Source organism: Xyrauchen texanus, chromosome 35, assembly GCF_025860055.1.
Source record: "Xyrauchen texanus isolate HMW12.3.18 chromosome 35, RBS_HiC_50CHRs, whole genome shotgun sequence".
Classification (NCBI taxonomy): domain Eukaryota; kingdom Metazoa; phylum Chordata; class Actinopteri; order Cypriniformes; family Catostomidae; genus Xyrauchen; species Xyrauchen texanus.
The window spans coordinates 513,952-586,040 of record NC_068310.1 but is presented as its reverse complement, the minus strand read 5'-3'; the positions used below and the strand labels follow the sequence as shown (position 1 = coordinate 586,040).

The 72,089-nt window shown below is 41.7% G+C and overlaps 1 protein-coding gene across 1 annotated transcript; it reads right to left on the bottom strand.

Annotated features, from left to right (window-relative positions):
* Positions 1-45,398: 45,398 nt before the first annotated feature.
* LOC127628371 (CCHC-type zinc finger nucleic acid binding protein-like) lies at positions 45,399-69,273 on the bottom strand. The gene is made up of 5 exons (XM_052105084.1): positions 69,190-69,273; positions 53,498-53,609; positions 53,356-53,421; positions 53,059-53,257; positions 45,399-46,409 (listed from the first exon to the last, which is right to left on the bottom strand). Exons 2-5 carry the CDS (start codon positions 53,604-53,606, stop codon positions 46,292-46,294), a joined length of 492 nt encoding a protein of 163 aa, XP_051961044.1. The 5' UTR covers positions 53,607-53,609; positions 69,190-69,273; the 3' UTR covers positions 45,399-46,291.
* Between the last annotated feature and the right edge of the window lie 2,816 nt (positions 69,274-72,089).

Below are 72,089 nucleotides of genomic sequence, written 5' to 3'. Positions count from 1 at the left end.
AAAGGACAGATTGGTATCAAATATAACATCTAAGTTCTTCGCTGTTGAAGATGATGTAACAGTACATCCATCTAGAGACAAATTATATTTTAGCGGCTTATTTTTAGAGTTTTTTGGTCCAATAATTAGAACCTCTGTTTTGTCAGAATTGAGTAGAAGGAAATTTCTGGCCATCCAATCTTTTATTTCATTGATACACTCTGCTAATTTTGAGAATTGTGAAATCATCAGGTTTTGAAGAAATATAAAGTTGTGTATCGTCAGCATAGCAGTGGAAACTTATTTCATGATTCCTGATAATATCTCCCAGGGGAAGCATATACATGGAGAAAAGGAGAGGCCCTAAAACTGATCCCTGTGGCACTACATATTTTACTTTTGTTTGGTTTGACAATTCCTCCTTTACATAGACAAAGTGGTAGCGGTCTGCTAAATATGACCTAAACCATGCTAATGCAACTCCACAAATTCCAACATAGTTCTCAGCCTATTCAAGAGAATGTCGTGATCTATCGTGTCGAATGCAGCACTTAGATCTAAAAGCACTAGAAGAGAAATGCAGCCGCGATCAGATGATAAGAGCAAGTCATTTGTAACTCTGATAAGTGCAATCTCTGTACCGTGATGAGGCCTAAATCCTGATTGAAATTCTTCATATATACTATTTCTCTGTAGAAATGAACATATTTGGGAGGATACTACCTTTTCTAGTATTTTTGACATAAACGGGAGATTTGAAATCGGTCTATAATTAGCAAGTTCTCCAGGATCAAGTTGTGGCTTTTTAATAAGTGGTTTGATAATTGCCATTTTAAAGTTTCTTGGGAAATGTCCTAAGCATAGCGAGGAGTTAATGATATTAAGAAGAGGTTCTGAGATTACAGGAGATACCTCTTTTAAGAGCTTAGTTGGTATAGGATCTAACAATCATGTTGTGGCTTTTGATGTTTTGATAAGTTTTGTTAGCTCTTCATGACTTATGATAGAGAAGGATTGAAGTTGCACATGAGGAAAATTAATAGACACTGTTTTCTGAGGTGCTATGTTATGTGTGCTAACAGATGATTGCATAATTCCAATTTTATTTCTGATTATTTCAATTTTATCTGTAAAGAAATTCATGAAGTCATTACTCTTGTGCTGCAATGTAATATCTGGTTCTGTTGAGGCTTTATTCCTAACCAATTTAGCCACAGTACTGAATAAACATCTAGGATTGTTGTGGTTATTTTCTATGAGTTTACTAAAATATGCTGACCTGGCAGCTTTGAGTGCGTGTTTGTAGCTACAGACACTATCATTCCATGCACCACGAAATACTTCTAATTTTGTATTTTTCTACATGCGCTCCATTTTCCGAGCTGCTCTTTTGAGAGCATGAGTGTGATCATTGTACCATGGTGCAGGGCTTATTTTTTTAATTTTCTTTAATCGGGTGGGTCGACAATATCAAGGGTGCTAGAGAAGACTGAATTTAAATTGTTTGTTATTTCATCAAGTTCTTCTGGGCTTTGGGGTTTATTGAGTGTATGAGATAGATCTGGAAGAGTATTAGTGAAGCTATCTTTAGTGGTCGAAAGAATAGTTCTACCTGAATGATAGCGTGATGTAAATTGAGTAACATTAGTTGATTGCAGCGTACAAGAGACGAGGTAATGATCCAAGATGTCATCGCTCTGCTGCAGAATTTCTACATTATCAACATCAACACCATATGAAGGAATTAAATCTAGCGTATGAATATGACGATGAGTTGGTCCTGTTACATTTTGTCTAACTCCAAGAGAGTTGAGAATATCGATAAATGCTAATCCCAATGTATCATTTTCATTATCTATGTGAATGTTGAAGTCAGCAACAATTAAGGCTCTATCTACAAGATCTGATAAAAAGAATAAGGCCCAGGTGATCTATACACTGTAGCAAGGGTAAAAGACGACAGAGATTTTTTATTTATACTTGACGGTGTCACATTAAGCATTATTAGTTCAAAAGACTTATATTTATATCCTGTCCTCTGAGTAACACCAAAAATTTCACTGTAAATTGTAGCAACACCTCCTCCTCGACCCTTCAGATGAGGCTCATGTTTATAACAATAACCTGGGGGAGTAGATTCATTTAAACTAATATATTCATCCGGTTTAAGCGAGGTTTCAGTCAAACAGAGCGCATCCAATCTATGATCTGTAATCATTTCATTGACAATTAGTGCTTTGGTAGAAAGAGATCGTCTAGGTTACTTATGTAACCTCCGTTCCCCGATGGAGGGAACGAGACGTTGTGTCAGAGAAGCAACACTAGGGGTCTCTCTTGAGCGTCTCTGTTCTATGAAAAAAGGCCAATGAGAAGTTGGCAGACGGTATTTGCATATCCCGCCCCCGGACATACGGGTATTTAGGCGGGGCAAATACGGGAGTTCATTCAGGATTTTTCTGAGGAGCCAGAAATGGTCCGGCCACAACATTGGCTCGGCTCAGCGACGTGGCGGGGAAGACACAACGTCTCATTCCCTCCATCGGGGAACGGAGGTTACATACGTAACCTAGACGTTCCCCTTCTGTTGCTCTCTCCACGTTGTGCCGGAGAAGCAACACTAGGGGTCCCACTTCAATCATGCCATGCACTGAGCCATATATGTGAACTGCTGATACAGGAGTGGGCAGGTATTCTTACGTGCAAACGCGACCAGCGGTATCAGGCTGCACGTACCCTTCCCCAATGCCCCATTAAAGTCATCAGAATTCTTCTGGTTACCCTAGTGAGGGGAACAAGGGGATGCTTGCCAACCTGGGAACGGGCCAAGCCTGGCTGGGCCTCTTTTCTCTCTATGTTTCTCGCATAGAGCAACTACGGCCGGGGCCCTTACATGCATTAAGGGAAGGGGGTCTTCCCCAGTTCCCTATTCTTTCAGTGGGAGAAGACCCTGGGGAGACCACACCTACCCTGCAGGGGAGGTAAAGGTGGCGAATATATCACATGGCCGTTTAGGACCTATGTGGGAAAGTTGACATGGTGGTAGATCCAGCCTCGTAGAGGGGGGAGTTGCTACAGCACGGCGACCGAGGCAGCTGGAACTGCCTAAGGGAAACCCGGGGGGTCCGCTCATGAGGGGACAGGAGGAGTCCGAACAGGAGGCCTTAACCTGTGGAGAACCTATTTCAGTACAGGGTAGATAAGAGTACCCGTAGTGGCTTGGGTTGGCGAGTTCCTACGCTGAACTGCGGACCCATGAGGGCTAGGGAGGAATCAACCAGGGATCCGCAAGATGGGGTCTCCTGGGAACAAAGGCACACTATTTTACCTCGGCTGAGGGAAAGGGCGCTAGGCGCAACGATTCACCCAGCCAGTTCGTCAGCGTGTTACCGAGTTCTACGGGCTCGGACCTGAGAAAACACGGGACGATACTGACTAAGAGATTGTATAATCTCGTGAAAGTGTTAGGTGTTGCCCACCCTGCTGCTCTACAGATGTCTGCTAGGGAGGTGCACCCTGGCCAGTGCCCACGAGGACGCAACACTTCTGGTTGAGTGCGCTCGAACCCGCAAAAGGGGGGGACACGGCCTGGGTGTGATAAGCCAATGAAATAGCATCGACAACCCAGTGGGCGAGCCTCTATTTGGAGACAGCGTTCCCTTTCTGCTGTCCCCCGAAGCAGACAAAGAGCTGCTCAGAACGTCTAGAGCTCTGTGTGCGGTCCAGATAGATACGCAAAGCATGTACCAGACACAGCAACGAAAGGGCTGGGTCTGCCTCCACCCAGGGCAGCACTTGCAGGTTCACCACCTAATCCTGAAGGGTGTGGTAGGAACCTTGGGCACGTAGCTGGCAGACACGTATGTGTAGGAACCTTGGGCACGTTCGGTCCGGCAGACACGTATGTGTGAACTCCAGGCAAGTTTCGCTGACAGAGAACGTTTGCAGGTCCACGTCCCTCTTGATGGAGGCGAGCGCGATCAGCAGGGCCATTTTGAGAGAGAGGGCCCTGTGTCCAGCTGAATCTAGCAGCTCGAAGGGGGGTCTCCGGAGGCCCATGAGGACCACCGAGAGATCCTAGGGAGGGGAACAGGCTTGGCCTCCAAGTGCCTTTTAGGAACCTGATAATTAAGTCTTTCGGATGGGACGTTAAACTGAGGTCTTGACTCTCTGTGGTCATTAAAAATCCCTAGGGCACTTTCTCGTAAAGAGTAGGGGTTTAACCCTGGTGTCCTAGCCAAATTCCCCCATTGGCCCCTATCTATCATGGCCTCCTAATAATCTCCATCCCTGAATTGGCTACATCACTCTACCATCTCCTCTCCACCAATAGCTGGTGTGTGGTGGGCGTTCTGGCGCACTATGGCTGCCGTCGCATCATCCAGGTGGATGCTGCACACTGGTGGTGGTTGAGGAGATTCCCCCTATACTATGTAAAGCACTTTGAGTTTGAGAAAAGCGCTATATAAATGTAAGTTGTTGTTGTTGTAAGTCGTGCTTACTTAGAAGGGGCTCTGGCTTGGTTGATTGTGTCTACGACGGTCGATGGTAGACCGGCTAGACCTTCTGCATCCTGTCCAAGGGCCATACATGGAGGTTCCAGAGGTCTGGGTGCGGGTGCCAGAGCGTGCCCCGTCCCTGAGAAAGGTCCTTCCTCAGGGGAATTCGCCAGGGAGGGGCTGTCTCTAGAAGCGTGAGATCCAAGAACCAAGTCTGAGTGGGCCAATAGGGGGCTACCAAGGTGACTGGCTCCTCGTCCTCCCTGACCTTGCACAGCATCTGTGCAAGAAGGCTCACTGGGGGAAATGCGTATTTGTGCAGCCCTGTGGGCCAGCTGTGTGCCAATGCGTCTGCCCAGAGGGGAGCCTCTGTTCGGGCATACCAGAGCGGGCAGTGGGAGGTTTCTTGGGAGGCAAACAGGTCTACCTTGGCCTTGCCGAACAGTTCCCAGATCAGCTAGACAGACTGGGGGTGGAGCCTCCACTCCCCACTGGGCAAGCGTTGTCGTGACAGCACGTCCGCTATCACATTGAGGTTGCCGGGATGTGAGTGGCACGCAGCGACTTGAGTTGCTCCAAAGGAGGAGACGACGGGCGAGTTGTGACTTGTGGTGGGGGCGTACTCCGCCTTGGCGATTTATGTAGGCCACCACTGAGGTGCTGTCTGACCTGACTAGGGCATGTTTGTCTCGAATTAACCGGAGAAACTTCCTCAGGGCAAAGAAAACAACTCTAGGCAGTTGATGTGTCAGCGCAGAGGGGCCCCGCTCCAATGGCCCACGGCTGCTTGCCCGTTGCACACGGCGCCCCAACCCAAATTTGGAGGCGTCGGTCGTGACCAGGACGCGACTGCTGCAAGGGTACTCCTGCACGTATAAGGCAGAGGTCTGTCCAGGGTTTGAAGGTTTGGCGGCAGGCGGTGGTGATTCTCACACAGTGCGTGCCGCGGCGCCATGCTCATCTCAGGACTCGAGTCTGAGGCCAGTGCTGAGGTGGTCTCATATGCATCAACCCCAGCGGCGCGGCCAGCGCGGAGGATGCCATATGCCCCAGGAGCCTTTGGAAATGTTAAAGGGACCACAGTGCCTGGCTTGAAGGAAGCGAGGCATTTCAGCACCGACTGTACAGGCTCGTTGGAGAGACGTGCTGACATTGAGACTGAATCTAACTCCATGCTGAGAAAAAAGATGCCCTGAACCGGGGCGAGCTTACTCTTTTCTCAGTTGACCTGAAGCCCCAAACGGCTGAGGTGCCTAAGCACCTGGTCTCTGTGCGCACATAGTAATTCTCGCGAGGGGGCCAGGATGAGCCCGTCGTCGAGGTAATTGATTATGTGTATGCCGGCTTCTCGGAGCGGGGCAAGAGCTGCCTCTGTGACTTTCGTGAAGACGCGAGGGGGCAGAGACAGGCCAAAGGGGAGGACTATGTACTGATACGCCTGGCCATCGAACGCGAACCGTAGAAGGGGTCGGTGTCGTGGCAGAATGGAGACGTGAAAGTACGCGTCCTTCAGGTCTACCGCTGCGAACCAATCTAGATGCCGGGCCAGGTGACCCAGAGACAAAAGGAAATAGCTCTATTATTGAGAATCTAATGAATTTAACAAAAAGATTCTCCTCCCGGCCCTCCACCGGGGAACGGAGCGGTCTTACCAGCTCCGGAGCTACCGTCTCGGTCTCTGGGTCGGTCATCTCAGGAGCGCCTGGGAGCCTTCTGGGTCCTCAAGGGGGTCCGTGAGACGAGGGGCGTCCAACTTCTGCGGGGAGCTCGACGCTGGGGCTGAGAGCTGGGCCCCACTCTCTTTTGTTAGTTGAGGCAGAGCACCACTTTCTTTCTTTCTTGAAATCCGCAGGAGGATGCCCTCAGCGAGCAGACAGGGCATGGCCCCTGGCGGCAGGTTTGCGGCAGAGCAAGATGTGTGAAATAGCCTCCGTCTGTTTCTTCACCGCTGAGGACTGCTGGGCGGAGTCGTCAAGTGGTGTCGCCAAATGGACGGAGCTGGGAGAAGGGAGCGTTTTGAGAAAACGTGCTTTGTCTGCCTCCTGTACTGCGGTCAGGTCCTGTTGCATTTCTGGACCACGGGGGTGGCCATCGCCTGTTCGAGTGCAGTTCCTGCGGCACATCAAGAACAGGACTACCCAAGTGCAGATTTTGAAGTGCCTTGGCCCGGTGGACTTGCAGGAGGGGGCCATGGCGTACAGTGGGGAGCGGTCTGGGACCGTTCTACCACCGAGGGTAGCGAGAGCGGAGGAGCGAGGAAGCTGGGCTTGCTCAGCTCGTCATGCACGTCCAGGAAGGAACCGGGGGAGCGCGGCTGTGAGTGGCGCACATGCCCGCGGAACCAATTAAGCCCGGGGAAGCATAGCGGACCTCCGTGCGTCAGGCTTAGACTGGGCGGCAGACCCGAAGGTGGCGGCCTAGGCGAGTTATCCGCTTCAGACGCCGCTGTGACGCTCTCCGATGCAGCGGTGATGTCGTCATCCAATGTCCGGGAGCTCGAGGGACTGGACGGTAGGCCGTTAAGTGGACCACACTCATCCCGAGCTCTGGGGAAGCAGGCAAGCGTGCCGGGGAGGCGGGATGTTTCGAGGGGATTTACCCAGCAAAACGGAGCCCATCATTGTCCCCAGATCATCTTCATCACCCGCGGCGCCTACCTCAATCCCGTAGGAAGGAGGCGATGCACGGGGGCGGCTGAAGTGGCTTTCTCTCACTACAAGAGAAAGCAGAGATCGCAACACTGCCGCGGTTATGTTCTCACACTGAAAGAGAATCATTGGAGAGAATGCTCATCCCAAGCTCGTAATGAAAACATAGACCATTCATAAAAACGCTGCCTGTGTGTGATCGCAACCCAGATACGCGAGGCAGTTTTTATGACCGTCAGAGGTGGGGAGAAATCAACCGCATCCAGAAACTACACAGGGGTGGAAAAAACATCTTTAAAAAGACGTGTCCTGAGAAGGACGTTCAACGCCGCTGTGTTTTGCTCTTTTTAGAGCGAATTTACTCTTTTAGAATAACTCTTTCGAGTTGTCTCCGCTGTCGAAGCGCCCAGGGGCAACAATGCACAGCCGTGCAAAGAAGGAGAAAGCTGCTGTTATGCGCCGTCAGATCCAACAGCGTGCAGAGCATCAGAGGATTAAACAGGAATTGGTATGTGACTCGCAGAAGACTGCAAGCACGACCATAGGCTCCGAAGAAATTTTCTGAATGAACTCCCGTATTTGCCCTGCCTAAATACCCGTACGTCCGGGGGCGGGATATGCAAATACTGTCAGCCGACTTCTCAATGGCCTTTTTTCATAGAACAGAGGTATATATCGGCGCTCAAGAGAGACCTCTAGTGTCGCTTTTCTGACACAACGTGGAGAGAGCGACAGAAGGGGAACTAATGTTTAGTAGCCCTATTTTTATATGATTTTTTTTTATTTGTTTGTTTTGTTCAAGTTTGACCTTAATCAGATTTTTTCTAAATGATTTAGTGAGGGTATTGTGTTTCGTAGTTCGGGGAACAGACACAGTCTCTATGAGATATCTAGGTGATGCAGTCTCTATGTGTTGTAGTTTGTGTGACCTGTGTGACATCTCAAGGCAGCTAACAGACGTTCGGATTAACCAGTTTGTCTGCTTCCTGACCTGGGCCCCAGTTAGTCAATTACTATCATTATTAAGACTATGAGCCAAATTACTAGAGAGGAGAGCGGCACCTTCCCTGGAGGGATGGAGTCCGTCTCTCTTTAGCAGGTCAGGTCTACCTCAAAAACTCTTCCAATTGTCTATAAATCCTATTTTATTCTTAAGACACCACTCAGACATCCAGCCATTCAGTGACACTAATCTACTATAAACCAGGGAGGGGACCACAGCACAATTTGCACAGCTCTTTAACATTATCTTTAGTGATCTCCGACTGGCGAAGCCGGACATCGTTAGTGCCGACATGGATAACAATTTTAGAAAATCTACATTTGGCATTAGCCAGCACTTGTAAATTTTATTTGATGTCAGACGCTCTGGCCCCCGAAATGCAATTAACAATAGTGGCTGGAGTCTCTATTTCCACGTTCCTTACAATAGAATCACCGATAACAAGGGCTCTTTCAATATGATTCTCAGTGGGTGTATCACTGAGTGGGGAGAATAGATTGGAAACCCTAACAGGAACGGGAGAGTGGTGTCTCTTTGCCCTACGAGTATGCCGCCGAGACGTCACCCAAATGCCCTGCTGCAGGGGCTCTATAGCCAGAACCAAAGTGTGTGTGTGTTGCTCTCTGTACTACTCGCATCCGAAACAGTATTTACCGGCTTCAATTTCTCACTGACCTCTACTAGCGTTCGGATGCGAGTCTCTAACTCATTAACCTTCTCCGTCAGCCTGACTAATTCCTTACATTTATCACAAGTGAATCCCTCACTGCTGACGGAGGAGGCTATTTTAAACATGTGACATGCAACACAGGAACAAATAACATGAGCGTATGCCATGACTTACCGCAAATTGTTTGTTGTTCCTGAGCGGTGAGGGTTTGAGATTGATGTGAATCCCTCACAAAATTGTTTGTTGTTGGTGCTGGTTGTACTTGATAAGCGGTGCTTTGAGATCGATGCAATAATCTGTGTACCGCAGAGCAGAAAAACAACGGGTGCGCGCTGAAAAAATGCACGCAGATTAATCGCGATAAAAATAGAACGCGGATGCAGGTGGAATATGCACGCAGTTGAATCGCGATAAGAGAATAATATGGGAAGACCCGATGCATGCTTAAAAATGGCAGATGTTTAAGTATCAAAGGTTGAAAACAGATATATAAGCGATGCTAAAAAACTAGCAGGCTACAAACACAGAGTCTACTACTCTGTTGAAGCACCTTTGGCACCAATTACAGCTGCAAGTCTTTTTGAGTATGATGCTACAAGCTTGGCACACCTATTTTTGGTCAGTTTCTCCCATTCTTCTTTGCAGGACCTCTCAAGCTTCATCAGGTTGGATGGGGAGCATTGGTGCACAAGTGGTGCCTGGTTTCCTCCAGACATGATGCTTGCCATTCAGGCTAAATAATTAAATCTTTGTTTCTCATGGTCTTAGAGTCCTTCAGGTGCCTTTTGGTAAACTCCAGGCGGGCTGTCATGCGCCTTTTACTGAGGAGTGGCTTCCGTCTGGCCACTCTACCATACAGGCCTGATTGGTGGAGTGCTGCAGAGATGGTTGTTCTTCTGGAAGGTTCTCCTCTCTCCACAGAGAAATGCTGGAGCTCTGTTAGCGTGACCATCGGGTTCTTGGTCACCTCCCTGACTAAGGCCCTTCTCCCCCGATCACTCAGTTTGGCTGGGCGGCCAGCTCAAGGAAGAGTCCTGGTGGTTCCAAACTTCTTCCATTTACAGATGATGGAGGCCACTGTGCTCATTGGGACCTTCAATGCTGCAGAAATGTTTATGTACCCTTCCCCAAATCTGTGCCTCGATACAATCAGGTTTTCGAGGTCTACAGACAATTCCTTGGACTTGGTTTTTGCTCTGACATGCACTGTTAACTGTGGGACCTTATATAGACAGGTGTGTGCTGTTGTAGAAATTTTGATACTCATTGATCAGTATTAGTCATTGCAAGGGAATGCCCCTGTGTCTGAGGAATACAGAGGGGGAGGATCTGCTTCTGTCAGACAACCTTGGAATAAAAGAGTAAAAATACAAGTCAGCCCTCCCTTTCTAGGTCCCACTCACGACACAGATTAACTCCTGTGTAATGACCGGGTCCTTCTTGCAAGAATAAATAATTTTAAATTGTTAAATTTGTAAATTGACTGTTTGATTCAGAGTGTCTCTTACGCAGTGATAATGGTTGGTTAATAATTTTTTGCCACAACAATTTGGTGTCAGAATAGTGGGATTCCTCGGAAGTGCCTTCTGGACCTGAGTGCGGACGGTGTTTGGCCACCTGGACTGAGAAGTTGCAGCTCTACCTCGTATGTTTAAGAGAGAGGGGCCGACCGCATCAGGGCCGGGAGAAACTCCACTGGAATCAAATGAAAACGAACCCGTGGCAACCCAAATATCTCTGGTAAGGGACGACTAAATTATTTGCTTTTGGTATAAAAGTGAGTGAACCATAGTGGCTGGGACTGTTTTTCTGTGGTGCGGGTACAAGAGGTTCTCGACCAGAGACTGAGACCTACGAACAGGTCAAGAGGTTTTCTAACAGAGACTGAGTTCTTGCAAAAATTGTTTAATTAGGTTAGCTGGAATGCTGAGTGCTGGAACGTCCTCCAGAGAAAGATTTTGGGCAAACCGTAATTAACAAAGCACTAGGGAGTGCACCCTTAGCTGATCTTGGGTTAAGAAATCAGATCTGTTGGAGACGTCCAACAGATTATAAGACGTGCGTCGAACGGTAAATCCACAGAGGAACAGAAACAGCCAGTGTGGGGAAATCTCAAAGCAAGCTTGCCAAATTTGATACACCGGTTTTCTGTCAAATTAGAAAAACTATAGGAGAAAATGTAAGCAGGACATAGAGAAACTGATCAAATACCATGATTTCCCCAGGGGAGGGAACACTGAGCACTGAGAGTGGTGCGAGAATCAGTGGGACAGGGCAGCGCACGAAACAGAGTTGTGGCTGTGTTCAACATGTGTGTAAGAAATGTGAACAGACAGTGGGCTGTTGGCTTAAGGAAAGCAAATGCAGAAAGAATTAGCATGTAGGATTGAAAAGTTAATTAAAAAAAATAAAAATAAAACGTGTAAAAGATCTGTTTGTGTGTCAGCACCACCAGAACACTTTTAGTTATTTAAAAAAAAAAAGTATGTTTGTGTTTCCCCACATGAAATGACAATTAAAATATAATCATCACTATCCCGTGGCAGAGCATAAAGCCCTGAAACTGAGCCGAAGAGGCATTTGCTAACATTAAAGTGCAAATGGCTCTGGCTCCCACTTTGGGCCTGCCAGATGTAAACAAACTGTTTGTTCAGCTGGTTAATGAGAAAAATGGGTTTATGACTTCTGTTCTTTTGCAGACTCATGGAGACAGACTGCGACCTGTGGCATATTTTTCAACCAAACTTGATGCAGTATCAGCAGGTCTACCACACTGTTTGAGGGCTGTGGTGGCTGCTGAACTGACAGTACTGGCATCAAGGGAATTTGTGGGGTATTCTGATTGAACTTTGATGGTTCCAGACGCAGTCTCCATGATTTTGCAAGAACAGAGAACGTCACATTTATCTACAGCCCGATGGCTGAGGTACCACACAATTTTATTGGACATGCCAAACATAACTGTTAAAAGATGCACAACTTTGAATCCTGCCACACTCCTCCTCACAGAGGAGGATGGCGAAGGACTTCACTGTTGTCTGTCAGCGCTTAAACAGGTGTGCACACCGCGTCCAGATCTATTAGACACACCATTAGACAATTGTGACAATATCTTCTTTGTGGATGGGTCGGCTTCCAAAGATCCACAAACAGGAAAGAATAAAGGTTGGTTACGCGATAACCACTGAATTTGAGGACGTGACATCTGGCAAACTACCATCAAATTATTCAGCTCAGGCAGCTGAGCTGGTTGCTTTAACAGAAGCATGTAAACTTATGGCAGAAAAATATGTGACAATTTACACAGATTAGCGTTATGCCTTTGGGGTAACACACGATTTTGGTGCTTTATGGAAGCACAGAAAATGTTTGAAGTCAGATGGTCGTCCAATATTAAATGCCTCTCTTGTGTCTGAGCTTTTGGAGGCCATTCTTTTACCAGACAAGGTCGCGATTTGCAAATGCGCAGCGCACACTAATGATAACAGTTCAGTCTCAACAGGAAACGCACGAGCAGATGCGGCAGCGAAGGCCGAGGCAGCGATGGAGACAAAAGAGACTACGTGTGCTTTGATATCTGACAATAGCCTCAACATTTCTTCTTGTTTACAGAGCATGCAAACTTTTTCCACAGGCAAAGAGAAAACCGGTGGAAGGCAGCTGGCTGTAGCTTTAAGGAGAATGTGTGGATGAGCTGTGATGGCATGCCTTGTTTACCCAAACACTTCTTTCCTCATTATGGAAAGTTGATACATGGGTTAGACCATGTATCAAAAGAAGGGATGGTTGCAAAAATGAAAGAATTGTGGTTTGCTGAAAATTTTTGCAAAAGATGTGTCATTTGTAACACACATAACATGGCAAGAAGGATAAAAACACCTATATTATCTCAACCACCATCAGGGGGGCCTTTTGAGTATCTGATGATGGATTTCATCGAGTTAACTCCTTGTGGGAAACAGAAATACTGCCTGGTGATGGTTGACATGTGGGTTGAGGCCTTCCCAACCTCGAAACAAGACTCGGCAGCAGTAGCGAAAGCTCTTTTAACCGAGATTATTCCGAGATGGGGAATTCCAAGGAAAATCAGCTCGGACAATGGGACACACTTTGTCAATGAAGCAATAAAGCAGGTGGGGTCAGTTTTTGGGAATTGACATGAGAACACACTGCAGTTATTGAGAGGGAGAATCAAACAATCAAGAACAAATTGGCTAAGTGCTGTGAGGAAACTGGGCTCACATGGGTTAAAGCACTCCCAGTTGTGTTGATGTACACCAGAATGAGAAAAAGAGTCAAAACAAATTTAAGTCCATTTGAAATACATTTTGGTAGACCCCCATTCATGGGAATAGAGGGGGGTAGACAGAGGCTGCCATCAACAGATCTGTGTGAGAATGACATGTTGAATTATTGCAAAGAAATGTCTTCTCTGTTGTCCAATGTTTGTGTTCAGGTGAAAAGCTGCATAAGATCAGGCCTGGCGATTTCGTTGTGATTCAGGACCTGAGGAGAAAGAGCTGGGAGGCGAAAAGGTGGCTGGCAACATTCTAAGTGCTACTAACGACTCACACGCCAGTGAAGGTGGCAGAGAGAGCTACATGGGGGTTCATGCCAACCATTGAAGGAAAGTTTTGCCCACATCGCTAGAGAATCAGCAACAGGAAGAGATTGTTCCGAGTGAATGTCAATAAACTCAGAGATCAAGTTTGAACTCCAAGCACCACTATCAGTGGAAGAACAAGGCCAACCAAAGAGAATAACATGGCCTGTGTGCAGAGTGGACCCCATCGTGTGGTCACAAGCAGTAATCATCGTGAAAAGGTACGAACTGAAAATAATTCAAGAATATTAACAACAGACCCCTGCATTCTAGCTGTGTGTGTTTAAGAGGAGCCAGATACAAGAAGAAGAGGCAGGCAGCCCTAGTTGTGGAAACAGCATCTGGCTGGGCACCGTTAATCAGCAAAACAGATAAGACTCTGAGTGCTTCAAAGACTGAACTCCTTCACACATTCTGGTCACACAGTTGCTGCACTGATCTAGCAAATGGAAGATATGGAGACCGTGGCACCCATTCAGAGTGCAGGGAATGTGTGGTCTGGGTAAGAGTATGTGCATAATGACTTTGCTTGCAGCGACAATTTGTATGATAATACTGCACCTTACCGAGGGCCTGAGAATGTTATCAACAGAAAACCACACCAACTGGACTGAGACAACTGCGCCAAACAATACCATCTGACGTGTCAAGAGAAGCGCATTTATGTTCGTGGAGCCAACGCGTGGCCTGGAAGGAGAAATCATCACGATTCAGGAAGGAACAAATGTGACGTTCAACTGCAACCCATTCCAAAAGAACTGTCCGAACTATGAGGGACGCAGCGAAGAGTATGCACCTTTCTATGTCTGCAGAGATCCATGCAAGTGTGGCGACATGAAAGCGTACTACTACGACTACAAGAAGGGAAATAAAGAAATGTTGAAATTTTACCTGGGGTTTTACCAAAGCACTATGCAGCAAATGTGGGTGTGTGGCAACAGGGCATTTCATCAGATGCCAAAGAAATGGTCAGGGTGTTGTTATCCAGCTTTGATGAATGTGGGTACATCTGTGTATTTGCCACACAAGGCACCTGGGGTGGTCATTGTTCTTAGGGGTGGGTACAACGGTAACAATTAATAAGATAAATGGGCTAGCATGGACATTATTAGCAATAGCTAATAGCACAAAAAATGCTTTGACAATGATAAATGATGAAATGAAACAGTTAAGAGATGCAGTCATTCAAAACAGGTTGGTTCTTGATATGTTAACTGCAGAGAAGGGGGGAGTTTGCAAAATGTTGGAAATGTCTTGTTGTTTCATTATTCCAGATTACAGTGACAACATCACAAATGTAATTGAACACATGAGAAAAGCCGTGAGGAGCCGGAACATGTTGAGAGTACATGGGTTACTTGGGTTACTGCTGGGTGATTCAAACTGTATTACCAATTGTGGTGATAGGACGGTTGATATTGTTATGTTTACCATGCATTATAACGTGTGTTTCCAGCTCAGTACAGAGATTGGTTAAAGCAGGGGTGTCTGGTCAAATGGTAAAAATGACAGTATATCCAGAGGATGATGAAAACAAATATGATGATACAAGTAGCGAGAGCTACTGTGAAATGTGTTAAAATGGGGCATGTCTTCCCTTTTTGAGAATGTTTTGATATGTGAGGGTTTGAAATGAAGGATTTTATTATACTTTTATTATTTGTATTTTTATAGCCTGCTGACATAACCAAAATGTTAAATTGATGTGTTTTTCCTACTTAATCTGTACACTACTTCTTGTTTATACTGAGGTGACTGAGGGCCTGATTTTATGTCAGACGTGCAGTAAATGGAAGTGCAACGTAGTGCAGCGTAGTTCTAGCAGGAAGACTAGCAGCTGTACACCATCACTTCATTAGCGGGGTAATTCCTAGCCAATCGCATGTAAGCCATTGCTTTATAAGCCTGCTCACAATCTATCACATTGCTGTTTCAGTGTGCTAAAACACAGGCAACTAGATGTGCTTCAACGTCTCCAGGCCACATATAACCAGTGCACAGCACTTCTCCGGAAGCCCGCCTTCCCTCTCCAATGACGTCGTCACTTCATCTCAACTTCTGCCAACATCAAACCCATGGGGAGTAAACAACCAGCAAACATATCTCATTCACTCAGGAGATCTCTCTCAATCGCATTGCACGACCCAGGCGCGGAAGGAGCACGCACCCCGCGATTTCTGCAAAATCATCGGCTCAGGCAGCAGCTGGCTTCCATCAGAAATAAGCTAAGTCATTTTTATATCCATCAAATGCATTCAGATCTAGTCATGGGTCTAGACCTTCCGTTGCCATGCTATCTTTTGAAAGAAGACACTTTGGGCTTCACTTCTCAAGTTTCAGAATTAATATATGCTGTTATTTTAAAGAAAAAAACTACAATCTCAAAAAAAAAAAAAAAAAAAAAGTTTTTGGGACTTTGAGATGGGCTCATTCTGTTTAGAAGACTTCATATATACGATAATATACAGTTTTACAACAGGAACGCTGCTCAGATTGCATAGTCCATCGAAGAATGCCAAAGTGTAATTCTTCCAGGTGAGATCTCATGTAAACATGGAGAACATATCAAGATTTATAATTGCGTACAAAAGTGCTACTGGACGTTATAGAATGAACTCTGTCACAGACAACTGACCCAAGCAGGCTGAACTGGATTCATCTGGCGATCGCTAATTCATAATAAGGTATGAAGTCCCGTTTGTGATATTGCATGTTGTCATCCGCACTTCCAGCACAAATAAACAAATTGCTGTTTCTGGAGGACTGCTATCATGCAACAGAGATCGGATATATCAACGTCGAACACTTAGACCTTCGAAAAGACGTATAATCTGTTATCATTAATCGCATATCCATGCATGCATATATCAGAATGCAAATATATTAAACGTAAGCAGAGTGACCTCACTCCCGAGTGCAAACAAATACATATCAATGGGTTAATATAGCCTTCACCAAGCCTTGTGAAAGAATTTACTTCATTCAGTACAACATTCGATGAGGTTTCCAGAGCGCCTCCAAGGGCGCATTTACGCGATCCATAAAACGCAGCATTTTCTTACTCCAGACGTACTTCCATGTCCTCATCGCTAGCACCACTGTTGCGGCACGCCTCTGACACCAAGCGGTAGGCTCCACACCAGATTATCTACCACCAGCGTAAGGCATTTCGCTATGATCAGGTCATACAACGAGTAATTCCCATCTCATGGCATACTTCCATTTTATTTCATTCAGGCATCATCAAAGAGCAGAAATTCATTGGCATGTCTTCACAAATCATTCAGTCATCGTGGTCAGACCACTACAGCAACAACTAATCAGAACCAATATGATCGACAGCGTAAATGCCGGAATTCAGCCATACATGTTTAGGCGTACGTGTATCTTGTCTCTGAAATATGTCGGAGACAATGGTAACTTGGCACATCAGCCGTCGAATCAGCTATCAAGCACATTCGGAAGGAGATTTGCAAATATTCACAAAATATAAAGTGCGATTCTGCATCTTCAGGTAGTAAAGTTGGGACATGAACAGCCGGAACTGATCCATGCTCGAGAACCACATTCTTGAAGATCCCGATTCGTATCAACACACATTCACAAAGCAGTCTCGTGCAAGATGATTTGCGCAAACATGCACACATTCTCGTATGTTTTGGGGCACACCCCCTTCAAAAACTAAACTGTCCACTGCATCTTCAGGGCTCTATGCCGGGAGTACATGAAGACTCTCATGTTTCTTTTACAGCCAACAACTTAACTCTCATGAAGCTGAGACATTATTCTTCTCACCGTATTTTGCTCCAGCTCGAGGAATAAGAGGGAGGAGAGAGAGGGCGAGCGAGAGAAAAAAGAAAAGAAACCCACAACGAGCCACGTCTCTAGAATTCTAGACATCATACACATTCTCTAACCATGCAAGCTTCCCCCCCTAAAGAAACATGACAGGATCAGGTCTATTTTCACGTCATCCCCTGGTCAGTTTGGGTCTCCTAACGCAATCTCCAGCCCCATCAGGCCACCTCAATTTTGCCATTCATATCATTCCTCAAGGCCACTCCGCCGTTTTTTCCGCCTCCTCACACTAGCTCATTCCATAGACAGCCTCTCCTACCCACCAATCAATGATGACTGGCGAGAATTTCCGGACGACACGCCCCTATTTCTCGGACATGGCTCCCTCCATAGGATTCAGGGGTTGCTGTCTAGGACCATGGTTCACAGGGGAATGGCCAGAATGATACTTTCTTCAACATAGCTTCCTACGCTCCAGACGCTCTCTTCGTAAGTAATCCCATTGCTAGATATTTCATAACTGAATGTATTTAAAAAAAATTCTCGATCTACAATCTCGATGCGGCTCAGCGGAGGGAAGAAAGAAATGACACCGAGACCCAAGCTTCAAATCCTTCCTTGCCATGCGTACAGCACTTCATCATACGGTCCAGCAAACAAGCTTCCCCTCTACCCTCCAATGAAATGGTTCTTTACCCTATATTGGGTAAAATATATGTTTGAGAAATAGGAAATACAATTGCAGAACCACCGCAGCCTCGTTCCGCGATGACACAGCAAGCTACATCTACAAAAGAAGTTTAAAATAGGCCTTTCTTATTCCACACCCATCATCACGGCCAGCGTCATATGGTTTCCCTCCAGAAACTCAAACGCATTGTAGTCATGCGACAATTCCACAGTCGTTACTACAATCAATAAAGTCTGGCCCTTCTCGAACCATCATGTCCCCTATGAGACGTTTGACATGACAGAGCATTCCCGTAACTTCATCATCCCAGCCAGACACAGACCAGCTCGACAGACACCCTTCAAGGTTACTGGAATCTACTATGAAGATGCTTGGCCGCTGCTCTCCCCAATCGTACCTGAAATAGTCAACTTGACCCAAATCATCAAACAAGCTCAACTCCCCATCAGCCATAAGTTCTCATGCATATCTGGTGGTGGTTGGTGGCTCTTCCCCAGCTCATCCTTATCTACACAATGATTCAGTTCAAGCAAGCTCACCGTTTGCAAGGACAGCACATAACTATGTCCTCCCCCTCGCCGGGCTCCCATAATCTCTAGCACAGTTCCGTCTCATAGGGATTGCTCAAACCAGCCGCCCTCCCCGGAAACTTGCACCTCTTGTTGGCTTTCAACAAGGTATGTCACGACAACATCGCCATTATCTTATGCCGTTACGTATGCGTTCACTCTGGCAAAGATAACCATCAAACAACTTTCCCTCGTCGGAGGGTTTTCATATCAAATGTTTTCTTTCAACAAAGGGATTGGACGCAACGCCGCCATAACCGTATGGCTTTACGCATGTTGCTCACCTTTCGGCAAAGATACCTCAAACAACTTTCCCTCGTTGGAGGGTTTTCATATCAAATGTTTTCTTTCAACGAAGGGACTGCACGCAACATTGCCATTATCGTATGGCTTTACACACGTTGCCCATCTTCGGCAAAGATACCCCAAACAACTTTCCCTAGTCGAAGGGTTTTCAAATGTCTTCAACGAAGGGACTGCACAGCAACGCCGGTCTAACTTAGGGCCGTATACCATGCTGCTCGCCTGAGGCAGAATTCTGCACAACCAGGGGCCTCAATGGAGAGCCCAAAAACACACCAAAAAAAATACAAATAAAAAAAAATAAAAAACCATCCCATTGCAAAGGCTTCACACAACCATACCAGAGATATCACAAATTTCATGTCAATTCTGATGCTCACATCTCTATTTTTCTTCTCCAGAATGAACGGCCAACACAAGACCCGGTTCGTACCAAACAGGATCATCTCTTTTGGGGGTAGTATACTACTTTCTCTCTTTTTGGGGGTAGGCTCCTCGCCCCTGCCTCCTATCTCTGGCAGGATATGACGGTTCCGGGCACAACTCCCTCGGACCGCCGGACGGGGCCTACGCCAAAGAGAGAGACATTACTTTCTGTTTTACTTTTATCAAATAAATGGCATCTTAAACTTCACTCAAGCCTGCGTGTCTTCCCGATAGAACAGTGTTTACTCATTTAGCCCGGCTTCAGATAAAGTCTTTACTTGCTTGCTAATACTTAAGGGACTATCCCCACAAAAAAACGGCCTAAGCTTTTTCTTTTTCCAAATGTTATTTCACAAATGTTTAAGAGAGTGATCATTTATGCGAAAATCAGATGTAAGTGTGATGATATGACTTAAAATTTGTCTTATTGTTTATTATTGTGATTGAGTAATCTGAATGATAAAAAGCGGGGAATTGTTGTAGAAATTGATACTCATTGATCAGTGATAGTCATTGCAAGGGAATGCCTCTGTGTCTGAGGAATACAGAGGGGGAGGATCTGCTTTTAAGAAACCTTGGGATAAAAGAGTATAAAATACAAGTCAGCCCTCCCTTTCTGGGTCCCACTCACGGCACAGATCAACTCCTGTGTAATGACCGGTCCTTCTTGCAAGAATAAATAATTTTAAAAGACTGTTTGAGTCAGAGTGTCTCTTACGCAGTGATAATGGTTGGTTAATAATTTTTTGCCACAACAGTGCCTTTCCAAATCATGTCCAATCAACTGAATTTACCACAGGTGGACTCCAATCAAGTTGTGGAAACATCTCAAGGATTGTCAGTGGAAACAGGATGCACCTGAGCTCAATTTTGAATGTCATGGCAAAGGCTGTGAATACTTATTTACATGTGATTTTTTTCGTTTTTTATTTTTTAATAAATTTGCAAAGATTTCAAACAAACTACTTTCACGTTGTCATTATGGGGTATTGTTTGTAGAATTTTGAGGAAAATAATGAATTTAATCCACTTTGGAATAAGGCTGTAACAACAAAATGTGGAAAAAGTGATGTGCTGTGAATACTTTCCGGAGGCACTGTATATATACATACATATTATTATATATATTATTATTGTGCAGTTTATTTACTGGCATTTTGTCCAATACTGACAATTTCTGCCACAGTTTCACTTTAAATTTCTTGCATGCATAAAGTCAATATATATTGACTATATATATTGTTATCGCGCTATTTTGTTATCGACAAATTGAAAATGCGACATTTGCCGCCTTCTGCCAGTTTCCATTCAAATGGCCTTTTATCGATAAAATAAATGGTGCGTGATGACGTCATGCCTAAAAAAAACACTTTGTCGCATAAGTTTTGGTTTAGAGCAAAATAAATCTGCCCTGAAGCCGTTTCCATTCAGAAATGTGTGTTTATTGCTAATTTGCCTCCCAGAAGTCCCTAATTGTTTTCCTCTGAATATTTGGTCAAATGCGGAGATTATTGTTACGTTCATTATTAAATTCATTATTGTATTGATTATTATTATTATAATAATGAAATGATTACAGATCATAGACTGGATGCGCTCTGTTTGACTAAACTAATATATTCATCCGGTTTAAGCCAGGTTTCAAATGAATCTACTCCCCCAGGTTATTGTTATAAACATGAGCCAAGTCTGAATGGTCAAGGAGGAGGTGTTGCTACTATTTACAGTGAAGATTTTGGTGTTACTCAGAGGACAGGATATAAATGTAAGTCTTTTGAACTAATAATGCTTAATGTGACACCGTCAGATATAAATAAAAAATCTCTGTCGTCTTTTGTCCTTGCTGCAATGTATAGATCACCCTGGCCTTATTCTGATTTCCTTGGTGAATTTGCACATTTTTTATCAGATCTTGTAGATACTGTAGATAGAGCTTTAATTGTTGGTGACATCAACATTCACATCGATAATGAAAATGACACATTGGGATTAGCATTTATCGATATTCTCAACTCTCTTGGAGTCAAAATGTAACAGGACCAACTCATCGCCATAATCATATGCTACATTTAATTCTGTCATATGGTGTTGATGTTGATAATATAGAAATTCTGCAGCAGAGCGATGACATCTCGGATCATTACCTCGTCTCTTGTATGCTGCAATCAACTAATGTTACTCAATCTACACCACACTATCGTTCAGGTAGAACTATTCTTTCGACCACTAAAGATAGCTTCACTAATAATCTTCCAGATCTATCTCATACACTCAATAAACCCCAAAGCCCAGAAGAACTTGATGAAATAACAAAAAATATAAATGCAGTTTTCTCTAGCACTCTTGATGTTGTCGCCCCACTTTCATTAAAGAAAATTAAAGAAATAAGCCCTGCACCATGATCACACTCATGCTCTGAAGAGAGCAGCTCGGAAAATGGAGTGCATGTGGAAAAATACAAAATTAGAAGTATTTCGTGGTGCATGGAAGGATAGTGTCTATAGATACAGACAGGCACTAAAAGCTGCCAGGTCAGCATATTTTAGTAAACTCATAGAAAATAACCACAACAATCCTAGATGTTTATTCAGTACTGTGGCTAAATTGGTTAGGAATAAAGCCTCAACCGAACCAGATATTACGTCACAGCTCAAGAGTAATGACTTCATGAATTTCTTTACAGATATAATTGAAATAATCAGAAATAAAATTTGAATTATGCAATCATCTGTCATAGCACCTCAGAAAACAATGTCAAATAATTTTCCTTATGTGCAACTTCAATCCTTCTCTGTAATAGGTCATGAAGAGCTAACAAAACTTATCGAAACATCAAAAGCCACAACATGTTTGTTAGATCCTATACCAGCTTAACTCTTAAGAGGTATCCCCTGTAATATCAGAACCTCTTCTTAACTCCGTGCTTTGCTTAGGACATGTCCCAAGAAACTTTAAAATGGCAATTATCAAACCGCTTATTAAGAAGCCACAACTTGATCCTGGAGAACTTGCTAATTATAGACTGACTTCAAATCTCCCGTTTATGTCAAAAATACTAGAAAAAGTAGTATCCTCCCAAATATGTTCATTTCTACAGAGAAATAGTATATATGAAGAATTTCAATCAGGATTTAGGCCTCATCACAGTACAGAGACTGCACTTATCAGAGTTACAAATGACTTGCTCTTATCAACTGATTTCTGCTGCATTTCTCTTCTAGTGCTTTTAGATCTTAGTGCTGCATTCGACACGATAGATCACAACATTCTCTTGAATAGGCTGGAGAATTATTTTGGCATTTGTGGAGTTGCATTAGCATGGTTTAGGTCATATTTAGCAGACCGCTACCACTTTGTCTATGTAAATGAGGAATTGTCAGACCAAACAAAAGTAAAATATTGAGTGCCACAGGGATCAGTTTTAGGGCCAATACTTTTCTCCATGTATATGCTTCCCCTGGGAGATATTATAAGGAATCGTGGAAGAAGTGTCCACTGCTATGCCGATGATACACAACTTTATATTTCTTCAAAACCTGATGAGATTTCACAATTCTCTAAATTAGCAGCGTGTATCAATGAAATAAAAGATTGGAAGGCCAGAAAGTTCCTTATACTCAATTCTGACAAAACAGAGGTACTAATTATTGGACCAAAAAACTCTAAAAATAAGCCACTACAATATAATTTGACTCTCGATGGATGTACTGTAACATCATCTTCAACAGCGAAGAACTTAGGTGTTATATTTGATACCAATCTGTCCTTTGAAAATCAAATTACCAATGTTTGTAGAACAGCATTCTTCCACCTAAGAAATATTGCTAAATTGGCATGCCGAAAAACGAATTCATGCGTTCATGACCTCAAGACTAGATTATTGTAATGCATTACTGGGAGGATGTCCAGCAAAATCAATAAATAAACTTCAATTGGTTCAAAATGCAGCAGCCAGAGTGCTAACGAGAACCAAGAAATATGATAATATTAGCCCCATTTTATCATCGTTACATTGACTGCCTGTTACATTCCGTATTAATTAAAAAATTCTGTTACTACATACAAAGCTTTGAATGGTCTAGATCCGCAGTACTTAACCCTCTGGGGTCTGAGGGTATTTTGGGCCCTGTAGAAGTTTTGACATGCCTTGACATTTGTTCTTTTTTCAGTTGATTAAAAACATATTAATGGCTAAAGTCTGATTACACTGTATTCAGCACAAATTGGGCTACAATAATATGTGAGCAACATGTATGTACAGGTTTGTATTTTTGAGAAAATAACGTTTATGCATGGTTTTTGCAAAGGTCATATAACACATACTAAACATTTGTCCACAAGACTTTTGAGAAGTGGATCTTGTAGCCTAGATTTTTTGCTACAAAATGATGTGAAAATCATCCTGATCACTCATTCATACAAAACAATATAGTCATTTAACATTTGTAAGACAATTTTAGTGTTGATGGGAAATATGCAAGGAGGCGTGAACTATCTTGAATATTGATGTTTTTCACACCTGAGAATACAAAGACCCTCCCCTGGGCCTATCAATCAGGGATAGAGAATGAATGTGAGGAGACTTAATGATCCAAATCAAGTTTGAAGTTAAAAGAAGTAATCTGACTATATATTTTCTTTACATAAAGACTTCACTTAATTTTAGACCTACACTACCATTAAAAGAAATCTCTTCTGCTCACCAAGACTGCATTTATTTGATCTAAAATACAGAAACAACATTGATATTCTGAACTCTTTTTACAATTTAAAAGAACAGTTTTCTATTTGAATATATTGTAAAATGCAATTTGTGATCAAAGCTGAATTTTCAGCATCATTACTGCAGTCTTCAGTGTCACATGATCCTTCAGAAATCATTATAATATGCTGATTTTCTAATATGGGCATATTTAAAGTGCATTTTACTCATTTAACCTGAACACATATTTGCAAGCACAAGCTTTGTTGATGATAATGAGGCAGCATAAACACTATTTAAAATATAATCTAAACATTCATATAATTTTATATCATATTACATATCATATTTATATCATACAGCATACAATTTAAATACCTGCTTCAAACGTTCATTGGAGTCATGCTCTTCTTCTGAGGAAAATGTTAACTCTTCCATAATATCCTGGAGCTTTCTCGTCTGTGTATCGTTGCAAATGCGCAGAAAAATGTATGAAATGTGTTTAAATGAAACCTCACAGTTACCTGTGTATCGTTAAAAACACGCAGAAAAATGAATGAAATGTGTTTACAATCTCACTGTCGGGGGCGTGTACATTCGCATTGATCGTCTCAGCACATTAGTGTATGAATGGCGCGCTCTGCTGGTGGGTGTGATCACATTACAGATAATTAGATAGCCTAGTAAAAACTGTACATTGCTTTGTTTCAAACAGATTGCATTGCAGGAGAATATTTGTTTTACATTTGAATTGTTTTATTTAAAAGTAGACATTTTAAGCTTTCTTTAGACATATGTTTCATGTTTGTGTGAGAAGTATTCATGGAGTTTCAGTTCATTTTTTGACATGTTTCTGAAATATGCTCGTGAACACAGAGACTGCTGAATGTTCACCCTTTTTCTTTTCTTTATTTTACAAAAGCACAAGATTTTGTTGTTATTGTAAGTGTACACAAATAAAAGTAGACCCTTTATAGTCTCTAATGATGTCTTACACTTATCTGTAGTATTTGAAGTAGTTTCTGCTGTAATGACGAAAATACCAGCAGGACTCGCCGGCGCGTCCATCGACCCCAGAGGGTTATGTGACCTTCTACCGCACTATATTCCATCATGTTCATTACGATCACAAAATTCTGGCCTGTTAATAGTTCCTAGAATATCAAAATCCACAAAAGGAGGTAGATCCTTTTCATATTTGGCTCCTAAACTTTGGAATAGTCTCCCGTCTGACATCAAATAAAATTTACAAGTGCTGGCTAATGCTAAATGTAGATTTTCTAAAATTGTTATCCATGTCGGCACTAACGATGTCCGGCTTCGCCAGTCGGAGATCACTAAAGATAATGTTAAAGAGCTGTGCAAATTGTGCTGTGGTCCTGATAACACAGGACCACAGCACAAATTGTGATAAATGTAAGGAATTAGTCAGGCTGACGGAGAAGGTTAATGAGTTAGAGACTCGCATCCGAACGCTAGTAGAGGTCAGTGAGAAAGTGAAGCCGGTAAATACGGTTTCGGATGCGAGTAGTACAGAGAGCAACACACACACACTTTGGTTCTGGCTATAGAGCCCCTGCAGCAGGGCATTTGGGTGACGTCTCGGCGGCATACTCGTAGGGCAAAGAGACACCACTCTCCCGTTCCTGTTAGGGTTTCCAATCTATTCTCCCCACTCAGTGATACACCCACTGAGAATCATATTGAAAGAGCCCTTGTTATCGGTGATTCTATTGTAAGGAACGTGGAAATAGAGACTCCAGCCACTATTGTTAATTGCATTTCGGGGGCCAGAGCGTCTGACATCAAATAAAATTTACAAGTGCTGGCTAATGCCAAATGTAGATTTTCTAAAATTGTTATCCATGTCGGCACTAACGATGTCCGGCTTCGCCAGTCGGAGATCACTAAAGATAATGTTAAAGAGCTGTGCAAATTGTGCTGTGGTCCCTCCCTGGTTTATAGTAGATTAGTGTCACTGAATGGCTGGATGTCTGAGTGGTGTCTTAAGAATAAAATAGGATTTATAGACAATTGGAAGAGTTTTTGGGGTAGACCTGACCTGCTAAAGAGAGACGGACTCCATCCCTCCAGGGAAGGTGCCGCTCTCCTCTCTAGTAATTTGGCTCATAGTCTTAATAATGATAGTAATTGACTAACTGGGGCCCAGGTCAGGAAGCAGACAAACTGGTTAATCCGAACGTCTGTTAGCTGCCTTGAGATGTCACACAGGTCACATAAACTACAACACATAGAGACTGCATCACCTAGATATCTCATAGAGACTGTGTCTGTTCCCCGAACTACGAAACACAATACCCTCACTAAATCATTTAGAAAAAATCTGATTAAGGTCAAACTTGAACAAAACAAACAAATAAAAAAAAACATCATATAAAAATAGGGCTACTAAACATTAGTTCCCCTTCTGTCGCTCTCTCCACGTTGTGTCGGAAAAGCGACACTAGAGGTCTCTCTTGAGCGCCGATATATACCTCTGTTCTATGAAAAAAGGCCATTGAGAAGTCAGTATTTGCAGTATTTGCATATCCCGCCCCCGGACATATGGGTATTTAGGCAGGGCAAATACGGGAGTTCATTCAGAAAATTTCTTCGGAGCCGATGGTCGTGCTTGCAGTCTTCTGCGAGTCACATACCAATTCCTGTTTAATCCTCTGATGCTCTGCACGCTGTTGGATCTGACGGCGCATAACAGCAGCTTTCTCCTTCCTTGCACGGCTGTGCATTGTTGCCCCTGGGCGCTTCGACAGCGGAGACAACTCGAAAGAGTTATTCTAAAAGAGTAATTTCGCTCTAAAAAGAGCAAAACACAGCGGCGTTGAACGTCCTTCTCAGGACACGTCTTTTTAAAGATGTTTTTTCCACCCCTGTGTAGTTTCTGGATGCGGTTGATTTCTCCCCACCTCTGACGGTCATAAAAACTGCCTCGCGTATCTGGGTCGCGATCACACACAGGCAGCGTTTTTATGAATGGTCTATGTTTTCATTACGAGCTTGGGATGAGCATTCTCTCCAATGGGTTATATTTTCAGTGTGAGAACATAACCGCGGCAGTGTTGCGATCTCTGCTTTCTCTTGTAGTGAGAGAAAGCCACTTCAGCCGCCCCCGTGCATCGCCTCCTTCCTACGGGATTGAGGTAGGCGCTGCGGGTGATGAAGATGATCTGGGGACAATGATGGGCTCCGTTTTGCTGGGTAAATCCCCTCGAAACATCCCGCCTCCCCGGCACGCTTGCCTGCTTCCCCAGAGCTCGGGATGAGTGTGGTCCGCTTAACGGCGTACCGTCCAGTCCCTCGAGCTCCCGGACATTGGATGACGACATCACCGCTGCATCGGAGAGCGTCACAGCGGCGTCTGAAGCGGATAACTCGCCTAGGCCGCCACCTTCGGGTCTGCCGCCCAGTCTGAGCCTGACGCATGGAGGTCCGCTATGCTTCCCCAGGCTTAATTGGTTCCGCGGGCATGTGCGCCACTCACAGCCGCGCTCCCCCGGTTCCTTCCTGGACGTGCATGACAAGCTGAGCAAGCCCAGCTTCCTCGCTCCTCCGCTCTCGCTACCCTCAGTGGTAGAACGGTCCCAGACCGCTCCCCACTGCACGCCATGGCCCCCTCCTGCAAGTCCACCGGGCCAAGGCACTTCAAAATCTGCACTTGGGTAGTCCTGTTCTTGATGTGCCGCAGGAACTGCACTCGAACAGACGATGGCCACCCCCGTGGTCCAGAAATGCAACAGGACCTGGCCGCAGTACAGGAGGCAGACAAAGCACGTTTTCTCAAAACGCTCCCTTCTCCCAGCTCCGTACATTTGGCGACACCACTTGACGACTCCGCCCAGCAGTCCTCAGCGGTGAAGAAACAGACGGAGGCTATTTCACACATCTTGCTCTGCCGCAAACCTGCCGCCAGGGGCCATGCCCTGTCTGCTCACTGAGGGCATCCTCCTGCGGCTTTCAAGAAAGAAAGAAAGTGGTGCTCTGCCTCAACTAACAAAAGAGAGTGGGGCCCAGCTCTCAGCCCCAGCGTCGCGCTCCCCGCAGAAGTTGGACGCCCCTCATCTCACGGACCCCCTCGAGGACCCAGAAGGCTCCCAGGCGCTCCTGAGATGACCGACCCAGAGACCGAGACGGTAGCTCCGGAGCTGGTAAGACCGCTTCGTTCCCCGGTGGAGGGCCGGGAGGAGAATCTTTTTGTTAAATTCATTACATTCTCAATAATAGAGCTATTTCCTTTTGGCTCTGGGTCACCTGGCCCGGCATCTAGATTGGTTCGCAGCGGTAGACCTGAAGGACGCGTACTTTCACGTCTCGATTCTGCCACGACACCGACCCCTTCTACGGTTCGCGTTCGATGGCCAGGCGTATCAGTACATAGTCCTCCCCTTTGGCCTGTCTCTGCCCCCTCGCGTCTTCATGAAAGTCACAGAGGCAGCTCTTGCCCCGCTCTGAGAAGCCGGCATACACATAATCAATTACCTCGATGACGGGCTCATCCTGGCCCCCTCGCGAGAATTACTATGCGCGCACAGAGACCAGGTACTTGGGCACCTCAGCCGTTTGGGGCTTCAGGTCAACTGAGAAAAGAGTAAGCTCGCCCCGGTTCAGGGCATCTTTTTTCTCAGCATGGAGTTAGATTCAGTCTCAATGTCAGCACGTCTCTCCAACGAGCCTGCACAGTCGGTGCTGAAATGCCTCGCTTCCTTCAAGCCAGGCACTGTGGTCCCTTTAATGTTTCCAAAGGCTCCTGGGGCATATGGCATCCTCCGCGCCGGCCGCGCCGCTGGGGTTGATGCATATGAGACCACCTCAGCACTGACCTCAGACTCGAGTCCTGAGACGAGCATGGCGCCGCGGCACGCACTGTGTGAGAATCACCACCGCCTGCCGCCAAACCTTCAAACCCTGGACAGACCTCTGCTTTATACGTGCAGGAGTACCCTTGCAGCAGTCGCGTCCTGGTCACGACCGACGCCTCCAAATTTGGGTTGGGGCGCCGTGTGCAACGGGCACGCAGCCGTGGGCCGTTGGAGCGGGGCCCCTCTGCGCTGACACATCAACTGCCTAGAGTTGTTTTCTTTGCCCTGAGGAAGTTTCTCCGGTTAATTCGAGACAAACATGCCCTAGTCAGGTCAGACAGCACCTCAGTGGTGGCCTACATAAATCGGCAAGGCAGAGTACGCCCCCACCACATGTCACAACTCGCCCGTCGTCTCCTCCTTTGGAGCGACTCAAGTCGCTGCGTGCCACTCACATCCCCGGCAACCTCAGTGTGATAGCGGACGCGCTGTCATGACAACGCTTGCCCAGTGGGGAGTGGAGGCTCCACCCCCAGTCTGTCTAGCTGATCTGGGAACTGTTCGGCAAGGCCAAGGTAGACCTGTTTGCCTCCCAAGAAACCTCCCACTGCCCGCTCTGGTATGCCCGAACAGAGGCTCCCCTCTGGGCAGACGCATTGGCACACAGCTGGCCCACAGGGCTGCACAAATACGCATTTCCCCCAGTGAGCCTTCTTGCACAGATGCTGTGCAAGGTCAGGGAGGACGAGGAGCCAGTCACCTTGGTAGCCCCCTATTGGCCCACTCGGACTTGGTTCTTGGATCTCACGCTTCTCAAGACAGCCCCTCCCTGTGAATTCCCCTGAGGAAGGACCTTTCTCAGGGACGGGGCACGCTCTGGCACCCGCACCCAGACCTCTGGAACCTCCACGTATGGCCCTTGGACAGGATGCAGAAGGTCTAGCCGGTCTACCATCGACCGTCGTAGACAAAATCAACCAAGCCAGAGCCCCTTCTACCAGGCATCATTACACCCTAAAGTGGCGCCTGTTCACAAATTGGTGTTCTTCCCGGTCTGAAGACCCACAGAGGTGCGCAGTTAGATCAGTGCTTGTGTTCCTACAGGAGAGTCTGGATGGGAGGCTGTCCCCCTCCACTCTCAAGGTGTATGTCGCCGCCATCGCGACTCACCATGACACAATAGACGGCAAGTCTCTGGGTAAGCACGACTTACAACAACAACAACTTACATTTATATAGCGCTTTTCTCAAACTCAAAGCGCTTTACATAGTATAGGGGGAATCTCCTCAACCACCACCAGTGTGCAGCATCCACCTGGATGATGCGACGGCAGCCATAGTGCGCCAGAACACCCACCACACACCAGCTATTGGTGGAGAGGAGATGGTAGAGTGATGTAGCCAATTCAGGGATGGAGATTATTAGGAGGCCATGATAGATAGGGGCCAATGGGGGAATTTGGCTAGGACACCAGGGTTAAACCCCTACTCTTTACGAGAAAGTGCCCTAGGGATTTTTAATGACCACAGAGAGTCAAGACCTCGGTTTAACGTCCCATCCGAAAGATTTAATTATCAGGTTCCTAAAAGGCACCTGGAGGCCAAGCCTGTTCCCCTTCCAAGGATCTCTCGGTGGTCCTCACGGGCCTCCGGAGACCCCCCCTTCGAGCTGCTAGATTCAGCTGGACACAGGGCCCTCTCTCTCAAAATGGCCCTGTTGATCGCGCTCGCCTCCATCAAGAGGGTCGGGGACCTGCAAACGTTCTCTGTCAGCGACACTTGCCTGGAGTTCACACATATGTGTCTGCCGGACCGAACGTGCCCAAGGTTCCTACACATACGTGTCTGCCGGCTACGTGCCCAAGGTTCCTACCACACCCTTCAGGATTAGGTGGTGAACCTGCAAGCGCTGCCCTTGGCGGAGGCAGACCCAGCCCTTTCGTTGCTGTGTCTGGTACATGCTTTGCGTATCTATCTGGACCGCACACAGAGCTCTAGACGTTCTGAGCAGCTCTTTGTCTGCTTCGGGGGACAGCAGAAAGGGAACGCTGTCTCCAAACAGAGGCTCGCCCACTGGGTTGTCGATGCCATTTCATTGGCTTATCACACCCAGGCTGTGCCCCCCCCTTTTGCGGGTTCGAGCGCACTCAACCAGAAGTGTTGCGTCCTCGTGGGCACTGGCCAGGGGCACATCCCTAGCAGATATCTGTAGAGCAGCAGGGTGGGCAACACCTAACACTTTCACGAGATTATACAATCTCTGAGTTGAGTCAGTATCGTCCCATGTTTTCTCAGGTCCGAGCCCGTAGAACTCGGTAACACGCTGACGAACTGGCTGGGTGAATCGTTGCGCCTAGCGCCCTTTCCCTCAGCCGAGGTAAAATAGTGCGCCTTTGTTCCCAGGAGACCCCATCTTTCGGATCCCTGGTTGATTCCTCCCTAGCCCTCATGGGTCCGTAGTTCAGCGTAGGAACTCGCCAACCCAAGCCACTACGGGTACTCTATCTACCCTGTACTGAAATAGGTGCTCCACAGGTTAAGGCCTCCTGTTCGGACTCCTCCTGTCCCCTCATGAGCGGACCCCCGGGTTTCCCTTAGGCAGTTCCAGCTGCCTCGGTCGCCGTGCTGTAGCAACTCCCCCCTCTACGAGGCTGGATCTACCACCATGTCAACTTTCCCACATAGGTCCTAAACGGTGTGATATATTCGCCACCTTTACCTCCCCTGCAGGGTAGGTGTGGTCTCCCCAGGGTCTTCTCCCCCTGAAAGAATAGGGAACTGGGTAAGACCCCCTTCCCTTAATGCATGTAAGGGCCCCGGCCGTAGTTGCTCTATGCGAGAAACATAGAGAGAAAAGAGGCCTAGCCAGGCTTGGCCCGTTCCCAGGTTGGCAAGCATCACCTTGTTCCCCTCACTAGGGTAACCAGAAGAATTCTGATGACTTTAATGGGGCATTGGGGAAGGGTACGTGCAGCCTGATACCACTGGTCGCGTTTGCACGTGCCCGCTCCTGTATCAGCAGTTCACGTATATGGCTCAGTGCATGGCATGATTGAAGTGGGACCCCAGAAACCTCGCTTAAACCGGATGAATATATTAGTTTAAATGAATCTACTCCCCCAGGTTATTGTTATAAACATGAGCCTCATCTGAAGGGTCGAGGAGGAGGTGTTGCTACAATTTACAGTGAAGCTTTTGGTGTTACTCAGAGGACAGGATATAAATGTAAGTCTTTTGAACTAATAATGCTTAATGTGACACCGTCAAATATAAATAAAAAATCTCTGTCGTCTTTTACCCTTGCTACAGTGTATAGATCACCCGGGCCTTATTCTTTTTATCAGATCTTGTAGATTTCAACATTTACATAGATAATGAAAATGATACATTGGGATTAGCATTTATCGATATTCTCAACTCTCTTGGAGTCAGACAAAATGTAACAGGACCAACTCATCGTCATATTCATACGCTAGATTTAATTCCTTCATATGGAGTTGATGTTGATAATGTAGAAATTCTGCAGCAGAGCGATGACATCTTGGATCATTACCTCGTCTCTTGTACGCTGCAATCAACTAATGTTACTCAATTTACACCACGCTATCATTCAGGTAGAACTATTCTTTCGACCACTAAAGATAGCTTCACTAATACTCTTCCAGATCTATCTCATACACTCAATAAACCCCAAAGCCCAGAAGAACTTGATGAAATAACAAACAATTTAAATTCAGTCTTCTCTAGCACCCTTGATATTGTCGACCCACTTGATTAAAGAAAATTAAAGAAATAAGCCCTGCACCATGGTACAATGATCACACTCATGCTCTCAAGAGAGCAGCTCGGAAAATGGAGCGCATGTAGAAAAATACAAAATTAGAAGTATTTCGTGGTGCATGGAATGATAGTGTCTGTAGCTACAAACACGCACTCAAAGCTGCCAGGTCAGCATATTTTAGTAAACTCATAGAAAATAACCACAACAATCCTAGATGTTTATTCAGTACTGTGGCTAAATTGGTTAGGAATAAAGCCTCAACAGAACCAGATATTACGTTGCAGCACAAGAGTAATGACTTCATGAATTTCTTTACAGATAAAATTGAAATAATCAAAAATAAATTTGGAATTATGCAATCATCTGTTAGCACACATAGCACACATAGCACCTCAGAAAACAGTGTCTATTAATTTTCCCCGTGTGCAACTTCAATCCTTCTCTATCATAAGTCATGAAGAGCTAACAAAACTTATCGAAACATCAAAAGCCACAACATGATTGTTAGATCCTATACCAACTACGATCTTAAAAAAGGTATCTCCTGTAATCTCAGAACCTCTTCTTAATATCATTAACTCCTCGCTATGCTTAGGACATGTCCCAAGAAACTTTAAAATGGCAATTATCAAACCGCTTATTAAAAAGCCACAACTTGATCCTGGAGAACTTGCTAATTATAGACCGATTTCAAATCTCCCGTTTATGTCAAAAATACTAGAAAAGGTAGTATCCTCCCAAATATGTTCATTTCTACAGAGAAATAGTATATATGAAGAATTTCAATCAGGATTTAGGGCTCATCACGGTACAGAGACTGCACTTATCAGAGTTACAAATGACTTGCTCTTATCATCTGATCGCGGCTGCATTTCTCTTCTAGTGCTTTTAGATCTAAGTGCTGCATTCGACACGATAGATCACGACATTCTCTTGAATAGGCTGGAGAACTATGTTGGAATTTGTGGAGTTGCATTAGCATGGTTTAGGTCATATTTAGCAGACCGCTACCACTTTGTCTATGTAAAGGAGGAATTGTCAAACCAAACAAAAGTAAAATATTGAGTGCCACAGGGATCAGTTTTAGGGCCTCTCCTTTTCTCCATGTATATGCTTCCCCTGGGAGATATTATCAGGAATCGTGAAATAAGTTTCCACTGCTATGCTGACGATACACAACTTTATATTTCTTCAAAACCTGATGATTTCACAATTCTCAAAATTAGCAGAGTGTATCAATGAAATAAAAGATTGGATGGCCAGAAATTTCCTTCTACTCAATTCTGACAAAACAGAGGTTCTAATTATTGGACCAAAAAACTCTAAAAATAAGCCGCTAAAATATAATTTGACTCTAGATGGATGTACTGTTACATCATCTTCAACAGCAAAGAACTTAGGTGTTATATTTGATACCAATCTGTCCTTTGAAAATCAAATTACAAATGTTTGTAGAACAGCATTCTTCCACCTAAGAAATATTGCTAAATTACGACACATGCTCTCTGTTGCTGATGCCGAAAAACTAATTCATGCGTTCATGACCTCAAGACTAGATTATTGTAATGCATTACTGGGAGGATGTCCAGCAAAATCAATAAATAAACTTCAATTGGTTCAAAATGCAGCAGCCAGAGTGCTAACAAGAACCAAGAAATATGATCATATTAGCCCCATTTTATCATCGTTACATTGGCTACCTGTTAAATTCCGTATTAAATTTTAAATTCTGTTAACTACGTACAAAGCTTTGAATGGTCAAGCGCCGCAGTACTTAAGTGATCTTCTACCATGCTATATTCCATCACGATTATTAAGATTGCAAAATTCTGGCCTGTTAATAGTTCCTAGAATATGAAAATCCACAAAAGGAGGTAGATCCTTTTCCTATTTGGCTCCTAAACTATGGAATAGTCTCCCAAACACTGTTCGAGATGCAGACACACTCACTCAGTTTAAGTCTAGACTAAAGACTCATCTATTTAGCCAGGCATACACCTACTTTATCCTCCAACCCACAATTAGGCTGCTTTAGTTGGGTCTGCCGGAACCAGAAACCAGAAAACGTGATCAATGGCATCTATGCTTACATCTTTTTATTTGTTTCCCTGTCTCAACCTCGGGACTCCTATCCTGAGGTCACCAGAACCAGCTGGATCCAGCACCATTCCTGCTTCGTGTTGGACTGCTACGTGTCACTGAAGGATGATGACTAAATGCAGCCGGTGCCAGCCATAAATCACTTCAGTCTATTATGATGGACTTCAGAGGATGAACTGATGCCAACTCCAACCTGCATCACCTCGGTCTATTGATGCACTACGATCTTGAAATGGAAATCATAGACTAACTATTGCCAACAAAAGCCTTCATCAGCCAATTAACAAGGACAATTGCACCTATGTGAACAATTAATCAAGATGGACTTCAAAGTCTTTGGTCATTAATCTTACAGTTCAAACACAATCGATGTTTAATCACTGACCCTTAACACTTAGTTTAATAATTTTAAACCATGATTTTAACTATATATAAGTAATATTTACATTATATTCATAATGTTAGCCAGAGGGGAACTGGCCCTCACAGTGAGTCTGGTTTAGGGTTAGGGTGGGGTTAGTCAGAGGGGAACTGGCCCCCACAGTGAGTCTGGTTTCTCCCAAGGTTATTTTTCTCCATTAATCAACATCTTATGGAGTTTTGTGTTCCTTGCCACAGTCGCCTACAGCTTGCTCACTGGGGTTATTAATACAATTATTATTTAATTATTTTTAAACACGATTAAGAATCGTATTTTATCTAATTACACAATGATGATTAATCGACTTTATAGACATTACAGTTTTATCGTCTGTTAATGCTGATATTCTGTAAAGCTGCTTAGAAACAATGTGTGTTGTGAAAGGCGCTATACAAATAAAATTGACTTGACTTGACTTGACTATTGAGCAAAGGCTGTGAATACTTATGTACATGTGATTTTTTTTTCGTTTTTATTTTTAATAAATTTGCAAAGATTTCAAACAAACTTCTTTCATGTTGTCATTATGTCATTAGTTTGTAGAACTTCGAGGAATATAATGAATTTAATCAATTTTGGAATGAGGCTGTAACATATCAAAATGTGGAAAAAGTGAAGCGCTGTGAATACTTTCTGGATACACTGTATCATATGGCCCTTGTCACAACTTCCTCATGTGACATCTAGCCCTGGTCTCCCCTACATGTAAAGTAGCCCCAAAAAACTATTGAGACACCTAGTGATTGTCTAATGTTAGTGGTACATGTTGATAGTTAATATGGTGAACTACACTTGTGTGAACTTGTGCTCTATAGCTCTAGCATAATTTGTTTTCACATGACACTTCCTTTGATATTTTCTTATATGGTCACATTTAAGTGACCAAATACTAATGCCACTGGCATATATGTACAGACTGACATATGACCTTTGGCAGAATCTAGTAGGCTATGTTGACATTAACAAGTGTCTCTGTATTACTGTCAACAAAACACTCCCAAAGTGTATATGAGGTGATTTTCCATGAGTGCTTTCCAGGGCTGGACGTGTCCAGAATGTTCCGTCTACATGTTGAGTCCACTAAAAACTCCATCAATGAGTGGAAATCTTTCTGCTGTCCTCTGATGTCTGTCTCATTAGTTTGTACACTAAATGTGGTTTGTGAGATGGCCATGTTTGGAGGGGATGAAATTCTGTATCGTCTTAACTGACGCTAGAGGTTGGCCCAGAGGTTGATGCTAGCGGTTATCAGGCATAACCAAACTCTGACACTCTTGAAAATCTTGGCATTTTTATTGTCAGAGAGAGCATTGTGCTCCACCTCCCTCATGCATGTCTTCGGGCATATATATGGTACATAGCGCTATCTTCTCAAAATATATGTCTGAATGGTACAGAGCAATTCAATAGCACGGACGTTTAGAATGCTGTTTAGAATGTCAGGGCTGTTTATTTTGGGTTGGAGCTTTGCTTTGCACGGAGCCTTTAAAGTTTTCATATCTTGCACTGTTTACCACGGGACTGTGCGGTGAGAGCACAGATCAGGTTTGTCAGCACTGCGTGGGATGGCCAGTCCCACTCGGCTCTCATGCTGCAGCCAGTGGATGCATTGTGCAGTAGGGACAGTCCCGCTCATCATACTTTTGGAGTATTTGGTGTTTTCCGAGATACTTGAACAAGTGCCATGCCCATCTGATAGAACGTGGGCATTTTCCAAAAGGTTAATGCAGCTAGACAATGATGTGAAGTGCGTGAAGTAGGCGACTGTGTCATCATGAATGATGAGGCACCTTCCATTAGATGAAAATGAAGAGGTCTCACCCAGTAGTTTCAGTAAAGTGACCACTGATGCCATGAGGCCCAGGGTTCCTTGAAAAAGCTTAAACGGAAAAGTTTCTCCCAGCTTTAAAGTGTTCAAAAACTCGAATGAATGTGTTCCTCTGTCAGGCATGCCAGCATAGAGAGTCAAGATTCAAGCCCAGTAATGAAATCTTGTGGCTGGGTGTTAACAACCTCGTCTCCAGGTAACTTCTCTATGTTTGCAAGATTGTTCCTCTGACTGTGATAAGGGAAACCAGTCATCGAGGTAATTCAAAACGCAAGCGACACTGAAACTCAGTGGAATGAGCGGCCCATCGACACACTCGTAAATGTGCGATGAGCCATTTATAAGCTGAAGGGTAGGACTTTGAACTGGTAAGCAGTCCCCTTGAAGACGAATCTCAAGAATGGCCTGTGATGAGGGGCTGAAAGTAAGCGTCTTTCTGGTTCATTGACACGAATCAATCCATAGGGTGAATATGAGACAGAATTTGAGAAATAACTTTGAACAGAAACTTTGAGTGCCTGGTTCAAGCACCTCAGATTCAAAATGGGACATAATCTACCATCCTTTTTGGTGACTAGAACATATCGGCTGTAAAATATGCTGTGGGCATCGTCCATCGATATCGTCTCTATCGCATCTTTTGCAAGGAGACTTAATATCTCTAACTGGAGAACAAGTGTGACCCACACTGTTATGGTGAAGAAAATAAGGCTGTTGAAGCGAGGGGGCGGCCTCGCAAACTTTAACACATAACGTTGTTCGATCATCCTCAGAATCCAGCTGGAAATGACCATAAGATGGTGCCACGTATCTGTGTAATGAGCCAGATGTAACAGCGGCCCCTCTGTGTTGATGTATGAATTGGAAAAGAGATCTTTACCATGAACATGTTTGTGCCTGATTAATTTTGTTGGGGCCTGCAGCTTTTATTGGTTCATGACACACTTAGCACAAAGCCAACAACCTTTGAAACATAAACACACTTTTCTTGTCGATCCAGAGGACCTCAATGGTGGCTCCATCTCCGTTTTGCTCAGTGGCTGTGCAGAGAATGCACTGAGTTTGTGAGGGCGTTGTCCCGGGCAAGAGTGTGAGCGAGGCCTCTGCAAGAGGTGCATGTAGGCCTGCGACTGCTTCTGCACTGAAACCTTTTGGTGAATGCATTTATGATGCCACCGAACAGGCCCTGTTGAAACTTTGGTGCGTCTAACAACACTGCTTTGTCCCTCTCACACATCTCTGACAAACTAAGCCAGATATGGTATTTGGCGGATACTAGGCTTGGACTGTGATCTTGGTATCCTGGAGAGCCATGTCAGTGTTGAGGCGCAGCTCTGTTAAGGACTCTGGATCTGGCCAGCTCATGTCCATCTCCCTGAGCAGGTCATCTAGGTAAGTTTGCAGCACCACCATGGTGTGCAAAGCCAAGCCAGTCTGACCTGCCTCCCTATACTAGGGTTGCCCAATACCAAAATTTTGGATTCGGTATGATATCAGCCCTGGTACCTCCGGTATCAAAACTAAATCATTTCTATAATCAACAAATGAAAAGCCACAGATTTTTTTATGAAATTATACAGAAAATTATGATTAAAATAGATTGTTTTTTAATTATATAATTTAAAATCATTAAAATATTTCTGTATTCCATGTTAAATTATTACTTAAATGTTATGATCAAATGGTGTTTGATCAAATTGATACATACAGCTTATATAATAAAATAATAAAAAATATAAATAATAATAAAACAATAAATAATAAAATATAATATACTGTATGTATATATACACTACCGGTCACTACACTACTTTTTGAAACACATTCATTCTTTATTATAATTTTTTTTTATTCACATTATAGAATAATAGTAAAGTCATCAAAACTATGGAATAACATAAATGGACCTATGGGAATTATGAAAAAAAAAATCAAAACAGTGTTATATTTTAACATCTTCAAAGTAGTAACCCTTTGCCTAGAATTTGCAGACATGTACTCGACATTTTCTCGAGGTACCAAATTCTTGAGGTATCACCCTGGGACACTTTTTAAACAGTATTGAAGGAGTTCCCATCTATGTTGGGCACTTATTGTCTTCTTTTCTTTATTATTTGGTCCAAGTCATCAATTTCAAAAACTATTTTTTTTATTCAATTTTAGTTTCTATAATTAAATTAATGAATATGGTGGCACAATTATATTTATGTCAACAAAACTACAACACAAAGCTGAGTGTGTGTGCATCAGTGTTTTATGTTGCTGTGTTTTCCGATTGATGTTGTGTTGTAATTAAAATTAGTTGAATGTGGATTTGGCTCCCGCCTCCTCCTTTCCTAGATGAACATGAGGAAAGGCACGCTGTCCGGGAGAACTCGCTAGAACATCCTACAGGGTTTGGACAGATGAGCAGGCCTGGATTTCTACTGCAGGGTAGAGAAGAGGCTCAAGTGGGGCGCTAACGGCACTCCAACGCATACCCAGGCTTCTTAGTGCGATCCAGCATCATGAAGGATGCGGTTCTTGAGACGAGTGTTTGTGCTGAGTACAGCAAATGCCACATCTTAGAGAGCACCTCTTGCAGCTTGGGACAAAAAAGGCACCAGGCGGCAAGACACAGAGTCAAACTAGTTCAGGTAGAACTGATCGTCTAGCTGTGAATGCTCAGGAACACTGGGAGTGGGCTAATCTAATTTTAGGATTTCGACCGCCCGAGAGAGCACCTGAAACATTCGGAGAGAAGTCTTGGCAAGCTCATCCATCGACTATGTCCAAGTCTAACCTTCTAACACTATATCGTCGTTATCCTTGGAGCGATAACCAAATGGGACACAGGTCATCACGGGTGTACTCCACAGGCAAAAATGCTGGCAAATGAGGTGAGGAGACTCTTTAGGCTTGAACTGGTAAAATCTCCACCTCAAAATCATCCAGCTCATCCCGCCCTCGCACGTCTCCCTCATGTGATCCCTCGGGTGCCATAGAAGGACCATGGTGGGAGGGGACAGGACTTATCCCTCAGAAAAAGGGGGAGCTGAGAGCGCAGCGTTTTGAGTCTTATGCACTCATATTGACCCACCGAGCACAGCCTCTGCATGAGCTTGACCCAGACAGAGGGCAAGGCATTCGTGCCCGTCGGATAAGGGGATATACTGTTCACATGGAGGAAAACATTTACAAAACGCCCATCTTTAATAAGACATTGTTTAGTAAATGCCTCTTTTAGATTGTGCACTTTATACAAATAAACAGACACAATCACACTGTTGCGCTTATGTTACACACTTCCAGTACAATACAAAAATACAACAATTCAAAGGATAATTCCCGTTGAGGCCCACGGGCCGCAGAATGATCTGTTCACTGTGAAGCAGTGAAAACAGCGAAGATGTCTCATCCACCCACTGTCCCTCAGGAGGAGGATTCCACATTCCTTCAACGTGAAGACAGTAATCCACAATCGCAGTAGCATGACAGGAGTAAAAGAAAACTCTGATCCACCCAATGTGAAGAGTGCAATTGTTGATGGCAATTCTAGTAGAGGAAATCCAGTTTACCTGCAGAGTACGAGATATCTCTACCCTGAAGGAGAAAATTCTGAGGGGATAGTGCTGTGTGTTGACTCCAGGTTTGGAGTCGATTCCTTTCGGGGAAACCGGTTGATCTTTTCAGACTACTACTCCTTTCAGAAGACTAACAGCACACAATTCACAAATAATTATAAAACTTTTGCACCTTAATGATCATCAACCTGACTCTATGTCTTGTGTAGTCTGTCAGCATCTGTAAATCCCCTCCGTTTGTTCATCTGTATGAAGCAATCACACAAGCCCTTCAACACATTTGCTTTCCAGACCTGTATAGTCTGCCAGTAATTTACTTAAAATACATGCCACATTTGTGACAGTAAATTAGCATACAACAACAACTTCCCCCGATGTTACAACACAAGTTCAGTTCAGTTAGCGTCCTAGTTCACATCAATAAATCGCTATGTTAAAGTTTAAATGATCAATGTGCTGCACTAATAAAGGGAGAATCTACCACTTCTCTACTCATTCTCAAAAATGTTACAGTTTAAAAAACTTGCATATATTTTTTTTATTAGCCTACCTTTTACACAATTTTATTTTAAAATGATTTCATGAAATCATTTTAAAAACCAAAATAAAAATGTAATTGCACATTAAAAAATATAAAGTACTGTTCAAAGATTTCTTCAAAAATAATGACATAAATAGTTTTTATTAACAATTAACATCATACAAAGTCCAGTAAACCAAAAAAAAAAAGCTAAATCAATATTTGGTGTGACCACCTTTGCCTTCAAAACAGCACCAATTCTCCTAGATACACCTGGACACAGTTTTTATTGGTTGTTGGCAGATAGGATGTTCCAAGCTTCTTGGAGAATTCACCAACGTTTGTTTGAAATCTTTGCAAATTTATATATATATATATAAAAAAAAATCACATGTACATAATTATTCACAGCCTTTGGCATGACGCTCAAAATTGAGCTCAGGTGCATCCTGTTTCCACTGATCATCCTTGAGAGATGTTTCTGCAACTTAATTGGAGTCCACCTGTGGTAAATTCAGTTGATTGGACATTATTTGGAAAGGCACACACCTGTCTATATAAGGTGCCACAGTTAACAGTGCATGTCAGAAAACAAACCAAGCCATGAAGTCCAAGGAATTGTCTGTAGACCTCCGAAACAGGATTGTATCAAGGCACAGATACATTTCAGCATTGAAGGTCCCAATGAGCACAGTGGCCTCCATCATCCGTAAATGGAAGTTTGGAACCATCAGGACTCTTCCTAGTGCTGGCCACCTGGCCAAACTGAGCAATCGGGGGAGAAGGGCCTTAGTCAGGGAGGTGACCAAGAACCCGATGGTCACTCTGACAGAGCTCCAGCATTTCTCTGTGGAGAGAGGAGAACCTTCCAGAAAAACAACCATCTTTGCAGCACTCCACCAATCAGGCTTGAACCCGATTGAACATCTCTGGAGAGATCTGAAAATGGTGTGCACCGACGCTCCCCATCCAACCTGATGAAGCTTGAGAGGTCCTGCAAAGAAGAATGGGAGAAATTGCCCAAAAATAGGTGTGCCAAGCTTGTAGCATCATACTCAAAAAAGATTTGAGGCTGTAATTGGTGCCAAAGGAGCTTCAACAAAGTATTGAGCAAAGGCTGTGAATACTTATGTACATGTCCTTTTTTATTTAAAAAAATCAATTTTGGAATAAGGCTGTTACATAACAAAATGTGGAAAAAGTGAAGTGCTTTATCGCTCAGTGGTCCAAAGTCTTCTTTTCAGATGAAAATAAATTTGCATTTCATTTGGAAATCAAGGTCTCAGAGTCTGGAGGAAGAGTGGAGAGGCACAGAATCCAAGTTGCTTGAAGTCCAGAGTGAAGTTTCCACAGTCAGTGAAGATTTGGGGTGCCATGTCATCTGCTGGCGTTGGTCCACTGTTTTCTCAAGTCGAGAGTCAATGCAGCCATATACCTGGAGATTTCATGCTTCCATATGCTGACAAGCTTTATGGAGATGCTGATTTCCTTTTCCAGCAGGACTTGGCACCTGCCCAGAGTGCCAAAACTACTAGTAACTGGTTTGCTAGTAACCAGTATTCACATAAGTATTCACAGCCTTTGCTCAACACGATAATTCCTCAGCACCTGATTGGAAAGCTGAACCTGCTGGGCCTGGACACCTCCCTTTGCAACTGGATCCTGGACTTCCTGACTGGGAGACCTCAGTCAGTCTGGATCGGGAACAGCATCTCCACCACCACCACACTGAGCACGGGGGCCCCCAGGGCTGTGTGCTCAGTCCACTGCTGTTCACTCTGCTGACTCACGACTGTGCAGCAATGCACAGCTCGAATCACATCATCAAGTTCGCAGATGACAGGACCGTGGTGGGCCTCATCAGCAAGAACGATGAGTCAGCATACAGAGAGGAGGTGCAGCGGCTAACGGACTGGTGTAGAGCCAACAACCTGTCCCTGAATGTGGACAAAACAAAAGAGATGGTTGTTGACTTTAGGAGAGCACAAGGTGAACACTCTCCGCTGAACATCGACGGCTCCTCTGTGGAGATCGTCAAAAGTACCAAATTCCTTGGTGTTCACCTGGCGGAGAACCTCACCTGGTCCCTCAACACCAGCTCTATCACCAAGAAAGCCCAGCAGCGTCTCTACTTTCTTTGAAGTCTGAGGAAAGCACATCTCCCACCCCCCATCCTCACTACATTCTATAGAGGGACTATTGAGAGCATCCTGAGCAGCTGCATCACTGTCTGGTTTGGGTCTTGCACCGTTTCGGACCGCAAAGCCCTGCAGAGGATAGTGAGGACAGCTGAGAAGATCATCGGGGGTCTTCCCTTCATCAAAGACATTTACAAAAAACACTGCATATGCAAATCAACCAGTATTGTGGACGACCCCACACACCCCTCACACAAACTCTTTACCCTCCTGCCGTCTGGCAAGAGGTACCGAAGCATTCGGGCCCTCACGGCCAGACTGTGTAGAAACTGTCATCTTTTTGCACTACTGTGTACTGGTCGGCGCTACTCTGTCTCTCACTGTGCCTATTGTCCTGTTCATTGTCAGAAATTTCTTGTACTGTCCTGTACTTTTTGCACGTGCACTTTATATTAGGTATATATAGGTATTTTCTAAATGTATTTTATTTCGTTGTGTTGTCTCATGTGGTCCTGTGTTGGTCCTTTGTTGTTTTTATGTAGCACCATGGTCCTGGAGGAACGTTGTCTCGTTTCGCTGTGTACTGTACTAACTGTATATGGTTTAAAAGACAATAAAAACCACTTGACTTGACTTGCTGACCATGGTATTACTGTGCTTGTTTGGCCAGCAAACTCACCTGACCTGAACCCTATAGAGAATCTATGGGGTATTGTCAAGAGGAAAATGACAAAACATCAGACTCAAAATACAGACGAGCTGAAGGCAGCTATCAAAGCAACCTGGGCTTCCATAAAACCTCAGCAGTGCTACAGGCTGATTGCCTCCATGCCACACTGCATTGACCAATTATTGAGTGAATCAATTAAAATAATTTTCAGAAGGTCGACATTTCTGTATTATAAATTCTATATTCTAATATTTTGAGATACTAGATTTTTTATTTCCATGAGCTGTAAGCCGTAATCATTAAGATTACATAAAAAAAAGGCTTGAAATATTTCACTTTGTGTAATGAATCTAAAATATATTTAAGTACCACTTTTTCCACGATATTCAAATTTGTTATTTAAGATGCACCTGTATACACACAGTATATGTAATATTCTGCTCAGGTGTCAAAGTTCTGCCCAACAGAGTAAATGTATGGCGAAACCAAGATTTTTTATACATCTGCAGGCATTTGAGAGATCAGCCACAAATTTTAGATTTCATGAGTGAGGATGGGGGCTGTGAACGGAACAGACCTTTTGTCTGCAAAAATTCTCACACATTTGCTGTTTCCAAGGTTCGGTTAAAGGTTAGTAAATGCTAAATTAATGCCAAAATCTTGGTTAATGTGGGCTTTTACTTTTGATAAGACAGCCAAAATGTACACACCACATGTAGAGCATAGAGTTACAGCTGAGTTCATGACCAAAACCCAACTTTACATGTATACTTTGCTCTGTAATGCATATTAACCAATCATATTTCAGCAAGTGGGTTCTGGTCTAAAACTTTCAGTACCCAAATGAAGTTACTTTTTAAATTTAAAGGTGTAATTGTATTCCTCATTAAAAAGTTTTATTCCTATATAAATTAATTGTATTTTTGAGACGTGTATATAATCATGAGCACTCACATGAGATGAGTATATCAGTAACCTTATAAAAGCGGTTTTATTCAACATGTGGCAGGGGCGCATCCGTGAGGGCTGCTATTTTAAAATCACATGACCAGCTGAATATTGCTCACTTAATCTCAGTCACCGTCTTGATATTGGACACTTTCTCTCTTGGATAAAATTAATCATGGCCGATTGTGAAAAGTGAATTTCTACAATGGTGTCTGTAAGTGAAAACTATTGATTTTGAACGACACTGCATCCACACCACTAGGAGTCACTGTAAGTCCAAGATGACATTGAACAAAGTTACTGTGTGCACCTTTAAGAAAAGTCTACTTCAGGCCAGAAGCATGGTTCTGTGAGACTTACCCATTTCATTATTATCCCAATCTTCCTTTACCCTTTAACTTTCCAGAGAATTGACTATATTATACTTCTTTTCATTATAAAAATTACACCATGAAAGTTTGGTTCCCATTTTCATTTTCACCCAATTAATTTCCCAGTGATGATTACTGGATATGGATTTTAAAGAAAATAATTTTTAAAGAGGTTGCACACACAAACAGCAATTTCTAGCAGCCATAATCTGCTTATGCGGAACTGAAATGTATCTACAATACACAACTTTCCCAGGCCTGGAAATGACCATTTAATTTCCCTGATATTAGTTTTTCATGAAAAAAGAACACTGCGAATGTCACAAATGAGTACATACAGGTATAAATGACACACGATAATGCAGGCAAAGCTTTATTGTTAGCTTAAAATTACAATTCTATGTTCTAGGAATTCAGTTGCAACTTCCTTCTGACTTAAAAACTGAGTACAAGCAAATTATATTCTTTCAGTAGTCCAAGTGATATTGTACAAAAATAAAATTTGATTTCTGTGAAAACATTCTGTTTGCAAATTGTCACTTAATCCACAAGTCTTTCTATTGGTCTGGTTAATTTCAGGTAGAATGGACTAAAATTACTTCCACTATCTTTACATTTCAGCATTATCAAGCAATGCTGGATGTACTTACAAACATAACTTTTTAGAAAAAGTCAAACAAAATATAAAGAAAATAAGAAAAATCACAATTAACGATTTCTCTCAATTACTCTAGAATATACCAATATAACATTTCATGAGTTTCCACACTCTGTGCAATGAACTGCAGGTGGGGACCAGAATGAGGTGGACTTCCTTTGCTGGAAATGGTTTTGTCCGTCATACCCTCTTTAAATCCAACTAGCACTTGTCTCCATATAACCACAAAAAATGTATTAAAGAACTCAGCCTCCCCTGACTTCCTTCTCACATCTCATCTGAGATTCAAATGGGTGAGCTTAGAGGTCCGATGTGGCACATGATGTCCCAGTAACCGAACTTTCACCAGCGGCATGGAAAAGGGTTCTTTTAACGAAGCGTCACATATTACACCTCTATCTAAAGAAACATTTGGTTTTGAATGCATAATGATTTTGACCCCTTTTCTTCATTATTAAGAAGGAAAAAATGAAACTGAAAGCAGCTCACTGGCCCGGGAGCAGCATCTGTGTGCCAGTGTTTGGCCACTGAAGAGGATTCAGAGAAACAAAACAACCAATCAAGAAAGGAGGGGAGACAGATGAAACAGGGTTAAGCGGAAGCTTCGATGGTGCATTCCCTGGCCAGGTGACCGGTCTTGCCACAGTTGTAGCAGTTCACTTCCGTCGCCTTGCTGCACTGTACCGCCACGTGCCCGATCTCGCCACACCTGTGGGACAAAGTTTTCACATTTGAATACCTTTACAACACAGTACATTTGACATTGCGTTCTGCTAACGCATATGGGAGTGTCCTTCTACACAACCTGGTTGAAACCTCTACAATAACGGCAATTCTAATATTGGCTATGGTGTTTGAGCCCTGCCCTTTTAGGCACGAAGCTGTCCGCTATAAAAGCAGGTGTGCAAACACCATTCCTCAGAATTTTCTGACTGAAGGACAAGGAGTACAGCGCTAGCATGAGATGCTCACACAATAAAGGGCTTTCCCACCTCAAAGCCCACACATTATGCACAACCGCTTCCCAATGGTGAGCAGTGCATTATATCTTGTAATGAACATACAAAGATTGCAAAAAGTACAGCGCTCACTGCACATGCACGAGACGCTCACACTTTTTCAATAAAGGGCTTTACCACCTCAAAGCTCACACATTAAGTGCAACCGCTTCCCAATGGTGAGCGGCGCATTATATCATGTTATGAACATACCAATTTGCCCTCTCTCCCTTTATGCGAACGCGTGGCAAGCGCTTATTGACGTTCCAACTTTGAGCAAAAATGATCGAATATGGTATACGAGCCAATTTGCATGTCAGGTGCCCCGTTTCAACGGTGTTCCATGGTTCCGTCCGAAGACGTGCTGGTGTTACAAGCCAAAATACACAATCTTCTCGCAAAGAACGCAATAGAGGTTGTTTCATATGAATTAATAAGCCTGCTGTCCTGATGCGTGACAAGTCCTTACGGGCTTGTCAGAGCTAGTGTGTGTGTGTATATGTGTGTATGTATGTATGTATGTATGAAAACACTGTAACAATGCGCTAATTTAATATAGACTGAACAGAGCAGCGCAAATAAACTTTGAATGGAGCAGACTATTTATTTATTTCATTAAATCGCAGCCCTTTGCAATTTAATAATCGCACAAGGTTCGATTTTATTTCGATTAATTGTGCAGCCCTCGCGTATATGTATTCATATATGTGTGTGTGTATGTATGTATGTATGTATGTGTACACACACACGTTCAGCGCATGCCTCCCCAAAGTTTACCTCTGTGGTTTGACACTCACAAACAAATCGCCACTCTTAATCTAAAAGTGTGCTGTAACGCCTAAGTTAGAGGTCGACCGATATATCGTTTTTGCTGATTAATCGGCACCGATAACGATTTCTGGAACTATCGGTTATCGGCAAAAATCCACTTTTCCCCCCATTATGTCTGGGGCTGAAGCGGCTGGGAAGGGCTCGCTGTCGTTATACAGTATGAGAGTGGCCTCTAGAGGCGAAATAAAAACTATCACTGATGCCTCATGGTGGTGGTTTTGATACGAGAGACTGCACGTTGAATGCAGCGGAACACTGTATGTATACAGTACATGTTGTCATATCATTATAAAGTAATTCATTTCTTGAATAGATGCTGCATTAATAGAGAACAGCAGTATGTTTGCAGACAAGGCTGAGAGGACATTAACATTAAAAGCTATCCTCAAGCGGTTGGAACAATGTGACAAAAACATGCAAGTCCTAAACAAATTTTTAAATAAAATGTATGACTATCCATTTGCATTAGTTTATAACCAGTCACTTTTATGCTTTAGCCAGCTAAGTTGTATATTTAAAGGTTGTGAGAGTTTTGAGAAAATTATCTAATTTTAATTAAAAAAAAAATATCCTCACAGCAATACGCATTTATGTTATTTTGATTAGATAATCATGTGTGACGAGTTTCTCAAAGAGAAGTTAAACGAGCGTAAAAGCGCAAAATACATCACTGAATCTTATAGAAGGGTTAAAAAAAGCACAAGACATTGCAATTCACTAGTTTGCCCTAGTTTCACATTAAAGACCACATTTTGGTTTTAGGGAAATCAAGAGCATTTACCTCACACCTTTCATTAGAAGAGAAACCCTAAGGCATGTAAAAAGTGTAAAATATAAAATACAACATGTAAAATGCTGTGTAGGTACTGTTCATTTTTAGTTGATGTTATTTTCAACATTTGATGAATATAGAAGTTATATCTCTAACATTAATGCATTTAGCTTATTGTAGTGTTATTTACCAATGAAATTGTCACATTTGAATTGTAATATTTTATTAATATTTTAATTATTTTCAGATGGCAAAGGCATTAAAGAAAGTACCAATGTGGGATACATAAATACACAAACATACAGGTGCTGGTCATATAATTAGAATATCATCAAAAAGTTGATTTCAGTAATTCCATTCAAAAAGTGAAACTTGGATATTATATTCATTCATTACACACAGACTGATATATTTCAAATGTTTATTTCATTTAACTGTGATGATTAAAACTGACAACTAATGAAAATACCAAATTCAGTATCTCCGATACTTAAGACCAATACAAAAAAAGGATTTTTAGAAATGTTGGCCAACTGAAAAGTATGAACATGAAAAGTATGAGCATGGCTGCTTAAGGTTCCAGGGCAAGACAGAACAATAATGGGGAAAGAGGGCAACCTTGCCGAGTGCCCCTATTCAGAGTAAAATAATCTGAAATTAATCCATTTGTTTGTATCGCTACTACAGGGTGTCTATAAAATAACTTAATCCAACCAATAAATGTACTCCCGAACTATACATTTCCAAAATCTTAAAAAAAGATAATCCCATTCTACCATATCAAAGCCTTTTCAGCATCAAGTGAGATGGTAGCGACCAGAGACTGATAATTCACTACTGACCATATGATACAGATGAGACGCCTAATATTATCAGAAGAGCTACGGCCCTGAATAAAACCTACCTGATCTATATATATATATATATAAAAGAGATGTCATAACTTTACTTAATCGGTTCGCCAACATTTTTGACACAATTTTTACATCTAATTGGATCATGGAGATTGGACGGTAACTTTTTCACTTGGATCTTTGTCCTTTTTAAGAATCAGACTGATGCAGGCTTGTGTCATGGTTGGGGGAAGCTTTCCATTCTTTAATGGTTCAGTATAAACTTCTAACAAAAGTGGAGCCAGTTCTGCAGCATAAGATCTAAAAAAATTATGCGGGAAAACCATCTGGCCCAGGAGCCTTGCCAATAGTTAGGGACTTAATTACCTCGTCAAGGTCATCCAAGGTCATCTCAGAATATTTTTTTTTTGCTCATTCGTCAGTTTAGAGAGTTCTAATGGTTCCACAAAGTTTCTAATATCCTCATAAGTAGACGAAGATGTGGAACAATAAAGATAAAGACAGAACTCTTTAAAGGCATAATTAATATCAATGGCCGAGGTAAATATTTCACCACCAGCAGATGTCACTTATGGAATGGTAGAAAGACTCTCTCTGCTTTATATATCTAGCCAAAAGCTTCCCTGCTATATTCCCCGACTCAAAGTATGACGGTCTTGCCCTGAATAACCAAAACTCCACTTTCCACGACGTAATTCGTCGACGTAATCGATGTCATTGATTACATAAATACGTTGATTTGCATAACACTCGTCAGTGCATCGCAATGGAATAATTAAAATGTCAGCACCCGGTTTAAGCATGGACTCCCCGAAGAACAAGCTGCAGATAAAAAAAACTCACCCACAGTCATCTAAAGCGTTGGAGTATTTTAGCCAGAGACCTAAAAATGTGGTGCTGTGTAAGCTATGCAAATTGGAAATGGCTTATCACAGCAGTACAACCGGCATGAATGAACACTTGAAGCGAAAGCATCCCAGAGCGCTTGTAAAGATGGCAGCACTGTAAGTCCTGTTTACTTTTTGTCCCCACCCAAGCATGACATATATTAGTATTACAACACGCGTTTCTGTTAGTAGTAGTCAATTAAAATAGATTTTCTAAATGTTTCCTCATCACCCCCATGTTAAAAGTAATTTCTGCACCGCTGCTAAAATCACTTTACACCATGCATCAACTAATCTTGTTATTTGGCCATTTTATATTTTCTGTTTATTTTAACGGCCATATACGAGTGAGAAAATGGTGTAAAATGTGTGACTGTTAGTCTGTAAATCGTTTCAATTATATACCTTGCCCCACTGAGATTTAATTCAGATTCCAATAGTTTGTTATTCCTGTTAGAAAAAAGTTAACTGTTGCTCGATTTGCAGTAATTTTACTGTAAGATGAGGGGGAGGGATAGAGGAGGCGAGGTGGAGTTTTAGTTATTCCTGTTATAAAAACATTTGTGTTATTCAAATTGCACTAATTTTACTGTAAAATGATTTTATGTTGGACTGCTAAACTCCAGGTTAAACAATGTTTTGATATTCCTCCTGAAAGTGACTTGAATTTTACATGTTTAATTTAACTTGTTGTTGGATTGCTAAATGTAGATTGCAATTTCCTTTTAATCGAATTGAACAAGTTCTTACTTCAAAAGACTTTCAAAGACTATCACTCTGAAGACTATCACTCCAAAATAAAATTAAAGTAATCTACATTTAGCAAACCAACAACAAAATAAATGAAACAAATGTAAAATTCAAGTCACTTTCAGGAGGACTATCAAAACATTGTGCAACTTTGAGTTTAGCAGTCCAACATAAAATGACGGAGAATACCATTTAAGACAGGGCTATTTTTGTTGCAGAATAATGCCCTGCAGTGCACAATTAGTTTCTTGTACATTTGTTTGTGTTTAAGAGATCATTTAATAAAATATTGAAATATTAATGAGACAATTTTGTATATTTATTTTTGGTTAATTAATTGTTATATTAATCAAGTAATAATAAAAAAGTAAAAAAAATCAGTCGTTAGATTAATCGACTAAGCGTAAATAGAATCGTTAGATTAATCGATAAAAATGTGTTAGGTACAGCCCTAATTATATCTATATTTCAATCGGGTGAATTCGCGGAGGCATCTCATGAGGGGACATATGGCTCTTTAGCTCTGCCTCTGCACTTTTAATAGTTCCGTCAAACTCCACGAGTTGTCGTGCTTTTCATTTTATGGTGATGAGACATACTGTATGATCCGACCCCTAAGAACTGCCTTAAGTGCCTCCCAAGCCACGCCCATAGAGGATCCTGAGGACCAGTTGGTCTCCATATAAACATTGATTTCAGTCTTTAACATTTGTTGGAAATCAGGATTTTGCAAAAGGGTACATTAAGGCACCAACTATATGATTTATCTTTCTCCATATGTGGCAACACCTCTAAACTCACCAGGGTGTGATCAGACTAAAATGTTTCCAATTGAGCAATCGACAACAGATGAAATGAGGGATTTGTATATATATAAAAAAATCTATTCAAGAATGTATAGTCCATGCCATATGGGTTCAAAAGTCTCCAAATATCTGCAAGACCAAGATTTTACACATCCTGTGAAGCGTCCATGTTGCTCTAGGGGGCTTACACACTTTTGCTTCACTATAATCAAGGACTGAGTCCATCAAAAGATTAGTCTCCTTATTATATCATGAGGGGTGCCAGCGGCTTGCAACATCCCTTCAAGATCAATAAAAAGCCCTGATCATCAGCATTAGGTGCGTAAATATTAGCCAAAATAAAATTTTGCCCCTGAATTTCTGCTAAAAACAATAATTACTCTCCCTAATTTATCTTTAAACCATTTGAATTGTAAATGCTTTTTTAACCAATATAATGACTCTCTTGCTCTTACTTGAGCCAGCACTGAAGAAAACAAGTCAACCCCATATCTTCCCAAATTTTTCAGCTTCCTGCAGGGAAAGATGCATTTCTTGGAGAAACACTATATCATATTTCTTCCATTTAAGAAAATAAATAACCTTCCTTCTTTTTATGGGGTGCCTCAACCCATTCACATTCCATGTGGAGAGAGAGATAGTACACTATATTAATGTGACTTCAGATAATCGATTCATTTCTCAACATCTGCCACTCAGACTAACTGAAGATAAATGTATTTCCATCACCGTAATCGATCGATGTATTACAGCGTGATCCTCCAAATACCTTTGTCAGCATCGGTACCATCGGTTGGACAGTTGACGCTGGATTTCTTCTCCCGCCGCACCGCCCAAATAGAGTCCCAGTGTCTTTTAATGTCTCCAGAGCCCAAGGATTTGGACTTCTTTGCCATGTTTATCTCAAACAGCAATGTGTAACTGGGTGTATCGAATTTTACCGGATTATATCATGAAAATAATTAAATTAGCAAAGTGCGCAAAGCTATCTCTCACATGTTTGCCCTTCACATGCTGTAAAATGGGACCCAACAAATCGATGTTTTTTACCATCATGGGTTTAAAAAAAATATGTCCGAAGACAAATATTTTTTACATATCTCATGTTTTTAATACATGTTTTCTTTTCAGCCCTTGAAGCATGACAGAATGGCCTATGGAGAGTGAGTTGTTGGCAATTGTAAGCATTCGCGAATTTTAAACTTTCAGACATGATGTAATTGAGATGAATATGCCGGTTTGTTTTTAAAAATGTGTAAGAATTACATGTGTATGAATATTAATTTGCCCATTTTCTAGAGTCGTTACGGTTGTTATTCGGACTCATTGCACAGTGAACAAGAAGAGGATATAGAGGTTGCTAACAGGTTTAAAAACAAATTAAAACAACAAATAAAAATTTTTGGGTGAACAATTTCTTTTTGCTTTTGTGCCATGAGAGAGTGGCATTGGTGACTTACCGGTAACATTTCACCTTGTCGCATAATTTCTGGATGTGTCCAAAGCCTCCGCAGGAGTAGCACTTCTGCTCATTGGCATGGTCGCAGTCACGTGCCACATGACCAGCTTTGCCGCAGTTGTAGCAGCACTGCTCCCTTTCCTTTTTGGGCTCTTTGCAGTCTCTGGAAATATGGCCACTCCTGTGGCAGTTATAACATGCTGTGTTTCAACACAGGAACAAGAGATTTAGGAAGCAACTTTACAATGCAAACTGATTTTTATGTTGCCGTTTAAATAGGTGCGATAAAGTGTCTCACCATCCTCTGTCTGTTCACAATCCCTGGCAATGTGCCCTTGCTCACCACACCGGTAGCAGAAGAGATCTAGAGAGAGAGCATCTCAGTTCAAGCACTGCTTCAAAACAAAGGCAGTCTGTTTGTATAACTCAATTAGTCATACCCTTTCCTCGCCCCCGGCCCCTGCCACGACCACGACTAGAGTTGGGACAGTTCTTGATCCAGTGTCCGGAGCGGCCACATCCAAAGCACTCGTTGGTACTCATGTCCATTATCTGTACAGGCCAAAGTCACAAACTGCTGTTATAAATCCACAGTGTGCGCTCACTGAAAGAATGCAAGAATATTAATTTCCGTAATTTCCGGACTATTGAGCGCACCTAAATATAAGCCGCACCCACTGAATTTAAAAAAAAAGATTATTTTGAACATAAATAAGCCGCACCGGTCTATAAGCCGCAGGTGCCTACCGGTACATTGAAACAAATGAACTTTACACAGGCTTTAACGAAACACTGCTTGTAACAAAAATAAACAGGCTTTAACGAAACACGGTGTGGCAGCGGGGGCCCGTCCGGGAGAGAAAAGCGGTAAGGGCGCTTACATCAAGTGCTGAAAACTGTTTTCCCAAGTAAGACACGTGAAGCAGGGCACTTGACGTTCCAGGTAAGGCTTTTAATGACCACAGCAATGTTTACAATCAATTGTATAAAGTTTCTCAATTCTTGGTCTTCTATGCACCAACACTAGACTGACGTGTGTCTGTCACTCACTCACTCACTCACACTCTCTCTTTATGCTGCTCTCCCCATGCTTACTGAAATTAGACACAGGTGTTAGACATTAGCTCAGGTGTAAGCGCCCTTACCGCTTTTCTCTCCCGGGCGTGGTCAAGCGCCCGTCCGGGAGAGAAAGCGTGCACGGGCGCTTGACCACGCCCCCGCTGCCACACACGGCTTGTAACAAAAAATTTAAAATTACCAGTAAACAGTAGCCTAGCAAGAAAGTCATTGGTCACTATCTTCCTCCTCTTGTGCACATGAAACCACTGAAGTCATCTCCTTCAGTGTCGGAGTTGAATAGCCTCAGCTTTAGTTGTCTTTTTGCATTGAGTCAATTCATCACGCTGCTGTTTCCAACGTCTCCCGTGCAGCAGCTCTATTTCCTTTTCCAACAGCCAGATCAATCACCTTCAACTTGAAAGCTCCATCATATGCATTTCTCCGTGTCTTGAGGGTGACAAAATGACTACCGTAATCAGAATGATGGGAAGTTTAAGCGCGCTCGATTTAATCTAAACAGTAAACAAAAAAGTTGTTTGACCTTAACCCGTTCAGCAATTTCATTGGTCTAATGAAAGCTTCATGCCGCCAAAAAACTGAGCACGGCACAGAATGTTTTTTGTGACGTGAAATTATATGAAAAATTATAATTTCGTTATTTTACCAACCCAACTAATGACTCGTCGGCGCTTTATCAGTAGGTTGCACGACACGTAAAGCATTTTTTTTTAGCTTTCACTTAAGAAGAGTTGTGCACTTTTTATTTTAATATATCTCTTTACATAAATACTATTTTCCACTTAAAAACTATAATTTCGTTATTTTACTCACTGATGAGCAAAAGGTTGAGGCAGAAATGACCATGTACCTGCAGGAAATGGCCATTGATGGGGAAGAGGACCCGCTGACTTGGTGGAAAACGAACGACAAAAGGTTTCCGTTCATGGCAAGATTAGCACGGAAATATCTGTGCATATGTGCTACCAGTACTCCATCAGAGCGGGTCTTCAGCACAGCGGGTAGTGTAGTTACTCCAATCCGCAGCTTATTAAAACCAGATAAAGTGAATATGTTGGTATTTCTGGCCAGAAACATCGAAATTTAAACATGGTCTATGGTGAAAGATATTACACTTCTTTACGCATTTTTCGCCCCTCCGTTGCGGAGCTATTCGATTTTGCATATTATTTTTTAAACGTTCATTTGTGTAGTTCATATGACCACTTTACAATATTTCAATAACATCATTTATTTTGTAGCCTGTGCTGAAGTTAATTGTGCTGCTAATTATAAGTGAAATGTTAATGCCGAGTTTCAGTCTGAGTGTTGTTCCGTTTTCTTGTTCTTTATTTGTTGTTCTTCTATGTTTTAATAAATGTGTGTTATTCATATTCACCTTGTTTCTTTCATTTGATTTGACATTATGGATTTATGGCCAAGGAAATGTTTCTTTAAAAGTAGGCCTATTAACCAGACAAAAGTTATTTGACGTTCGCTGGTCTGGGTTTACCTTAAACTGCCGCTTCAGTGTATACAAGAGCTATGTGACAATGAGCAAGATTTTCTGAGACACTACAACTACTAATAATTAATTAATAAATAAAGGTGAATATGAATAACATATTCCCGCTCTGATGGAGTACTGGTAGCACATATGCACAGATATTTCCGTGCTAATCTTGCCATGAACGGAAACCTTTTGTCGTTCGTTTTCCACCAAGTCAGCGGGTCCTCTTCCCCATCAATGGCCATTTCCTGCAGGTACATGGTCATTTCTGCCTCAACCTTTTGCTCATCAGTGAGTAAAATAACGAAATTATAGTTTTTAAGTGGAAAATAGTATTTATGTAAAGAGATATATTAAAATAAAAAGTGCACAACTCTTCTTAAGTGAAAGCTAAAAAAAAAAAAATGCTTCACGTGTCGTGCAACCTACTGATAAAGCGCCGACGAGTCATTTAGTTGGGTTAGTAAAATAACGAAATTATAATTTTTCATATAATTTTTGAAAATACCTTTACCCGACGATATCATCGTCCATCGCGATGTTTTACTGTCAACATCGTCAACTGCCAATTTAGGGGACAACGCCCAACCCTACGCTGGAGATGCACGTGCATTTTATATATTTATAACAGCCTTTTGTGATTCACAGAGCTCCCGCACATCTTCAAGTGGCTTTGAATACAATGCAAGAGTCATGAACTACTTTAATGGTTTTATGTCATTTTTTGAGCTTGACAGTGTTTAACATGACTCACACACACTATCAGATTTGGATCGGACTCGTTGGACCGATACCCGATCCATCTAAAAGCTTCAGTATCAGAGCTGATACTGATCCAGGTATCGGATTGGTGCATCCCTACTTAAATATTGATCTGTTTCTCACCCACACCTATTATATAATTTCTGAAGATATGGATTTAACCATTGGAGTTGTATGCATTACTTTTATGCTGCCTTTAGAAGCATTAACATTTTGGCACCCATTCACTTGCATTGTATGGACATATATTTAGAAGATATTCTTCTAAATATCTTAATTTTTGTCCTGCAGAAGAAAGAAAGTCATACACATCTAGGATGCCATGAGGGTGAGTAAATTAAGAGAATTTTCATTTTTGGGTGAAGTATCTCTTTAATATTCCTGACTAGGGCTGGGCGATAGGTCTTAAACTATATCTCTATATTTTTCAGCTTATTGATGATATTCAATATATTTCTCAATAATTATGTATTTGCTCTGAAATGGCTCAAAATTGTTTTTGTTTAATCAGAGGAACCATCATTGCATTGAAACCATTGTAGCCAAATAGATTAAATATTTTAAAGACATTAAAAATAAATCTAATAATTCATATTTCATTAAATAAACACAAGGGAGAATGAAATTCAATCAGTTTCATTGATATGCACTTTACATTTATATTTCATAAACAATAATACATTGAGATTAATAAAAAGCATTATTTATCTTAAAATGTTTTTTACTGTGCAAAGCTACTTCACTGACTTATTTTTGAAACACCAGTTGAACATTGCATAATACTATATTATTACTGAGTCATTATTGATTATTATAATATAATGCTGAATTATTATTATGATTATTAGATTTGCGTTAAACAAATGTAATATATTTCTGTCATGCTTACTTCATCTTCACCTGGAGCTTTTATTTTGACAAAGAAAAGGTGACATGTATTTGACAGTTTACAATGTCCGTGTTTAATGAAATGCTGTAATTTCCTCCTTTTCTGTGCTGCGTTTGTATATTTGTATAATAACTTGTAGCGGTTACTAATGTTTGGAATTGCGCGAATGCTTGAACCTGCATTATTTTGATTTCACAATGCACATGAACTGATCAGAGTCTGAGAGCACTGCCATGCGTGTGCACACAGTTCAGTGCTTCAATATTTTATTCTGAATCACACACAGACCATGTCTATCTTTCTTTAAATCACAGCCTTTTGTGGCTTAATAATCACATATGACCAACTTGTCATTTTAATTAAGTGCAGCACTGAAGGATTGTGAAATTAGTCTACTGATGCACTCTTTATGAAACTTAATGGCCAAATGAAAGCACATTAAAATCATTGCGATATTCAGCCCAACTTCAGACAAAAATTCTTGATATTTGTAAAAAATAAATCAATAAATAAACACACATTGCATCCGGAAAGTATTCACAGCGCTTCACTTTTTCAACATTTTGTTATGTTACAGCCTTATTCCAAAAATAATTATATTCCTCAAAATTCTACAAACAATACCCCATAATGACAACGTGAAAGAAGTTTGTTTGAATTTTTTTTTTAAATCACATGTACATAAGTATTCACAGCCTTTGCCCTGACACTCAATATTGAGCTCAGGTGCATCCTGTCTCCACTGATGATCCTTGAGATGTTTCTGCAACTTGATTGGAGTCCACCTGTGGTAAATTCAGTTGGTTGGACATGATTTGGAAAGGCACACACCTGTCTATATAAGGTGCCACAGTTAACAGTGCATGTCAGAGCACAAACCAAGCCATGAAGTCCAAGGAATTGCCTGTAGACCTCAGAGACAGGATTATATCGAGGCATAGATCTGGGGAAGGGTACAGAAAACTTTCTGCAGCATTGAAGGTCCCAATGAGCACAGTGGCCTCCATCATCCGTAAATGAAAGATTGGAACCACCAGGACTCTTCCTAGAGCAACTGGCCAAACTGAACGATTGGGGTAGAAGGGCCTTTGTCAGGGAGGTGACCAAGAACCTGATGGTCACTCTGACAGAGCTCCAGCGTTTCTCTGTGGAGAGAGGAGAACCTTCCAGAAGAACAACCATCTCTGCAGCACTCCACCAATCAGGCCTGTATGGTAGAGTGGCCAGACAGAAGCCACTCCTCAGTAAAAGGCTCATGACAGCCCACCTGGTGTTTGACAAAATGCACCTGAAAGACTCTCAGACCATGAGAAACAAAATTCTCTGGTCTGATGAAACAAATATTGAACTCTTCGGCCTGAATGGCAAGCATCATATCTGGAGGAAACCAGGCACCACTCATCACCTGGCCAATACCATCCCTACAGTGAAGCAAGGTGGTGGCAGCATCATGCTGTGGGGATGTTTTTCAGTTGCAGGAACTGGGAGACTAGTCAGGATCGAGGGAAAGATGAATGCAGCAATGTACAGATGAAAAACCTGCTCCAGAGCGCTCTAGACCTCAGACTGGGATGAGGGTTCATCTTCCAACAGGACAACGACCCTAAGCACACAGCCAAGATAACAAAGGAGTGGCTACAGGACAACTCTGTGAATGTCCTTGAGTGGCCCAGCCAGAGCCCAGACTTGAACCTGATTGAACATCTCTGGAGAGATCTGAAAATGGCTGTGCACTGATGCTCCCCATCCAACCTGTTGTAGAATGAGAGGTCCTGTAAAGAAGAATGGGAGAAACTGCCCAAAAATTGGTGTGCCAAGCGTGTAGCATCATACACAAAAAGACTTCAACAAAGTATTGAGCAAAGGCTGTGAATACTTCTGTGATTTTTTTTTTTTGTTTTGTTTTTATAAATTTGCAAAGATTTCAAACAAACTTTCATGTTGTCATTATGGGGTATTGTTTGTAGAACTTCGACATTTTACATTTTGGAATAAGGCTGTAACAAAATCTGGAAAAAGTGAAGCGCTGTGAATACTTTCCGGATGCACTGTGTGTGTGTGTGTGTGTGTGTATATGTATATATAATAATTATTTTTTTTTTAAATAGAAAAATACATGTTTGAAAACTAAGCAGCGTAGACCATGAAAAAAGTACTTAACCATGAAGTAAAAGGTATTAAAGTCAATAAATATTTATGTAATGTATGTTTTTTGTAGAAAATGCAATTATTGTTTTTTGTGCAACCAAAATGGACTAGAAGATTAAATTTCTAAGAACTTAATAGGCGTGTTGTAAACCAAAATTATTATTTTATTTTTTTCAAAGATTTCTCATTTTTAGCACTTTGGACAACCTTATTTGTCAATTACCCTCTTATTAATTAACTTTTCAACTCTTTAATTTTTTCACTTTTTGATCAATCCTTTTCGATGACTTTTCCAGTCATTCATGTGGACTGGATAGGATTTCATTTTTGAAAATAATTTTATAAAGAATGCACTCACAAAAAGCACTTTCTACCTGAAGCAATTCTTTACAAGAATAGATTTTTCTCTATAGCAATGTCTATGATTTAAAGGGATAGTACACCCACAAATGAAAATTCATAATTTATTCCCACATACCATCCCAGATGTGTATGACTTTTTTCCGCAGAACACAAAGATTTTTATAAAAATATCTCAACTCTGTAGTGAATGGTGATCAAAACTTTAAAGCTCGTAAAAGCACATAAAGTTAGCAGTAAAGTAAATCCATCAAACTCCAGTGGTTTAATCCATGTCGCCTGAAGTGATCCTGTTGGTTTTGAGTGAGAATAGACCAAAATGTAACTCCTTGTACACTGAACATCTTGACAGCTCCTTGTCAATCATGATTTCAAGCTTGATTAAACTTCCTAAAGCCATCTAGCAAACTGTGCATGACTCAAGTACTAGGAAGTGTAATCAAGATTGAAATCATGTTCGTGCCTTAAGACTGCAATGGCAAGATATACAGTTAAAAAGGAGTTACATTTTGGTCCATTATTCACCCAAAACCAACTGGATCACTACATAAAACATTGATTAAACCACTGGAGTCTTATGAATTACTTTTATGCTGACTTTATGAGCTTTAGAATTCTTCTAAAAATCTTACTTTGTATTCTGCAGAAGAAAGTTAGTTATACACATCTGGGATGGAATGAGGGTGAGTAAATTATGAGAATTTTTCAATTTTCACAAACTGCCCTTTAAGATTTCATTGTTACACTCAGTCCTTGACTTTTCTAGTCCTAAAACAAATCATAATTTATAATATCCCATGACTTTCGGAAACCTGAAACCTATAGGTAGGGTTGCAGCGGTATACCGGTTTCACGGTACACCACGGTTTGAAAATAGATCATTGCATTATCATACCATGTACATTTGCTTATCTACGGTATTGAGAAATAACTGCAACCAGACAGAGAATCTCACATACTCGTGCGTGCGCATCTCCTTTTCTCCTTGTTTGCCTGTCAGACTCTTCAACTTGCGACACACACACACACACACACACACACACACGCAGCGGAGAAAATGTCAGAGAGAAGCGAGGCGAGGGGTCTGACATGAGTGTGTGAGTTAAAGCAGTGTTTCTCAACTGGTCTAGTTGGACTGGGTCACGGACAGCAGGGAAAGAACAATGCCATGGTTCTCCCATCGAAGATATTTTGGAGGCCGCCCAAGTGATAAGTCTATTTAGGACTGCAGAGGCAGATTTAATGATAATCTCACAAACAGCTAAAGCAGACATAGGCAATTTACGGCCCGCGGGCTGGATCTGGCCCTCCACATAGTTTAATGTGGAATTTTTTCATTGGATATTTCAGTTAACTTGCATTGGGACCTAACGCATCTCCATAAGCGTTTAACATGCTCAGGGTTGCCAAATAAGAGACGCAACACCCCTAGTTTGAGATTTATACTTGCGCAAATTGGAAATATTCCATCTAATGTTGTTCTTATTTTATGCAATCTGGCAACCATGCACACGAGTGCACTTTTTCTGTCTCGCGCTTTCCCCTTTATACAAACTTACCGATCTGTAGTGCAATATTCTGCTCAAGGAAAAGAATTCTACAGCTACTCTGTGTCCATTATTGAGGCTGCTTGTGATGTTTGGTGCTAATTTGCAGGTAAACCTTCTCAGTGATTAAATTAAATATAAAAGTAGATCTCGGCATCATTGACACACAGAGGACTAATCATTGACATGCGAGCAAAAGCAAGCCAGAGATGAATAAGTGAATTTAGAAATGTTGAAGTCCCTTCGCACCTGTATGTTAATATAACTCTTGCAGTTATCATTTATCATAGTCATGCAGCCTGTGTTATTCTGTTGAGTGTTGAAAAATCATCGAGGAGACCCGCATCATGACTCTTTTAGCATGTAAATGTGTAATGTTTTAGAAAAAAAAGTCAACTATCCCGCTTTGTAACAAACATTAAAAGTTCTATAAATTTCATTCTTTTTTTTTTTTTTTAGTAAAACAGACACCGGATGTAGTGTTAAACTGAATAATAAATTAACAGGGAAGTAGAGATGTAAAATACATTTATAAGCTCAGCCTTTATTCAGTTTTTTAATGCCTGATAGAAAAGTATCTGCCTTTGTAGAGCAATACAATACTTAAAACAATTGCAGAATAGTCCCATTAGTCACAGATACAGAAACCAAATCAATGCAGAACATTGTATCTGCACTACTTAAAGCCCGATGTGGCCCCTTTACCAAAATAGTAAAAATATTAGCTTCCGGTTATGGCGTCTTAGTGGGAGGCTGCATGTGCGTGAGGCTCACTGTTAAATCCCTTGAAACTATCCTTAACTTGGACCAATAAACATAATTCTACTTGTTCTTGACCCACGCGCTTTTACTGGACAATATGCCACCAAAAAACGCTAAAACTGGCCAACAACCGGGTAAAACGGCATCACAAGGCAAAGGGGCTAATGTGGACATGGCTAATGCTAGCAAAACACTGCTGGATATTCCCAATGAAGCCAATATACGGGAGGCATCGGAGACTCTAGAGACACCTGAAACACCGGAGGCGCCGAGTCCGACAAATAGTGACCTTCTCAAGGAAATTCTGTCGTTAAAAGGTGACATAGCCAAACAATCTACCGACATGCTGAAAGCGATTAACGATATAAAAGGGGATATACAGTTACACTCTCAAAGAATCAATGAAAACTCGAATCTCGCAAACAGAAGATGATGCAACTTCTCTTCAAGGCAAAGTTAAAATACTGGAGAAAACTGTGGAGACCCTTTGCGACAGAATTACAGAGCAAGAAGACAGAAGCAGACACTCTAACTTGAGACTGGTTGGGCTACCCGAAAAATCAGAGAGCTCAGATCTGTGTGGTTTTCTGGAGAAGTGGCTCCGAGATACACTAGGTGAAGGTTTCACCTCGCCCCCCATCATAGAGAGAGCACACAGGATCGGGCCTATTAACCCTAAATCTACATCGCCACGGGTGGTAATAATGACGTTTCTGAACTACCGGGACCGGGAAGCAACCCTGAGAACCGCCAGGAAGATGACGGAGGTACGCTATGAGAATCAACGAGTCGCCTTTTTCCCTGACCTCTCCGCAGAGACACGTAAACTGCAGCAGCGCTTCAACGGTGTGAAAACCCAGGTTCGTGCACTGAATGTTCGGTATGGCATGCTGTACCCAGCTCATCTGATCATCACGCACAATGACAAACGCAGGATTTTTAAATCGGTTGTTGAGGCTGAAGAATACGTTCAGGAAATATGCTCGCAGACTTGTGACGACTCCGTGACTTAAAGCTTTCTCTTTCGTTCCTCTTGCAATGGAGCCACTGACGAGTATGGCCATAAAAATGGACAAAATTCAACGGATAATTTAGTAAGTTGTCTTTTTGTTAAAATACGTTACTGGCACGATTGTCTTAAGATATGTTTCTTTTTTCTTTTTTGTATTATTGATATAGATTTTTGATTTATCACGCACTGTGTGCACATTTATGTGCGTCAAGTTGTATTATGGTCCAAACATTTCTACTACAGATAACCCATGTGTGGCTATGTTATGTGTGCAGATTTACACGTTACCCACTATGTGGATGAAACGTTTTATATAACCCAAGTTCATAGTCTTAAAGGGTTTAGCATCACATTTCGTTTGGGGAAATGTGTGGGGTTTTGTAATAAGGGGCTCACTCCATATTTTTTTGTGTTTGATGACTTTACATGGCCTGAGATATTTTCAATTACATAATTTATGTTTGATACCTCAGTTATAAACGTGTCTAGTTGGAAGGAGGTCTGAATAAAATTGTCAAGCTTAAACAGGTACTTGGCAGAATTAAACAAATGAAGAGTACAGTGTTTCTTACAAGAGACACACTTGGTAGATGAAGATGTGAATAAAATTAGATCTAGGTGGCCTGATCAGGTATTCTCCTCTAGTTTTACGATTTATGCAAGAGGGGTCATAACATTGATTCATAATTCAGTTCCCTTTGATCTAAAAGATAAATATTTGGATCCATCTGGGAGATTTATTATACTTAGTGGAACCATAATCTCTACATTAGTCAACTTGGTATGTTTATACACCCCAATGGGGATGATCCTGCCTTTTACCAACATTTCTTTTTAACTGTGTCGAGTTATAGGGCCCAGTTCATCATCGGAGGAGATTTTAATTGTGTGATACATCCTGCAGTAGACCGTTCAAATAGCTCCGACACATCCCACCAACAAGCCAGGAAAACGATTGGAAAATTTATGAAAGATCTTAATTTAGTGGAGATTTGGAGACAACTTTATCCGAGCAAGATTGAGTATTCATGTTTTTCTGCTACCTATAAAACATATTCTCGGATAGATTTCTTTTTGGTTTCTTCTGGTCTGGTATCTATTATTCAGAATTGCTGGTATGAGACTATACTACTCTCAGACCACGCCCCAATTATCTTATCAATTAAGTTTCCCAATTATTATTCATCTCCACTTCCATTTCGGTTTCAAGCTAAATGGCTGAAGTCCGCAGAATTTGAGGAATTTCTTGAAGAAAAAATAACGGAATATTTTAATTTGAATAAAGACCAGACCAGTGCATCAATAAAATGGGAAGCATTTAAAGCCTATATAAGGGGGGAAATAATGAGCTACACTCGGCATAAATCTAAAATACATCTAAATAAATTGAAAGACATTGACAAGCAAATAAAGGAACTGCAGGACCAGCTGTATACTGTGATGACACTGAAAAGCATAAAAAGCTTCTATTAAAATCTGAATATAATGAACTCACTACCAATAAAATAGCAACTAGTTTACTGTGGTTGAAACAGTCATACTATGATCAGGGTGAGAAGGCAGGAAAACTCCTGGCTTGGAGGCTTAAAAAAATACAGACAAGTAGGGCTATTAATTCAATTGTACTTGACAATGGAGAGAATTTAGTGGATCCAAAATGTATAAATGACGCTTTTGCAGAATATTATGAAAATTTATATACATCCCAATATCCAGATAATATGGATAAACAGGATCAGTTTCTGGATCAACTTCAATTCTCAACCTTGTCTGAGGAAACTAAAAATGATCTAGATGGAAAACTGAGCATTCAAGAACTTAAGGAGGCACTTGCCCATATGAATACAGGCAAAGCCCCTGGCTCTGATGGCCTGTCTATTGAGCTTTATAAGAGATTTTCAGATAAATTATTACCTCATCTACTTGAAATGTATAATGAGTCCTATGAGAAGGGCATCCTACCCCCATCCTTAAGATTGGCAGCTATTTCACTTCTGTTAAAACCAGGTAAAGCTCCGACAGACATGGGCTCATACAGGCCTATATCCTTGATGTCATGTGACACCAAATTACTATGCAAGGCTCTAGCTCGGAGGATTGAATCACATATTCCTAATTTAATTTCGAACGACCAAAATGGATTTGTTCTTGGCCGACAAGCTTTTCACAATACCCGCCGATTATTGAATATATTATACGAAAAACAGTTTGCCATGGACCATGCTTTTCTGTCATTAGATGCCGAAAAGGCGTTTGACAGGATCGAATGGTGTTTTCTTTTTGGGACACTCAAAAGATTTGGCTTGGGAGAAAAATATTTGAAATGGATTCAATTACTATATACAGAGCCCATAGCCAAAGTTGTAACAAACAGCCAGTTATCGAGACCTTTTAGCCTATGTAGATCGACACGACAAGGATGCCTATTATCGCCCCTTCTTTTCTTGTTTGCTATCGAGCCACTCGCTATGGCAATACGTAATTCCCCTGATATTAGTGGTATTCAAATTGGGGGAACAGAACATCGCTTGTCTCTTTTTGCAGATGACGTCGTTTTGTTCTTATCTGATCTAGGGAGGTCTGTCCAGGCTGTTGGCCAAACTCTTGTATCTATTAATTATGATCCCTTAGTAAAAAATGTATTGGATTCCTTAGAAAGATGGGGTGGGATGCCAATTTCTATGATAGGTCGCATTAATATTATTAAAATGTCCATTCTCCCAAAATTCTTATATCTTTTCTAGTCCATCCCCTTACACATTCCAGCCTCCTTTTCCTCCTTGAATAAAACCTTTACCAAATTTATATGGAGTAGTAAACGCCCCAGGCTGCGGCTCTCGCTTCTATATCTGCCCTATGACCGAGGGGGGCTTAGATTGCCTAATGTTAAGTTGTACTATTGGGCAGCTCAACTTTGTGCTGCTACTTATTATTTTTCTACCACTGATACACCATCTTGGATACACATTGAGAACAATACATTGAAGCTACCTTTGACAAATTATATTTATGCAGCCGATATCAAACAATTATTAAAAAACACGAAAAATCCTTTTCTCAAAAATACAATATCAATCTGGCACCAATCTCATTCTGCCTTGTCGGAGGTATCTAAGCTCTCATGTTTGTCGCCAATTTGGGGAAATGATACATTTAAACCAGGAAGAGCAGACAGGGGGTTTAGAATTTGGCTGAAATAATGGCTTGAATAAAATCGGGGTCCTATATAGTGAAGGAGTATTGATGTCTTTTGAGCAATTGGTAAATAAATATGGTTTGCCCAAAAAACACTTTTTTAAGTACTTACAGGTTAGAAGTTTCATCACTACCCAACTAAAGTCTACTGTGAAACCCCCTCTCTCCACTATAGAGAACATAGCTGTTAACCATCATCAAGAGTAGAGGACTGCTTTCCAAATTTTACAACATTTTACTACTTTCCTCAAAGGAAAGTAGTCTTTCCTATTTACAAGCATGGAAAACTGATTTACAAACAGAAATTTCAGATGATGAGTGGAACAATTCTTGCCTGTTTGCAAAGACGCAAACTATTAACACCAGGTTTAGATTGCTGCAGTACAAATGGTTATTTAGAACCTATATTACTCCTGTAAAACTTCACCATTTTAATTCTAATATTCCTGATGTCTGTGTAAAATGTGGTGTAGACAAGGGCACTCTTCTTCATTGTATGTGGCAGTGTTCAGACTTTATGGAAGGAGGTTACTACATTTATTTCCCGTTTGATTGAATGTAACATGCCAATGGACGGTAAACTCTGTTTGCTGCACATCTTTCCTAAAGGGACTACAAAAAAAAGAGGAATCTTGTTAGTTTCTGCTTATTGCAGGCTAAACATGTAATTGCTCTGAACTGGAAGGACACAGAAAGACTAAAGATAAACCAGTGGATTAAACTAATGTCTAGCAACCTGGCACTGGAGAAACTGACCTATATTGCGAGAGGGAAACTTGAGGATTTTAAAGATATGTGTTTGCCTTTCTTGCGCCTTGTAAAAGCCTGTGACATGTAAACTATATTTTTTGATGGAGTGCGCATGGGGTTCTAGGGTGGGGGGAGGCTTTGTCTTTTTATGTTTCTCTTTGTACATCCTTTCTTTTGTATGTCTGAAAAATGTTTAAAATTCAATAAAGATATTTGTGAGAAAAAAAAAATAGTAAAAATATTAATAATTACACACCATCACCTTTACCAATTTGTTTCAGGATTTTACATGAGTAAAATTAACTGTTTTATTTTGACAAAATGTTATAGTTTCATATTAAATAATCTAAAGGTGGAATCTATTAGACCTCATTTTATATCAACAATGGCAGTTGTAGTTAAAGTTTCAAGATGTGTTTCAGCTAGTATTTATTTTTCATAAATACATTAATTTATTATTATTTATATTATTTAAGACTAGCACACTGACCTAACCATGGTAATGAGGACCCTTTCCTTCTGTGTAATATGTGTATAAATATGTAATATTAGGTAACAAACAGGATAATAATGGGCTCATATAAGTAAATATGCTCTTAAATTTTTAAAAGGGGGAGAGACAACTTCCTGTAGATTTTGTTGTTGACATCATCAACAAAAATAATGACACTTGATGAATGTCCTTGTACTGGAAAACCATGAACAATACTATGCAACATAAAAAGAAATGCAACCCAGGATACATTAAATACAGGTTATGTTTAATCTATGGCAGGTCGACGCTTGATTTCAAATGTAAAATCTGTCCTGAAGCAAAACCAGTTGAGAAACACCGAGCTAAAGCCACAGACAGGAGCAGTCTGGGTTATGTTAATTATTAATAATCATAGGACATTATTTAAAAGCTCACACAGCTGATGTTATTTTTCAGTAGTAGTATTTTTTAGTAGTTAATTTAACATGCTATGATGACATGTAAACTAACATGCTTTAGTTATATAACATTTTTTTTTTATCATGTTTATAATTCTGTTTATTATAATTCTGTTAGCTTTCTTATTTTTTCTATTTCAAAAGGGAGACTTTTTTTACACATACTTAAAATACATTGCTTTAAGTTTCAATTATAATAAAGTGTTTGCTCAAAAATAAATAAATAAAATAACCCTTCTGTTTTCACTGATAATACTAATTGTGTAATACCATTACCGTGATACCGCGAAACAGTGATATTTTCTGAGACGGTTATCATACCGTTGCAACCCTACTTACAGGTTATATCAATAACAATGCCCTTATATTTGCAGTTTTTCTTTATTCATTCACAGTCCACTTTGACTTCAATCACCTACAGAATCACACTTGTGACTGTATTTCAGTAACTTATATTAGACCTCATGTCCCTGAGACAGTCAATTCAATGGCATATGTGTGGTGTCATCGAGACTGACAATAGAGAACCATAATGTGTATTGACCTAAATGATCTAAACATGAGTTAAATGTCTTGTGGTTTCATATGGACCATCAGCTGTAGATGGGGAAAATGCAGATGGCACATGTGTCTCTTAGCATGCTACTTCTTAAGCAACACTGTATCTAACAGGGTTGACACTAAAAAACAACTGCATAAACACGTAAATGCATAAAACAGTAATGTTTTATGAAGACTAAAACAGCTACACGCTGTTTTAACAGTTCTAGTGAACTTATAATCTCATAGATTCAGCCAATGGGAAGGCAGTACATTAGTCTTATTGCTCTCATTAAGCATGCACCAGCTTGCATACCAAATGAACATAACGGTGCATGCTCTACGTGTCACGTTAAGCTGAGCACTGGACCTCGTCACACACAGCCACATACAAACAGACAAAGACCCAATTTATCACCCTTGTGCTGTGATATGTTTGTTCATGAGACCGTGTGTGTTTTAAATGTAGATTTGCACATGTACACGTGCAGTGCTGAGTTTCCCGCGCATGCAATCCTGTAGCAGGCCTCAACTAAATAAAAAAAAACTCACAGCACGATCACTGCACTCAAAACAAACACAACACTAAACATTTAACACATCGTGTGGTTAATAGGAATAAAAGCCGCTCACATCGTGAGTTTTTGGTTAACATAGTGTGTACTCACCTGTGGAGAAACACTAGTGTTTAAGCTGTGACTCACTGCTGTTTACTCTGCCCTTCAGCTCTGCGCATGACACCTCTGAGCAACAGCTACAGTAGCCAATAAGAGACGACGATGTTCAGCGAGTCAGCAAATAAAAAGTGAATAACCACCCTCCTGTTTTGTCCAATCACGAGTAGAGAAGAGACACAGTCCCGCCCACTAAAGAGATCTTTTGACGTCTGGGTGTGTGGGTGTGCTTGGAATGAAACGTTAACGTACTATGAATACAGCACAATTCATGTTCTCAATCAGATTCATAAATCCAAAATACTACTCATGAGTAGTACATTAATAATATTCTTGGACAGATATTTTATCAATGTTTTGTCTGCGGAACGATCCAAAAACACTTTAAACTGCAGTACAGCAGATTGAAGAGTCTGTAAGTCTATCCCGTACAGCCCCATTCTCATTTCCATTAACCGCTAGCGTGAATAAGATCTATTTGGGAAATATGTGTGCTCACGTGTGTATTTATGCTAATGCAAATGAGAATGGGGCTGTAGGCTACGGGTTAGACTTACAGCCTCTTCATCTGCTGTACTGCAGTTTAAAGTGTTTTTGGATCGTTCCGCAGACAAAACATTGATAAAATATCTGTCCAAGAACATTCAGTTTATAAAGAACTCCAGACAACATGAGTTGTGGAAAATCAGATGTGATGTAGGAGCTTTAAACAGATTTATACTGTTCATGCCATTGAGTATATCCCTCACATCCTCGTTTTCTTTCCCATTAAAAATCAAAGATTGCTGTAGCGTGAATAATGTATTTAGATTCAGAAATAGTTCTCACTTAAATAAATCCAAAAATTGTTACAAATACGTACCTATGAAGATCTTGAATTAATTAGAAGAAAAAGATTGTTTAATGTTGTTACATTTATTTATGGATCGTTGAATCTGCATAGTAAATCGTCACGTGTGACAAGTTTTATCAATAGAGATTGCTAAGACATGTGACCAAATGGGCGGCAACGTCATCAGAACGCAAAGGATTATGGGTATGTTTGGCCCGTTTACATGGGCTGGCATCGCATAGCAGGCTGTTCTGGCATGAAAATAATAAAAAATTTGCGTGAAAAACAGAATATAATCCTACAAAATGCAGCGGTCTAAAGAAAACATTGTCGGACCATACCACCTAAAACTAAATCCTAATGCAAAGACGAGATATGACGAGAAAATAAAGGGAATCAAAGGACTGGATCCTTACGAGCATAGTGACTGGTCAGGGGAGGTCAACCTGTTGCCCAACTTCCAGCACCCATATATATACCCACAGACATGTGCATGTATGCACTAACACTTAATATCATGTAGTCGTGTATATATATATATACACACGACTACATGATATTAAGTGTTAGTGCATACATGCACATGTCTGTGACTTATCACCCACAACCTACCTCATACATTTCCAGTTATCTTTTCTATGGTCTATTTATAATGTAAATGTATTCATCTAAATTTATTTATATGTTACATATGTAAAGAAACTGAAATTAAGTTGGTTGTTACTACTATTTAAGTTATGTAATTGTGTTTGCAACCAAATAACACTGATTTTGCACAATTCTTCCTTAATACAGATAAAGGAGGCAGAATTTCATTCAGTCTTTGTGTATTTTATTTACAGAGATGGCTAAAAATCATTACATGTGAGAAGTGACATTACAAAATCTTTTGAAAAAAAAAAAAACATATTTACATATTAGATGTGAGCATGGTGTATAATTCTAACACGACGGCTTCACAACAATACTTGGACACATATTGGTCAAAGCACAGCACTCCCAAACCAAAATTATATCCAGCTAAGTCTTATCCTCCACCTCTCAAGGCACCCCAAATCCCAGACGTATTGTGTCATTTAATATGTTAAACTTAGAGCGCATACACCCGATCACTCGCTCCACGTGGATCCTGACATGAGCTAACTAACTGGTCTGTGGCCCCTGGTGAAGGCCGGTATTTTCAGTGTAGCACCCACAAGGGCAACACTTTCTTTAATATCAGTGCCCAGCGATGGGGGTGGATTCACGGGACCTTCCATCTCAGTTGCAGGTGTAGTGTTGTCTGACAGTAACAATAAAAATAAATTGTGTCATATCACAACCTTTAATCCAAAGTAATCCAGATTACATATACACATGGGGCAACATATATTGTATTATTTTACTATTTACCTGGGTATAAAGGTGCTGCATTATCCAACTCAGCCTCAGGACCAGTGTGGTCAGTGCCTGGCGATGCTGTTGTTGTGACCTCGTCGCTCTTCTCCTAAACCGCTTGAACCGGTCTGTGTTCGTAGCTTTGACCTCAGTATGGCCGAGGTACAGAGAAGGGGCCCAGTCAGGATCACACTCCAACATTTCATAGGCAGGTTTGCCTGCAAACAGTCACCAAATAAATTGCTATGTAGCCTAGATGTACAACATTTTCTAGCCATTTCATGCTAGTTAACAGTTAACATTGGCCTAACGTCAAATCTAATGGTCTGGTTAAATCAAACAAAACACGCTGGTTATTTGCCCACAACATAACATTTACAGAGAGTAATTGTAACTTACCTGAACACACCATCATGTGTGGTGGAGTGTTATCGAAGGTAATCTTGGGCCTCCTTACTGCTGCTATCCATGCCATTCGTCGCCTTTTTGTCACCTCTGAAACATGGCTTGTACTATTATTTTTCCACGCTGGAAAACGATAAAAGGATTTTCCGTTCTTAAGCTTTATGCCACTTCTATCGTGAGAACGAATATTGCAGTTTATAACACAGCAGGTAGACGGCACCTTGAACACTGCGTTCTTCCCTCCATGCAATCAAGTCAGGCGCCTTCTGTTTGTGCCGCG

Coding starts and splice junctions, on each gene's coding strand:
- LOC127628371 (XM_052105084.1), bottom strand. CDS start 53,606: ATGGACATGAGTACCAACGAGTGCTTTGGATGTGGCCGCTCCGGACAC. Junction 53,422..53,497: donor GGGCCGGGGGCGAGGAAAGG/GTATGACTAATT, acceptor CTCTCTCTCTAG/ATCTCTTCTGCTACCGGTGT. Junction 53,258..53,355: donor TTGTGAACAGACAGAGGATG/GTGAGACACTTT, acceptor GTTGAAACACAG/CATGTTATAACTGCCACAGG.